The sequence below is a fragment of the Desmodus rotundus genome, chromosome 3 (assembly GCF_022682495.2).
Source record: "Desmodus rotundus isolate HL8 chromosome 3, HLdesRot8A.1, whole genome shotgun sequence".
In the NCBI taxonomy this organism is placed as follows: Eukaryota; Metazoa; Chordata; class Mammalia; order Chiroptera; family Phyllostomidae; genus Desmodus; species Desmodus rotundus.
In genome coordinates, this window is record NC_071389.1 from 27,975,645 (window position 1) to 28,046,757 (window position 71,113).

At 49.6% G+C, this 71,113-nt stretch overlaps 1 protein-coding gene across 1 annotated transcript; it reads right to left on the reverse strand.

Moving 5' to 3' along the window:
* Window positions 1-12,807: 12,807 nt before the first annotated feature.
* SLC2A1 (solute carrier family 2 member 1) lies at window positions 12,808-41,395 on the reverse strand. The gene is made up of 10 exons (XM_024554665.4): window positions 41,179-41,395; window positions 29,127-29,222; window positions 17,836-17,996; window positions 17,442-17,682; window positions 16,666-16,828; window positions 16,388-16,575; window positions 16,041-16,145; window positions 15,565-15,666; window positions 14,262-14,465; window positions 12,808-13,891 (listed from the first exon to the last, which is right to left on the reverse strand). Exons 1-10 carry the CDS (start codon window positions 41,194-41,196, stop codon window positions 13,691-13,693), a joined length of 1,479 nt encoding a protein of 492 aa, XP_024410433.2. The 5' UTR covers window positions 41,197-41,395; the 3' UTR covers window positions 12,808-13,690.
* Window positions 41,396-71,113: the final 29,718 nt, after the last annotated feature.

Here is a 71,113-nt window from a genome sequence, read left to right on the forward strand (position 1 = left end):
CAGTCAGGACACATGCCTGGGTTGTGGGCCAGGTCCCCAGTGTACTAATACTAGGGGGTTCTCAAGAGGCAACCACACACTGATGTTTCTCTCCCTCTCTTTCTCCCTCCCTTTCCCTCTCTCTAAAAATAAATAAATAAAATCTTAAAAAAAAAGAAATGGGGGAGTTGGGGGGGTGAAGGGGAAAGGCAAATAACTGTACTTGAACAGCAATAAAAAAAGAAAGAAATCTTCAATGGGTTGTTTGTTTTTGACAGTTTCACTGAGGTATACTTGGCATACAATAAGCCACCCATATTTAAAGTGTACAACTGCTAAGTTCTGACACAAGTGCGCACCTGTAAAGCCATCACCACAATCTACGTAATGAGCACATCCGTCAGCCCCCAAATTCCCCCACGCCTTTTGTGATCCCTCCCTCTCTTCACTCCCCACTTGGTTCCAGGTGACCACTGAATCTACTTTGGTAATTGTAAATGTGCTTGCATTGCTGGAATTTCCTATGAATGAAATTAGACAGTATGTACTTTTATTTCTTTTTTTCACTCAGCATAATTGTTTTGAGATTCATGCATGCTGTGGTATTCACAAACATTTCATCCATTTTTGTTGTTGAGTTGAATTCCATTGTATGGCCATACTTTTATATGTTTATCCATTCAGCTATTGGTGAACAATCTGATTGTTTCCAGTTTGTGGCCATTTCAAGTAAAGATGCTATGACTATTCCTGTAGAAGTCTTTGTATGGATACATGCTTTTATTTCTCTTGGGTAAATTCTTAGGAATGTCTGGATCGCACAGAAAGTATATGTTTACCTTTTATAGAAACTGCTGGTCTATTTTACAAAAGAGTATCATTGTGGTTTTAATTTTTATTTTCACAATGACTAATGAATGATATTGGAAATCTTTTTATGAGCTTATTTGTCATCCATGTATCATCTTTGGCAAAGTGTCTGTTCAAAAATTTGCCCATTTTTTAGTGAGTAGTTTTCTTTTTCAACTCAAAACTTCTGATCTTTGAACAACACTGTTAAGAGAATGAAGACACGAGTGGGTTGGGTGTGATCATAAAGAGTAGCACGAGGGCCCTGGCTGGTGTGGCTCAGTGGATAGAATGCTGGGGAATCAAAAGGTCACTGGTTCGATTCCCTGTCAGGGCACATGCCTGGTTGCAGGGTCCCTGGTTGGGTGTGTGCAAGAGGCAACCAACTGATGTATCTCTTGCACATCGATGTTTCTCTCCCTCTCTTTCTCTCTCCCTTAACCTCTCCTGCAAATAAATAAATAATAAAAAAAAAAGTAGTGACGGAACAGCTCTGTATCTTGACTGGGGTGACGATGGTTACACCAATATGCACATGTGATAAAACAACACAGAACTATATGCATACATTGTACCAATGTCATAGTCCTGGTCTTGATAGGACTATGACATTGACTTTATATCTTATATCTAAGACTTTATATCTTTATATCTAAGACTTTATATCTTACATAATTATGTAAGATATAACTGTGAGGTAATAGAAAAATAAATATTAGTCTCTGCCCCTGGTTTCTGACTCAGAGCTCCTAAAACCCTTATAATTTCCTAAATGGTAAGAGCACTAAGAGCATCTTTTGTTCTAATATTTTGACTTTGACCCTGGTTCCTGACATAGTGTACTAAATCCCTTGGAGTTTCCTGGGTGAGAGAAGTGTCTTTTGTTGTAATGAAGTGACTTTGGGTGGGCTCCTGGATGGGTCCTGCATGGGGGCTGGTCACCAGAAAGACCAAGCCATGATTAGAGGTTTGGAATTTTCAACAGCTGCCTCACTTTCTAGAGAGGAGAGAGTGGCTGGAAATGGAGTTAATAATGGATCGTGCCTACATGAGGAAGCCTGCGTCAAATCCCAATAGTCTGGGGCTCAGGAAGCTTCTAGATAGGCGAACACTTCCACATACCAGGAGGGTGACGCACTCCGACTCCACGTGACAGAAGCTCCTGTGCTCAGGACCCTCCCAGACCTGGTGCTGTGCATCTCTTCATCTGGTGGCTCAACTGTATCCTTGATCATATTCTTTCATAAACTGGGAACGTAAGTACCTGTTTCCCTGAGTTCTGTGAGCCACTGTAGCAAATGATTGATTGAGTCTGAGGATGAGGAAGTCATGGGAACAGCTGATCTGTAGCCAAGTTAGAAGTTATGGCTAACCTGGGGACCTACCACTTGTGATTGGCATCTGAAGGGACAGTGGGGCATAGTCATGTGGGGCTGAGCCCTTCGCTTGTGGGGTCTGGTGCTATCTCTAGGTAGATTATGTCAGAACTGAGTGAAATTGTAGAACGCCCAGCTGGTGTTGCAGTGCGTTGCTTGGAGCGGGGGGAAAGCCACTCACATCTGGTATCAGAAGTGTTGAGTGTGGCAGGGGTGTGAGAGTGAAGAAACACGGGGAAAACAGATTTTCTAACTCAGTAGCCACTGGGGAAAACCGGCTGAAAGGTGTAGAGGACCTACGTGCCATCTTTGCAACTGCCCGTGAATCTAAAATTATTTCAAAAGAAAAAACTAAGAAGAAAAAGTCACAGATTTCCTAAAATAAATGGTATTTGGACAAATGATTATGTACTAGGGAGAAAACAAAATTGGACCCTTATCTTACAATATAACAGTCTGTTGCTAGAGTATTAAAGACCTTACTATGAATAGAAAGTTATTAGAAAAGACAATATGGTAGATTACCTTTGTGACTGTGAGATAGGAAAATATTTCTTAATTTGGTCAAAAAAGAACTAAAAGGAAGAAAGTTAATATGTCTTTAGAGCCAGAGAAGAAGGCATCACAGTGGTTCTCAGCCTCGGCTGCACAGCAGAATCACGTGGGGAGCTTTGGAATATCCTGCTGCCCAGGCTGCACCCACACTGATCACATCAGACTCTGGGGGGAAGGCTGAAAAGCTCTCAGTAGTTTTGAAAGAACAATTGTATTGAAATATCTTAAGAGAGCTTAAGAACCCACTCAAATTGTGTGATAGAAATTTCCTTCCTTGCACCCTGGGTGAGCTTGCAAACTTCAATCAGGTGAGTTGCCGAAGGGTGTCATTTGAACCCAGGAGAAGGATGTGGACTAGCAGACTAGTGGTCTCCTGTTGCTATGGTGACTGTAACAAGGACTCACAGTATCCACACGTGGCTCAGGTGGAATCCTCCTGGAAGCCTGCAGTGTTCAGGTCCTGCTCCCCAGTGTCAAATTGCAGACTGATAATAACTTTATTGGTTAACAAACTGTCACCCCAGTAGCCTCCACTTTTTCAAAATGTCAACCTCAGGCTTCCTGAGCAGGTAACTGTATAGCACGGCCATGAATTGTTAAGCCAGTCACCTCGACGTGGCCACCCTAGACGGTAACTCTACCAGGGTTGTGAAGTGCTGACCCAGTAATCTGAACTCACTGGAGATGCTAGAACTTCTTTCTCATATTAATACTGCTGGGTTTAAAACAATTGTGTGTGTGTGGCACTTAAAGTGTAATTTTGAAATAACATGATTATTGAAGAATTTGGTAGATTAGCCTGGTTTGATAGGTTAGACCTGTGAGATGTAAGGAAATTTAAGTCTGTAAGTCTAATTTGACAACTAGATCTGTTAGATTTATGTTTTACATGTATGACAAATTTTTGTTAAGTACCTGGAAAGGATTTGTTCATTTGGGATGAGAATTTACTGATCAGGCATATGAAGGGTATAAAAGAAAAAGAGAATATATGAAATTTACAAATTCAGTTTAAAATATTTAATAGAATTACATTTTATAAGTTTAAAAATGGGATTGTTTAACAGAGTTTAGTTTGTCCTGCATGCATTACTACCTGAACAATAACAAAAGATCTTCTTACACCTAATTATTATATTCATGTAAATATAAGCAATTCAGAGATAGAATAGTATACTTGAAATCGAACTTCTAAGACTTGAATAAAACCAAGGTTTTGAGTGGGTAGATGAAAGATTTAATATTAATTGAAACCCCAAGATGCTGTAAATAGTCTTTTGTGCTCACAAACTCTGCTACCAGATAAGAAAAAAATCACAGGAACACTATTAATGTCTGCATTTAAGGGATGCGTAAGCTAAAGCTCAGAAAGGCGAAGAAACCAGCAATCAGCTCCAAGTGTCCAGCTCCGAAGCCTGCGTGTTCTTAGCCAGAGTGCATGTGGCTTCCCCGCAGGACCAGCCCCTCGAAAAGTCAAGCGACTTCAGAAGAGTCGAATACAATGCTTTGGAGTGACTTACTCCCTGGAAGCCAATATGTGTTCTAAGTTGATTTCATAGCTAAGCAGTCCATTTCAGCTCAAGGAGAGAGATTTCAGTGGCTCGTGTAATGAAAAAGCCTGGCTGCAGGCAGGGTCGCTGGGCTCCAACCCTGCTTCTCTTTGTCCCTCTGTCCATGATGGCTCCACTCACACAGGCTGTCTTTTCCCTTGTGGTACGAGATGACTGCAGCTCTCTCTCTTGGCTCAAGTGCGGCTAAAAAGTGTGGCTTCCTCTCCCCCAATTGTCCCCATAAAAATCATTGCATCTCATCGATCTGATTAACTCAGGGGTCTATTCTGGAACTGACCATTGGGACTAGAGTAATGTGATGTTTCATCTGGCCGTGCCTAGGGCCACAGGCTGACCCCTGGAGTACAAGGTGAAATCAACTCCACCACAAATGTGGGCTGACAGTGGAGAAGAAGCAGTCCTCCCTGAGAAGATTGATCGGATGACAGGCTGCAGATACAGAGCCCACTGCAGTGAGCAAACTTACCTCTCCTAGTTGAAGTCCACTGGGGACATGGCCCACAACCTAGGCATGTGCCCTAGACTGGGAATCAAACCAGTGACCCTTTGGTTTGCAGGCTGGCGCTCAATCCACTGAGCCCCACCAGCCGGGGCCCATTTATGTTTCTTATCCCCTGTACCTTTCCCCCTATTCTCCCCGCTTTCGCTCCCTGCTGATAACCCTCCATGTCATCTCCATTTCTGTGATTCTGTTCCTGTTCTAGTAGTTTGCTTAGTTCGTTTTTGGTTGGTTTTGTTTTAAGTTCAGTTGTTGATAGTTGTGAGTTTGTTGTTGTTTTACTGTTCATAGTTTTGATCATCTTCTTTTTCTTAGATAAGTTCCTTTAACATTTCATATAATAAGGGCTTGGTGATGATGAACTCCTTTAACTTGACCTTATCTGGGAAGCACTTTATCTGTCCTTCCATTCTAAATAGTAGCTTTGCTGGATAGAGCAATCTTGGATGTAGGTCCTTGCCTTTCATGACTTGGAATACTTCTTTCCGGCCCCTTTTTGCCTGTAAGGTCTCTTTTGAGATATCAGCTAATAGCCTTATGGGAACTCATTTGTAGGTAACTCTCTCCTTTCCTTTTGCTGCTTTTAAGATTATCTCCTTATCTCTAATCTTGGGTAACTTAATGATGATGTGCCTTGGTGTGCTCCTCCTTGGGTCCAACTTCTTTGGGACTCTCTGAGCTTCCTGGACTTCCTGGAAGTCTATTTCCTTTGCCAGGTGGGGAAGTTCTCTCTCATTATTTGTTCAAATAAGTTTTCAGTTTCTTACTCTTCTTCTTCTCTTTCTGGCACCCCTATGATTTGGATGTTGGCACATTTAAAGTTGTCCCAGAGGTTCCTAAGCTTCCCTCCTCATTTTAAAAAAATTCTTGTTTCTTCATTCTGTTCTGGTTAAATGTTTATTTCTTCCTTCTGCTCCAAATCATTGACTTGAGTCCCTGTTTAAGGTTTTTAGTCTCCATTTATTGAACACCCTCATCAAATTCCTGATAGCCAAGGCCTGGTGCATGGGGATAGGCAGATCAGAAGGCTCCTAGAATAGGCCCAGGTCCTGGCTCATGGTTAGGCCCATAGACTTTTAACAGTGTAAATAACCTAGCCATAAATAGACCCAGATACCTACCAAACCACAGACATAGGGGGCAGACCGGGACAAAGCAGACACCCATGCTGCCAGACACCCATAGATCTGGAGCACTGTCCCAGAGACACTGTGTCCACGGATGTGGCAGGGGTACTGCTCCGTTCCACAGGGAAGGTGTGTGGGGAGCCTGGGCTCGAGAATCTGTGAAGTAGGACTGCTCACACTTCTCACTTTGGCGGGGCAGAGGAAGGACGTCTTTAACAAACTGCACCCATTCTGAGAACCTGCCTGCGGCCATTCAGAAGCAAGGCTTCCTTTGGAAGTGTGGGAAAATAGGGGCAGAGCTGCAGAAAGAGCCATTCTGTGGCGATGAAGGAGACCCAGTTTAGGGAACTGCTACCTTGTCAGCAGATCATGCGCAGAGTTGGAAACCCAAACTTCAAGTCCAGAGGGATACTAATCTGGACTCTCTGGAAAAGTGGTTTTCATACTGGGTATGCATGCTCCTGGGGGGTCACAAAAACTTTCCAAGGGGTATGTGAGCATAGTTAGCTTACAGGGAATCAGTGTAAAGATTCTCAGCTTCCACGTGTACTATTTACAGACATCAGTCTGCCTGAGAAGTGTGATGTCAGCAGGACCGTGGAACTGGAAGCCCTAGATTCTCTTCCCCCATGGAGACACTGGCTGAACAACAACAGACAGTCCAAAAAGCCTTTATGAGAATTCCAGAAACTAGCTGAGAAGTCACAGAACTCAGGCAAGCTAAAAGCCCAGAACAGCTGCCCTGAAAGAGGTAAGAGGAGCCATTTCATCTCACCCACAGAAGACCTCCTCCCAAGCTCCACAGCCCGGGCACTCAGGAGTGCAACAGAAGTCACACAACGTGTGCCCACAGACCACGTGGAATCAAACTGGAAATCCATATCATAAAGATAGCTGGATAATTCTAAAACGTATGCGGATTAAAGTATTAAATGACCTTCAAATAACACAAAACTTCTAAACAACCCATGGGTCAAAGAAGAAATCTCAAGAGAAATTTCAAAATATTTTGCAGTAAATGAAAATGAAAACACAACTAATCAACATTTGTGAGATGTTTTGAGGGAAATTTATAGTATCGAATGCATATATTAGAAAAGAGGCAAGATGTAAAATGAATAACTCCTAGGCCACAAGGGTCCATGGTACTTTATGAGAAACTCTGAGTGATGGCTGTTGGCACAAGCGCTTTTGAAAATACAAAACACCAGGAAATCTCGTGCCCTCTGATTAGAAAGAAAGAAGCTGAGAGAACATCTACCTACCAGTTTTTATAAAGTGTAGGTTAAATCTATACTTATTCCTTACAGTCTACTTATTTCCAGCTTGGAGAGCAATTGAATTCCTAAGAGTTCTCTACGTTCAGGAAAAACAACAAAATTCCTCTAACAGTCGGAAGTTTATTTTCACCATTTTCTCCTGTGGGTTGCTGTAACTCTACAGTTGTATTTTTATTACAGAAAACTGTGTGTTGCGATGTGGGAATCGTGGCAGTGCCCTCAATGTTGTAAAAGATGCCCTTGGAGGTTGAATTTGCTCATTAACCCTATGAGAACTAACCTGCTGAGCATAACTACTTAGTATACTTGTAATGAACACAAATTAAGTCTCACAACTGCGAAGTTCCTTCTTACACTAAAACATAAAAGCCAAAATCCTCATCTGATCTTCAGGGCGCTACATGGTCTAGCGTCCTGCTGCCTCTCTGATCTCATCCACCTGTCACCCGGTCCAGCTGCCCTGGCCTCCTTGCTGGTCCTCCAATACACCAAACATGGTCCTTTCTTCGCACTTTTGAATTTGTTGGTTCCCGTGGCTTAGAAACACTGTCCCACCAGATATGTATATGATTTGCTCCCTTGCTTCCTTCAAGTCTGTGTTCAAATATCACTCTCTTAGGGAGGCCTTCAAATGATCTCATCTAACACTGACCCACCCACCTGCCTCTGCCCTTGCAAACCATCACCCTCTGTCCTTCAGTTAACCCTTCTTCCCCATAACACAAACCACTATCTGAGAGTTTATTATAGATTTGTTGATTGCTTACTGGGGTTTCCCCACCACAGCATGAACTCATGAACTCCGTAAGGCAAATTTTTGGTGACTGCTGTATCCCAAGCAAGGAAAAGATCAGAGTTCCATGGCAGGAAGCAGCTTGCACTAGGAAACCTGCACCAGGTGGTTTAGGGGATGCCAACTATCAGAGCCAGAGGTGACCTTGAAAATGGAAGGTCCCTCTTTGCCTTCTGTCTGGTAGATTACATTAGACAAGTAATTTTTATATTAGCCAGAATGAGGGAAAGAGAGGAGGAAAAGCAAAACATACAAAAACAAGACCTAAATTAGAGGGGAAAAAAGAGCCTAGGTAGGTAGTAATGCACATAGATTTCTTTTTGGAAGTCCACCTATTTCCATTTGTATTTTAGAAATCCAACTAAATTTTAAAAGAGCGATTCTTGGTATAGTTTTACTTTATTATTCTGGCAAAAAAAAAAAAGATAAACCTTATAAAGTACTTTGAAAATATGGCTCTAGGAGCCCTGGCCAGGTAGCTCAGTTGGTTAAAGTGTTGTCCCAATACGCCAAGGTTGCAGATTCAATCCCCGGTCAGGGCACATACAAGAATCAACCAAAGAATGCATAAATAACTGGAACGGCAAATCAATGTCTCTGTCTCTCCCTCCCTAAAAAAAAGTTAATAAATAAACCCGAGGAGATTAAAAAAACATATGACTCTAGGAAAGATAACAAGGGGTGAGCTGGGCCATCGCAAAACTTTCCAGCCCTGGGGCCTTCGGTATTTGACTTGCATCTGCCTCCTGTAGAATTAAAGCCTTTAGACGCCTCTCTCAGCACAAGACAGCTGGTGTGTAATTTTGCAACAAATGCACAATAACTTTTATGTACTTTTATTTACATGTAGTAGGGAAAACAGAAGACAAGATGCCATGACTCAAAGGCATGTTTGAATAGCCCCCTTTCATGGAATACAACCCGTACTTATTTTATACAAAATATAAATGCATAAACAAGGAATAGTAGATATTGAGACAGCTAATAGCTATTCTTGGACGGTATTATTTTTCTACATAATAAACCAGTTTGTTACATAAGCAGGCACAATAGATAAGATTTCCATTTTCTTGATGAGCAAGTTGGAGCTTTATACTCATTTAACCTAAACAAGTCCACCTGGAAAGATGTCAAAGCCATATTGTTGAAGTAGTAAACTTTTTTTTGTAGAAAAATAAAAAAAGAAAGAAAAAGAAGAAGAAAAGAAAACAACATGGAAGAGATCTCTGGGAATTCACAGAAGTCTTGGCAGTAATGACCAGACTTTCTGAAAGGGTGGGAGGGAGAATATGGAGTTACTTCAGCTGACACATGCATTACTAATACATTATCTTATTTCATCTCAATATCACAAGTAGCAGAGCAGGAATCTGAAATCAGCTCTACCTGACTCTAGAAATCATGTTTTTCCAAGACACCATGTAGCTTCTGAGAAAGCTTGACGAAGAATGTATGCTTGGGTATAATGTTGCAGCTGAAGGAATGAACAAACATTTCATAGAGAACACGACAGTTAATTTGGTTATTTTGAGAAACCAAAGGCAGGACAAAGAAGGAGCTTGAACAAAAGGTTTTAGGATCAGACGTTTAGGAGCTGCCCAGGGAACACTGAGTACATCAGCTTGACTGGATCTTAGGCTGTTGAAGGAGTGTATTAGGAGATAAGGTCTCCAAGGATCAGAATGTGAAACATCTTATCTGCTAGACTAAAGAATTTGGACTTCACCATGAGGCAGCAGGTAGCATTAAGCGGTAGAATAATATGGTCATACTTCAATTTAGGATAGTCATTCTGGGGTTCAGGGTCACCAAATGGCTTTATTGTAAAAGTCCCAGTGAAGGGTTATCTCCTAAGCAATCTTTCTCTCTGAATCCCTGAGAGGTTGAGGTTAAACCAGCCCTGACCTAAATGTTCACACAACAGCCACTAGCTGGCAGCAATGTCCCAAGAAATGGATGAGCCAGAGCTCCAAGTAGCAGCTTCCCCACCCAATTCCTGGGGCTTTGAGAGGATATGATCACCTGCTGGACAGTATGAGTAGGTGGGAGGGCAATCTGTGTGGAAGGAACCTCAAAGGCCCATAGGGGAAGGAGTATGTGGAGGTCAAAGGACCGAGTGATTCATGCCTGGAGGATGGGTGGGGTGTGTGTGGGGAGCAGTGGTGAGAGATGAGGCTGCACCTGAGAAATTGATCGTGAATGGCCTTGAATTGCCAGGTCAAGGGATCTGGATATTATCCTGAGGGAACTGGGGGACCCAGGGAAGGTTTTAAGGAGAAGAGCATGACTACACTTGCATTTTAGAGAGACCATCGAGACTGGAGTATCGTGGGAATAGACAGGAAGCAGTGAGAAGGCCGCACTAGGGCCAACAATTGCTATGGATAGAAGGGGTCAGATTTTGGGGAGATTTAAGAAACAAAAATCGTAGAATGAGAAAGGGGGCATTAAAAATGTTATGACAGAAGAGAATTAATATTCTTTCCCTGTTGTTAAGTACACATTCTCAACTGTTGAATTTTTCTGCCTAAAACCTCACTGGAAAAAACTCAGATTATGGAACTTCACTGAATCCAAATTCTAGTACATTCACTCAACAGTCCTGACCAGAATCTGTGGTGGGAACTGGGGACAAAGGAATGACTTAGCAGTTGCCTCCTCAGTCTGGTGGAAGGACAGTTAACTCCTGTACAGTGTGGAGAGCGTTTTGATGGAGAAAATGTAGGCCTCCATGGGGTCCAGCGGGGAAACCCGATCCAGAAGGTTTCCAGGGAGAGAAGACTTTGGAGCCCATAATATCAGATAAAGGGTCTCACAAAACTGTCAGTGAATGTAACTAAGCACTGGAAAAGAAAGGGGCCTGGGAGCAGCTCCATAACCTATTTACCCCTTTGTCCGAAACCGGAGACGTGAGCTACGTCCCCGAGGACGCCGACGCTAAACTAGCCACCAGCCCTGGCTCCTGGAGCAAAGGGAACTCCCACAAGAGCGACGTGCAGTATTCCCAAGAGGCTCCTGGACAGCCCGGGGCAGCCAGGCTGTGATTGGTGGGGTCCCGGGCTGCGGCTCTGATTGGTGGAGACACTACATGGCCCCACCCTTTTCGTCGCCGGGCTACGAAAGGAAGCTAACGGTGTGGGTTTGCGGCAGCCGAGTGGGGCCTGGAGCAAATCTGTTACGGTAGAGGTTGTGCTCCAAAGGTACACCTGCGGTAGGCTGCGGTCTCTAGGGAAAGGCGTCAAGGGACCGGGAGCTGTGCCTCCCGGAGCATTGTGGGCCCTGGCCCGGGCCCCCGGCGCCTGCGCGCACTTCGCATCTTGGGGAATGGCCGGCGTTCGGCATGTTGGTACAAATCCGTTGCAGGGAGGGAGCCTGGGAGTGGTTTCTCAGGCCTTTTCAGACCCGGATTTGGGGGCTTAGGGCAGGGGCGAGGATGCTGTGGGGCTCTGCCCAGCTTCTGAGGCTGGGAAGCGTGGGTGCCAAGGTGCCGCACGGGCTCTGAGTGCCATTTGCTTCGCATCCTCAAGCTCAGCCCTCTACGCCCCCCCCCCCCCCCCCCCGCCGCTTTCAGGTCAGTTTTCTTTCCATCCTTAACTATCAGCCGCCCGAATGCCGCCATAGGACTTTATGACTAGGGGGCCCTTCAGTGAAGCTGACAAGTAACTGCTTTCAACAGAAGCTTTTCGGGGATTCGGACAAGAGATAAGTCTTCCTCAGTCTTACTTAATCTCTCTTCTGGCTCCAGCCCCTTTATCTGTTAATTGCTCTGCCCCCAGGCTCAGGCAAGGCAAGACCTTTGTTTAAACCCCCTCTTTTGTGAGATGGGGGTGGGTAACTCCTCAGGTTCTCTTTACCTAATAATGCACAGCGTGTAGGTACTTCCAATTGCTTTGTACCTGTTTTCCCTTCTTCACCCCCTCCTTATAACCCCTCTTCATGTCAAGGAGATTGATTTTAGTTTTGCCTGTGTACAGCTGTGAAGGCTTCAGCGGGCAATTTCCCCAAGATTTTGTCAGGTGAGCCTTTAGGAACGAATTCCCTGGTGCTTTATTTCATCAACTATTTCCCAGTGCTTGTTGTGTGCCAAACCGTGAGTTTTGTGCTGTTGGACCCGGATGAACCACAAAGACTTCTTTCCTTTAAATTGAGATTAGTGGGAAAATTCAGGATTTGTGATAAAGGAAAGGAACAGGATGTTAAAATTTGGGGGTAGGCATGAGGAATCAAGTCTTCAGAAAAGGCACATAAGCTGGAAGCAGAGGGGTCATTTCCAAAGGAAATTGATGGGAGAAGGCAGCTGGACAGTGCATGGGCCCATGCGGTGAACACGGTTCCTTTAGTTGGTGTGTGTGAGGGTAGGGGAATAGGTATCAGGTAGGGGGTGGGCAGTATAATTGCTAAAAGCAGGGGTTTTAGCCTATTCGCCCTGAGATTCAGGCATATAACCTCTTAGAGCCTGTCAAATGCAGATATAATATGTCATATTTAAGATAATGCTTATCAAGGCCCGAATATCAAGATTCTCACATTGCTGTCATGTTTTTGAATACCAGCCATCATGGGTGAAGGAAAATGGGAATGCCTTGAATGCCAAGATATTTACATTTTCTCTGGATAATAGGGATCATACAGATTCTTGAACATAGTGGTGTTGATCACAGGAGGTGCTTGGAAGGAACTTGACAGCGTCAAAAAATCTAAAGGAACTGGCAGTTGTGACTGCTTCTCTCCCACTCCCGCCCAAATCTACCAACCATTAATCCACAAGTATTCAAAACCATGTTTCTAAAAACCAGCCATTTATATCTGTTTAGGTAAGTACAGAGAGAGTATGGTGGTGTATTTACAAGTTGGTTTGTCCAGATATACTATAACTTAGTGTCTGTATTTAATATTGACAACCAAAAAATATATAAATATCTTCCATCTATACACAGCAGGGCAGGAGCATCCTCGTGTTCTTGAGTAGTGAGTCCTCAGCCTCCCACGGCTCTCCTCTCATGGTGATCGTCTGGCCTTCAGTGCAAAGGAGGCTACTGGCAGCCCAGTCTGGCCCTTCCCCTCTCCTCCCTCCACTCCAGTGCTCTCAACTGGTCTCAGGCAAGGAAAGATTAATTTGAGTGGTTGGGTAGGAAGAGATGGGAAAGGTGAATCCTAATGGAGCCTGACCCCCCAGAGTGGGGAGATTCAGGACTGCAGAAGTGAGTGGCCACCTCTAGGGGTAGAAGCCTGGTAGTTCGTAGTTCAGTTAGTGTGTCCTTGGTCATAGGTCCAACCCTACAGATTAGCTTGGTGGAGAAGGCAAGTATGTCTAGGCAGGACTTGGTCCCCACCCTCAGGCACTGAGCCATTCAGGGTGAAGCCTGGAGTGTGGGTACAGGAGACTCTGGCTGATACAAAAATAATAATAAAATCAGTAATAAAAAAACTTATAAAATCTGTTGCCTGTCTGAATAGGTCTGAGCAACAGTCTTGCTTTTGTTAAAATCCTGGTGGCGTTAAAGTCCTGAATATTCTTCTGGACATCATTGCTGGCTGAAGAAGGGAGCCCCGGGCCCAGCTCTTCTGAGATCTGTCAATTTGCAAGTTAACGTCCAGCTGCCTGTGCTGAGAGATCCTTGGGGCTGCTGGGAACAGGCCGGGCTGGTGGTGTGGGGTGCCTCACACTTGGGAATCAGCCCCCAGGGGATGGAACAGCTCCTCAGGTGTCTTGTCACTTTGGCTGGCTCCCCCCTGCCGGAAACCAGAAGCAATCTCATCGAAGGTCCGGCCTTTGGTCTCAGGAACTTTGAAGTAGGTGAAGATGAAGAACAGAATCAGGAGCACGGTGAAGATGATGAAGACGTAGGGACCACACAGTTTCTGAAAGACACACACACATACTTAGTTGGAATCCTGACCCTACCTTCTGGCCGTAGGACCTTGGATAAGTTACTTTGCTCTTATGCCCCTAACCTGAGAAAGGGAACACCCACCTACAACATAGGGCTGGGATGATTCAATGAGAGTCTGCCTGCCTGCACCTGGCATATAATACGCTCCAGGGAACAGGTTCCCATTCATTACAGAGTAGATGGGAGACAATTCAAAACCCAGGAAAGAACCCTGGGGTTGAGGTCAGGCTTCTTAGCTGTGTGACCTGGGCTACTGAGCCTCCTTCCAATGGGAATAGCTGGAAAAGCACTTGGCAGGCGAGAAATGGCGTGTGTAGAGACAATGGGGGTTCTCTCACCTCCACGTACTGGAAGCACATGCCCACAATGAAATTGGAGGTCCAGTTGGAGAAACCAGCAACAGCAATGGCAGCCGGGCGAGGACCCTGGCTGAAGAGTTCGGCCACGATGAACCATGGGATGGGGCCAGGGCCAATTTCAAAGAAGGCCACAAAGCCAAAGATGGCCACGAGGCTCAGGTAGGATATCTGGGGCACCTGATCCTGTTGAGGACAAGAGAGAGAGAAGGAAAGTTAGATTGGAGCCTGAAAGAAAACAGATTACAGAGGCAGCCGGGCAGGGCTAAGAGTTTTGGGCTGAACAATAGGAGGCCTGGGGCTGACCCTGGATTTGCAGTGTACCTTGGGTACCCTGCCTTAGGTCTTAAGTTTTCTCATCTGAACACAATGATTTACACCCTGCACAGTAGTCGTGGGCCCTGGTCTACCATCTGGGAATGGCCATGTGGTGTGCATGCAGGAACTGCTAAGATGAGGTCCCTGAGGTCCTCTGGCTCTTCGCGTGAACCAGCCTGCCTGCAGCAGGAGGATATGGAAGAACATTGTTAGAAGCCTTGTAAGGCACTCAGCTCAGGGCTGGCCCAGCACAGGCCTCAGACATGTGGTTCTATATATAATCATTCCGCTTGAGGAGGCCACAGAAGAGATTAGGGGCTTTGGCTCAGGTCCCAGATCTGCCACTCATCACTTAACTGTGTGCCGGACCTCTCGGCAATCATAGGACTTTTTAAGCCTTGGTTCAACTGTAAAATTAATGTACTGGTGCTTTTCTCATGAATGTTCTCATGTGTGAGGTGCCTGGCAGGGTTATCAGAGGTTACAGTCACGGGTGTGGGGCAAGGAGACCTGAGGTCAATGCTGCCATAGTAGCCTCACGGGACTGACTAGGTTTCCTCACCTGTAAAAGGGAACTACTAACTGAACTACACTGAGTCATGAGACCTGAGCGAGATCAGGCATGTTTCTGTTTGTGTGGTGAGGAGGGCCATACTTTCTAGGGTGTTCTAAAGACGAACTGAGACTACAGATGAAGGCTGGAAAGGATTAGTACTGGGCAAAGCAGCTCCTTTGGAGAGGGAATTTGGGGCCTGAGGCTGGAGGTGCTGTGGTGAGAAAGCACCACGCCGGGAGGAGCCAGGTCGAGGGAGGGGGATGTGGTTGGGTCGAGTGCAGAACCAGGGAGAGCAGCACCCCTGGCCTCTGGGTGCTGACGGCCAGGCTGGGGCCGAGACAGGCACTGTGGGATCTGAAGCGCACTCTGGTGCCCACCCTGCCACCCCACCCCCGCAGTGAGGCAGCTCACCAGTAAGGCCAGCGCGATGGTCATGAGCACAGCACAGGCCGCCATGCCAGCCAGGCCAATGAGGTGCAGTGTCCGCCGGCCGGCTCGTTCCACCACAAACAGCTGTGGGCAGAGAGAATGTCAATGCCACCCCCACCTGGTGCCCCTTTGGACCCCCACTCCCCCCCACGCAGAGACCTGGCCCCTCAGGGCCTGGCTTGGGGGCCACACAGGGAGTGAGGGAGAGGGAGCTGGCCTGGACAGCAGACAGCTGAGTGTGACCTCAGGCAAACTGTCACTCTTCTCTGAGCGTCAGTGCCATCAACTTTGCTATCAGTAATGGACTTGACAAGTTGAGGATGAAATAACATAGCATTTCGGGAGCATATGACACATGCCTGGCTCACAGTAAATGCTGTCATTCATTCATGAGGCCCCGAAGTCCTAAGCTGGACCCTGGCTGCTGACTGGTGGCAGGCAAGGACGCAGAGACTCACCGACACGACTGTGAAGGCTGTGTTGACGATGCCGGCACCGATGGTGGCATACACAGGCTGCTGCACCCCCGCCTTCTCGAAGATGCTTGTGGAATAATAGAAAACCTGCAGGACAGAGAAGTCGCTGGGACTCAGCTGGGCACCGTTGCCTTTCCCCTGCCTCTGCCCTGGTGGGTATGGGACGCGGGGAGGAAAGCATGAAGGAGATGCTGCAGCACTTTGGTTCTGAAGTACAGCTCCTTGGGTAGGGGCTTGTTTGTTATTTTAAGTTTGGGTTCTATTCACAGCATGTACTTGACCCCAGGGTTTGGCTGGGGCCACAGAAAGGGTGGGTGAGGGGTACTCACAGCATTGATGCCCGACAACTGCTGGGACAGCTGCAGCACCACGGCGATGAGGATGGGCTGGCGGTAGGTGGGCGAGCGGAACAGCTCCAGGATGGTGACCTTCTTCTCCCGCATCATCTGCCGACTCTCCTCCTTCATCTCCTGCAGGTCACGGGTCACATCCGCCATCCCTCGAAGCTTCTTCAGCACTGGAGGGACCGGAGGAAAGGCGGGGGTGGCTCAGAGCAGGAAGAAGGCCAGGGCCGGGGGTGGGGAGGAGGGCAGGGCCCTGCCCGTACCACTCTTGGCCCGGTTTTCCTCGTTGCGGTTGATGAGCAGGAAGCGGGGGCTCTCGGGGCACAAGGGCAGCAGGATGCACTGCAGCACAGCGGGGATGAAGATGATGCTCAGCAGCAGGGGCCACAGCTCCTTGTTGCCCATGATGGAGTCCAGGCCGAACACCTGGGGGAAGCAGGGTGGGAGGAAGCAGCTGTGAGCGCCCAGCCCTGGCCCCACGGCACCCAGTGGCCCTGGCTGGCTTTATGTCCGCTGCTGCTTTAGGAACAGGGCTCCTGTTCTGAGGCTCTACCACTAACATGAGGCTTTAACTTCTCTGACCTCAGTTCCCCCATGTGGAAGATGGGGAAAGAAGGACCTGCTTCCTGGCACTGGTGGGAAGACAAATGGCATAGGATATGAGTCTGCCACAGGATGCTTTTAGGGGCAGGAAAAGGGAAGCCCTCTGGGGAGAGGGTCGTGTATGTGAAGATATAAAGGCCTGGAGGCATCAGAGCCCAGCACACTGAGGAACCAGCGGGCATGCCTGTGGCTGCACAGCAGATGAGAAGAAAGGCTGGGTGGGCTGGATGGACTTGCTTTCCTGCCTCGGAGTTCACAGGGGAACAGCTGCATGGTGGCGTGTTCTCAGGGACCTGTGCTAGGCTGTGTCCCATGAGGCAGGGCTGTGGAAGGCTGGGTGAGAGGTCCAGTCAGGTGCTGTCTGCTCACACCCCCAAGAGCCACTGAAGCTGTGGGGTGGGGGCTGTATTGGGGGAGCAGACACTGCCCCACTCACCTGGGCAATGAGGATTCCAACGACGATGCCCAGCTGGTGCAAGGTGCCCAGCGCCCCTCGCAGAGCCGTCGGGGACACCTCCCCCACATACATGGGCACGAAGCCTGTGGTCAGGCCGCAGTATACGCCAATGATGAAGCGGCCCAGGATCAGCATCTCAAAGGACTTGCCCAGTTTTGAGAAGCCCATGAGCACAGAGGACAGGAAGGCCAGCACATTTATCATCAGCATTGAGTTGCGTCTGGGGGTGGGGTCACAGGTCAGGTGGGTCCTTTGATTCCCCCCCAGGCTCCCCAGGGGCTTGGTCATAAGGAATACCCTGGAACTGGACATCTCCCCCAATGCCCACACCCGTCTGGGACTCCCTGGGTGGGGCCAGGACCCCTCTGCTTACCGGCCAAAGCGGTTTACAAAAAGGCCCACGGAGAAGGAGCCAATCATGCCCCCTATGGAGAAGATGGCCACAGACAGGGACCAGAGCGTGGTGAGTGTGGTAGGCAAGATGCTCTCCCCATAGCGGTCCGTCCACGTCTGGTTGTAGAACTCCTCAATCACCTGCAGGGGGAGAAGCAGCCTAGTGGCTGAGGCCAGGACCCAGGGGTTCTCCTCTGGCACTTGCCCCTGAAGGGGGGCCATTTACCACGGGATGCTGGAGCGGCCCGGTACCTGGCCAGGCCCCACATTCACTGCATGTTCTTGAGTCAGGTCCCCCCATTTTGCAGGGCTCAGTTTCCCCAGTGGTTTCCAGTACCCTGCGTGGTTTTACATGCTCAACAGGACTTCCTGGGGACGACAGCAAGTGACCCGTGGTAGAAGCTCCAGCATGGGGCAGAGGTTGAGAGAAATTGCTCGTTCTCACTTGCCCCTTTTCCCAGTTCTTCAAGGTACCTAAGGCCCCAGGTCCTCTTCCAACCCCTGCTGGGGAGGAAGTACAGCTAGACAGAGAGGCTCTGCCATCCCAAGGCCCGGGGAGGAAGGGAAGAGCAGGTCCGCTGTCCCTGCACTCAGGGCCCACCGCGTGACCGACCAGCCCGCATACAAGCCACGCTCCCGACACTCACACTGCTGCTGTCTCCCAGGCTCAGCTCCCATGGCTGGCCCTGTAGTCCCACCTTGAAGGACCTATGTACAGCCTCCTCCCTCTCCCAGGTGCCCAGCTGGGAAAATACAGGAAGGGCCAGGACAAGGAAGCAGTTCTGCGAATTGGAGCCATCTGTCCCAGCACAAGCCTGCCTGCCAGTCCTGCCTCTCCCCAGGGGGGTCCTGGCCCGATCCCAGGAATGTGACAGGCAGGAGGTACGGGTTCTCCTGGCAGATACACACCCAGTGCATGGGACTGGCCAGACCCACCCAGCCACATGTGCAGCTGGGCTCAGGCCCAGAAACAGCTTCCTGTGCACACACACATTCATGCTCACACCATCTGAACACTCCTGGCTTCAGCCAGTCACAACCTGCATACCCCTCCACCCCTCACCGCCTGCAGCTCAAACTCAACTCCCGTCCCAGCACCCCTCCCCATACTCATACCGCAAGCTCAAGGACACACAGCAGCATGCATCTTTTATACACCCTCCACTGGCTCTGCTCTTGGCCCTCCCCAGCCCTCCCAGAAGAGGGGTGGGTAGGCACAACTGCCAAAGGGGAAACTGAGGCCTATAATCCCAGGAACGCCCACCGAGCATGCTGGGCCTGGTCCCACGGTTACAGTGGATCCTTGACCACTAAGCAACTTTTTCCTGCCCTGCTGCCATTATCTGTCCCAGGTCTGAGGACACCTGACGGAGGCTGGGCTCTAGGGAGTTAGGATAAGGAGGGCATGGGGGAGTGGGGAAAGGGGAGCAGGAGAGGCAGCCTGAGTGATCTACTTATTTGTCACAGGGAAGCCAGGCACTGCAAGGGTTAGGTACTGCACACAACCAAGTTCAGATCCCAGCTCTACCACCTACTGCAGTGTGCTCAAGGGCTAACGATCTCATTTCAAATGATATTAAAATTATCTACTTCAGAGTGCTTTAGGGAACTGATGGCACATCCTTATGGCACTGACATTGGCACTGTCGCTGAGTCAAGGGACCCCCGCCACGTTCCAGTACTGACCCGAGGGAAGTGCAGACCACTGACAAAGTCTAAACAAGCCTGCATTCCATCACTCAAAGTCAAGGTTCCTGCCAGACATCAGTCCAGCCTCCCACCTACCAATGCCTCTCCCTTCACCTGCACACCTTTTCTCCACTCTCCAAGGTAACTCTGCGCGGAGGGCTCACCCTGCCTTCCCACACTAAAGCCTTTTGAGATCCAGTTCAAAGGGTCCCAGGAGTCTGTCCTCCCAGAGGACAGGGACCTCAGTGGATTCACACCTGGGCCTGTCCCAGAGCGGGTGTCAGAGATGCCTTGGGAGTGAAGGAAGGAGTCAGTGAAGAAAGGGCACTGGGCTCTCCTTCTGGAAGGCAGATGTCAACAAACAAACAAACAAACAAAACACTAAGTGCTTGTGTTCTTCAAGAGACAAAACCAGCTCCAAAGGAGGACTGGTTGGGAAGAATGATGCTCCATTTATCAGCCTGAAGGGAACAAGCTTTCCTGGATAAGGAAACTGTCCAGATAAATGATGCTCACCCCTCGGAGGCCCCAAACTTTCCTGACCCCTCCCCTGGGTGGAAATCTTCCTCCCTCCTGTCACTCTCACTTCGCTGCCTGGAGCAGTTAGACCTGTAAGCAGGGCTGCAGGGCACCGATGTCCTCAGGGCTCTTTACAGGGGCAAGAAGAGGTGTTGGCCCCAGAGGGCTTTTAACTAAGTTCTGCATCCTGCTGTTCTCAGAATCTTCCTGTGGCCCAGATGCTTGTCCACAGAACTCTCCACATTACTGTTTAATATTTTGCCAAGAAGTCAGCGAATGGAACTTGTCTGAATTGTGTGCAAAGAATGAGTCAATAGGTGAGGGCTGAGTAAGGGCTTATCATCTAAGATGAAGGATGTAGGCTGAGGTTTCTGTGTTGGCAGTTCAGGTCTTTAAACCTCTTCTTGGGGCTGGCCGGAGATGTTGAGGACCACATGTGCAAATGATGTGTGACTGGAGCCCCGCTAGGTAAGTCTCCTGCTTGTGCTGACAAGGCAGAGGGACCAAGCGCAGGGCTGGCTCCTCTGTGGCTCATGAGCTCCTGGGCTACTCAGACCACCCCATGGGGTTGGGAGGGGTGAGCAGCCAGGCACCTCCACCTTGGCCCCAGGCTCCTCCTCTCTACCCCCCAGCAGCACTTCCTGGCCACAGGGAGGCTGTGCAGTGGATTCCTGCCTCTTGATCTGACATTAGGGATTTCTGGGAGGAGGCTATGCACAGCTTTCCATTCCTGCTGCTGGTGTGGGAGCTCTGTGTCCTCTTGCCCTTGGGGGGTCCATGCCCCATGGGGGGCTCAAAGCTGGCCCCCGGCCCAGGAAAGGCAGATGGACCCCTGGAGAATCAGAAGAACCCTACATGGGGTCACTGCTTCTACCCACTGACTGGCCTCCACATCCACACTAGCAGTGGCTGGGTGCCCCTAAGGGAAGAACCTACTAACTGCTCCCCTAAAAGGATCCCACATACCCACAACAAGGTTCCTGGCAATCTCCTTGGCCTGGCTGCCCTTCGAGAAGGGGCCTGGCACAGCCTCCTGCCGAATGCTCCCAGCCTCACATGCTCCCTTCCCACGTGCTCGTCACAAGCCTGGCACACACCCTTGCTGCTGCCATGCCCTCCATCCCAACAGTCCTGGCAATTCTGCCTCCTAATCTGTCCTGCTCTGTTCACGCAGCGCCCATCCCCTGAAGCCAGACTCCTCTCCTCGCAGCTACTTTCTCCCCGACAGGGCACCGGCTCACCTGTCTCTCCTCGTCCCCAACCTCCCCACCCTGCCAAGGGTCTGTGTGAGTGTGTGTTCTGGGGAGAAAGGAAGGGTCCTGTCAGTTTGAGGGGGGATTGTCAGGAGTTGGGGGCCATTAAGGGTCTCTGTCCAGTTGTCCTCTCATTCAGCTAGACAGCAGTGGCCCCCTCGGTGACACCGTAGGGGCCAGCATGGAGAAGCAGGTCAGCTCTGGGCAGCTAAGATCCCTTGGTTTCCAGTAAAAAGCTATTTCTCACCCCAGCAGTTTTCTTGGGGGGTGAGCATGGGGTCGGGGAGGAAGGCTTGCGTCATGTCTGACTCCTTGGGAATCACCTCCTCCCCTCTGCTCCCGCTGCCCAGGCAACTGTGGGTGAAGGACCACATGTCTGCCTGTCTACAGAGGAAGTCCTCACTTCCTCCGCGTCCAGGCGTTATCTGCAGCGGGGTCCTGGCATGAGGCAGAGCATGCTGCCTGGTATACAGCATGAGCTGTTACTCCCGTCACCGTTCTTCTGAGAACCCACCACTTTCAGAGGAGCATTAAGGACAGGGCTTTTCCATTTGCAAACTGTAGGAAGACAAAGCATTACCCTAAGGAATTTATACTGTAGAAAAGAATCTGAAGGAAAGCTCTGTCACATTCTACTTGGTGTACAGAGCCCCAGGGCATATACTTCAGCTGGGGAAAAGAACAGATTCGTAGGGTTGAAAGGACAACATTACTCATCTTACAGGTAGTGAGTTCCCCAGCAGCAGGAACATACAAGTCACACTTACAGCAGGGATTGGTAAACATTTTATGTAAAAGACTAGATAAAAAATATTAGGGTCTGCAGACCACAAATGGCCTCTTTTGCTTACTTTTCTCCTTTTTACTTCCCCCAACTCCTTAAAAAGGTAAATTAAAAACACTCTTAGCTCATGGGCCATGTGAAAAACAGGCCACTAGCTAGAGATCTGGCTGCTTGCCAACCTTTGATCTAGAATTCTAGACTACGACCAATAGAAGGGGTATGTGTTTTGGAACCTCTGGCTGGTCCCACTGTCCTTCCCTCCAGATATGCCTCTAGCCCAGGAGACCTGGGTCTTCTAGATCATCTTGAGACAGAATCAGAAATCCGTTTCAACCCTCTCTTCTCTCTCACAGAGATTACTGTGGGGACAAAGGCGTTAAACAGCCAGCCAAGCTCCAGTTAGGAGAAGGAAAGGGCCAACTTGTCCAGTTTAGTCCCTCAGCCTGAACTTGACCCCTATTTCCTGTTCCCTGCCTTCTCCCCCCCACCACTCCCCAGCTGGGGCTGCCCCCCACCCTCAGCCCAGAGCTTCTATCTCCACAGCAACTCTTAGCCACACCCCAGGGTCAGCTGGTAGTCCGATATACCACAGGTGGGGCTGCACAGAAAACCCTGCCCCCTGTGTCTCCTGGGCCCCACACCACAGAGAGAGCTAGGAGTGGGCCCCACCCCCACAGCAGAGGATAGGACCACCCAGGCTGCTTCTCAGGAACATCCCAGACTTGGCTTCTCTCCAAACCCAGGCCAGGCCTTGGTTGTGGCCTCCTCACAGGTGCCAGGCCTCCAGGGTCTCTTCTGCAGACAGAAGGATCTTTATTTCCTCTCCTTTCTCAGCTCCCCACCACCCTCAAGATGAAGTGTCTGCCCTGCCCAGACCACTCCCCACACTACCTGGATACCCCACCCCTCCGCATTTTCCTTTGTGTTGCCTCCTCCCTGGTGAGCTGCTAATAATCTTTCAGACAAATGCACAAACACTCCTCTGGAAAGCCTTCCTCACAACCACCCCTCCTTCTCTATTGCAGTGGTTTTCAAACAGGGGCAATGTGGCCCCCGGAGTGCATCTGGCTACGCCCGGAGCCATTTTTGGTTGTCACACTGGCGGGGTGTTCCTGGCATCTAGCGAGCACAGGCCAGGGATGCTGCCAGACATCCTATAATGCAGGATGCGGGGCAGATCCAGACCCCGCAACCCCAGAGCATTATCTGACCCCAAAAGCCTAGTGCTGAGAAAACCCTGCTCTATGGGCCAGGCACCTCCTCTCCCTTCCCCTTCTCTGCTCCCACTGGCCTGCCCACATTTCCATTGCTGCCCTGAGAAAGTTGCTGCAAGGTACTACGTGCTCCCTCTAGACTACATTTCAACATGGGGACAGTCTGACTCATCTGTCTGTCCCTGGGGCCCAGCACAGGCGGGTGGAAGAAAGCGTCGTCACTAATAACCAAGCCATGAACCTGAGGGGCTTAAGGGATGATGTGGCTGTGATGGGTGTAATGGTGCGAACAGATTGTGTAACTGTGGTGAACTGTTGAGATGTCTGCACATGACCCAGCTTGACTCGGCTTGGAAGTCAGAGCAGGAGGGACCCGCCTGGGTGCCACTTGTGGGTATGCGAAAGGGTGTTTCGGTGCTCACCTACCTATAGTGTAACTGCCAGTGCTTCTACGGTGGTCTCAGACGCAGCCTGGGGCCAGGCTCCCTGGATTCAAATCCTAGGTCTGCCACTTACTAGCTGTGTGTCCTTGGTTTAATTGCTTAACATCTCTGAGCCCCAGTTCCTCATAAAACAGGGATTATAGTGCTACCTAATGGGATTATTATAAGGAACAATTGAATTAGGATTTCTAAAGCACTGAGAACCATGACTGACACACAGCAAGCTGCAGGGTCTGTCTCAGTGGTGATGGGAGAAGGGGGCCGGAACTCGTTGGCTCTAGGCACAGATATGGGGAAGCGGCTCAGTGTGAGGAGCTGGAGGGCCTGGGCTCCGGCCTGCAGGACTTTCGCTCATCAGCGGGTCATCCTGGGCGCGGCAGAGGCAGACCTCACCGCCTTTCCAGCTCAAGTTCCTCCTTTGTCAAACAAAGAGGGCCAGCCCCAGCTGTGTGCTTCCTGAGGATGCCTCACTCTCAAATATGCCTGACGCTGTCCCTTGGCCAGGAACTCGATTTCTAAATGGTCTTTAGTTATTTCTGTTGGCAACTCAGCCTTACGCAAAGGGGAGAGGCAGTTCTCTCCACCCAGGATGATGCCCTTGTTCATTTACTCGCTCTCTGTGGCTGGGCTCACCACCTCCTCCTCCCCTCTCCTCCAGGGAGACTGGAGGCCTGGCTCGGAAGGGTCATGTGCATGTTGCTGTCACTCACACAATGTGGGGCAGCGGGTGGGTGGTCAAGGCGGCGTGAGGCCTGGAGTCCATCTCAGGCTCAGCCTCTCTCCCCGTCCAGGTGAACTCACCTAGCCTCGGTTTCCTCCTTTATAATCTCAGCCCCACCCACCTTGTGAAGCTTCTGTGAGGAGATAATTTATGGGGAGTGTACACATTTAAGATGATATTATGATTAATTAACCACTTCCAGGAGGAAGCCCTGTGGGGCCTGTTTTATGGAGGAGGCCAAGCTGCTGGTAATTAAGACCAGAACTGGTATCCCTACCACTGGTGGAGCAAAGTCTGTTCTGGAAAGCAGGCCAGTGCGGTTCCCCCGGAGAAGTTCCAAACAGACCGGGGCAGGCGGCAGGATCCGCGAGGGCGGTTGGCAATTCCGCGTTAGTGGCCACTTCATGCAACCGCATCTCTGCACAAGCTGTTCCCGTTGCCCAGGACACCTGCTCTCCTTCCTCATGGGGCTGACTCACCCTTTAAGGTCTAGAGCGGCTGCCAAGTCCGGTCAGAAACCCTTCCTGTCTCTCCCATCCCCCCACCCCAGCGCCAGTCAGTCCTTCCTCTCTGCTCCCACAGCACCTTGAAATGCTCCATCAATTACACTCTGGCTTTTCCCGCAGGGTCTTCCCACCCCTCTGGGTGGCTGAGTCCCTGGAGTGCAGGGACAGGGCCCAGCAGGGACCCTGCGTTAGGCGGCTGCCCGAGGGCCAGGATGTCCCTCCCAGTGTTCAGGACACTGCCTGGCACAGCCCTCGTTGAATGAACTGGTTGAGTGAATTTGTTGAATGAAGTTGGAAGAACCGAATCCCTGCGCCCAGGCAGCTCTGAGCTGTGCTTCCATTTCTCAGTCTCACAGGTTAAACGCGTCCCTTCTAATCTGCTCCTGGTCGGAAGAACTGCGGCCAGGCTTGTGAGAAATGTGTGTAAGTGCAAGAGTAAACAGATGGAGTGCCTGAGTGCATGCCCCAGGAAACGCCACGAGACTTCACTGTGTGTGTTGTCAACTCCAGCCACTCGGGCCTCTGGCTTCGGTCCCCAGAGGCTGGTTTCCAAAGTGACGTTTGGACAGGTGCCCACAAATGCACCGTTTACAGGCTCAGCTGGGCCCTTGGTGCTGCCCACCTGGCCTTCTAGATGACCTGGCCAGCTGCCCTGCCTGTCTTCCACAGAAGCTATCACCATCCACCTATTTCTGATTAGATGGGAGGGCCCAAGAACGGGAGAATGTCATCCTGGGTTTGTCCACATCCTCAGCCTGCGAGTAGCTGAGTCCTTCCTGCCAGTTGTAACCCCTTTGCCTCCCCTCCACCATCTTCCTCCTTGGGGGAGCCCCTCCCCACCCCTCCTCACCCTCTCCTCCTCTGCCTATTCCTTACATGTTTAAAAATGAAATCTTAGCCTGGCAGCCCCTCCAGCAGCCAGCCCTCTTTTCTCCCTCCCCCACCAACTCTCCTGGCAGGGCCGTCTGGACTCTTTTCCGCTTCCCCTCTCTCTTCAACCCGCTGTGGGGAGGTTTCTACTCGCTCGGCTCCCCCCAGCCAGCCTTCGCCACCACAGGGTCTCCACCGGGTCTTTCACATTCAGAAATATGGCGCTAATTTGTCCAGGTCACCCTCCGGGCCCCCCGACGACGTTCCTTCACTCCATTCCTCCACCCAGTCTTCCCAAATGCCTCTTATGAGGGACGGGCACCGTGCGAACAAACCCAACACCCATGCCCTCTGGTGCTTCTCTCCTTCTTCCTCTGTCCTAGGAGGTTCTTATCTTCTGGCTGGGAGGTGCCAGCTCTCCTCCGGCCAAGGACTCTCCTCTTCTATCAGTGAGGCCTGACCCTTACTTCTCTTTATTCCAGTCTCTCTAGAGCATCTTCCTGTCCTGCTAGTAGGATAGCAGTGACAAGCTCGCCACTTTTCTGCAGCTGACTACACACCTAAGAAACAGTCCAAGTGCTTCCTGTACATCTCCAGCGGGATCACACCAAACCTCAAGTCCTGCCCGTGCCGCGGGCCCTGTCCGCGCCTCCTGCACCTGCTCCTCCTCCACGCCAGGACCTGGATGCAATTCTTAAACCTACTCTCTTGTCCTCACAGTGGTCTGCTGACCAAATCCTGCTCATCCTTCCTGCTCCCTGTTTGCTTTTCTACCCCCTATTGCAGGAGCAGCTTTGTCACCCGTTTCCCTGTCTCTAGTCTCACAGGTCCGGGACCCATCCCACTACCCGCGACGCCTGGATCATTTTCCTAAAGTGCAAATCTGATCATTACCTGTTCTTTTTAATGGGTCCCCGTTGTCCTCATTCAGAAGCCCACACTCCCTAGCTCACCCTTAGACGGCGGTGCCCACATGTCCATTCCGACTGGCCCACGCCATGCCAGTACTGGATATTCTACAGATGAAACTGACCCGCAAGGCCCTTGCTGGCCGGCTCTGGCGTACCTGGGGCCTCCCAGCCTTCTCTCTCCTCCCATTCACCCAAGTGGCACACCAGACTCTCTCTGCTCTGGGCACTTTATCTGCCCCCCAGCCCAGGCCCCCTGCTCACCCCATCCTGTTGTTTCTGGAAACACCTCTTGTATCCTGATCTTAAGAGTCATACGTCATACATAGTTCTGTCAGTAACTCGCTAGGTGATCACAGTCAGGACACTGCTTAATCCAGCAGTTCTCAACTTGGGGTGCACGTTAGAATCAGTTGGAGAGCTTTAAAAATTCAATGCCCGCCTGGCTGGTGTGGCTCAGTGGACTGAGTGCTGGCCTATAAACCGAAAGGTCGCAGGTTCGATTCCCAGTCAGGGCACATGCCTGGGTTTCGGGCCAGGTCCCCAGTTGAGGGTGTGCAAGAGGCAACCAATCTATGTATCTCTCACACATTGATGTTTATATCCCTCTCTCCCTCCCTTCCCCCTCTCTAAAAATAAATAAAATCTAAAAAAAATTTAAAAATCGATGCCCAAACGGAAGCCCAGACCACTTAGATAAGAATCTGGGAGTGTCCGGGGGACCCTAAAGCGCCCACAGCCTCCCTCCACAATGGTACCGACTTTCTGTCTGCAGGACTCCCAAGCGCAGCCAGCTGCGGGGCGCACACCTTGGCAAAAGCCATTCAGAGCACTTAGCAAAGCAGGGCTTGGGGCTGTTCCAAGCCTGGGACCACAGTCGCCATTTCAGACGAGCTTGGAAAAGTCCCGTCACGTCTCCGACAGCTGAGCATGACTCAGCAGGCCAGGCCTTCCTGGTGACCTGCCCCTGAGCACTGGGCGAAGCTCCGACAGTCACCCTCCGCCTGTTTGGAGCAGGCCCAGCTCTAACTACCAGCACTGCCCAGTCCCCCCAACCGGCCTGGGAGCCTCAGGAGCTTCTACTCTGGACAAGGAGCGTGGTCTCGGTGGGAGGGCTGTGCTCTCATTTCATCATCCCCGAGAAGGCACAGCATTTTAAACCCATACGAGGTTGGTCAGGAAGAGGTTGTGTCAACAAGGGCTTGGCTTCTGAATCCACTGTTCACTACCTATGTGACCTTGAGCCCACTGGTCATTTCATCTCCCTCATCTGCTCAGGGCCTCCGTTTCCAGGTCTATAAAATGGAAATCACCACCCAACCTCAGAAACATACGCAAAAGGCCTGGTGTAGATAGAGGAGGGACTCAGTACCTTTTCCTTCCCCGCCTCCTTTCCTTTCCTCTCCTCTCTTCCCTAAAGCAAGTGGGCTGGGCTGGAGGGTATCAGCAGGGCCCCTCCTAGTCTTGACATTCAAGTGAACAAGTGAGGACAGATCTGGGATGCAATGTGGGGAGAAGCAAGCAAGCAAGCACAGACCTTTACCCCCGTGTTTCCCTAGGGTGAGAGGCCATTTTTATTGTGATTGGCACAGAGCCTGCAGGGAGAGGAGACAGTTTCAACCTAGAACAAGATGCCTTGTAAGGAACATGCTGTGAGTGGGTGGGTGTGAGTGCAAGCTCGGGGAACCCCTGGCAGGGAGTGCTCCAAGGCAGAGTGGTGCTGGATACCAGCTCCATCCCTGACTAACTGCGTGATGCCAGGCAGGTTTCTTCTCTCTGTCTACTCCCTCCACCTGCAGGGTGAGCGCGGTGGACGCTGCCTGCCCTCCTCAGGGGCTGCAGGGGAGCAGCAAGGGAGAGAAACACCACGAGAGCCCTCCGTGGGCCCCGGGGTGCCTCATAAATGCAGCATCATTAATTACACCAGCGATTGTTTTGACCATTACAGATGTCTGTGTTGTGTGGGAGGTTGTTCAAGGTGACCTTGGACTTGTACAATTCTGTAGCTCAAAGATTTAAAAAAAAAAAATCTCTCACCTGAGGATATGTAGAAAGAGAGAGAGAGAGAAAGAGGTAGCAAGAGACAGAAACATCGATGTGAGAAACATCAGTTGGCTGCCTCCCATACTCGCCCTGACCAGGGATCGAACCTACAACCTTTTGGTGTATGGAACGATGCTCCAACCAACTGAGCTGCCCTGCCAGGGCTGCAGCCCCCACATTTTAAGGCCAATGCCAAGAATCTCTAACCTGTTCAGGGCCAGAAAATGGCGACTGAAGCAGATGGTGTGTTGATATAAGTAAATGACTGACACCTAAGAGGAGGGGCGAGGGTTGATGGGCCAAGGGAAGCACAGCACTCACCTTCTGCGGGGCATTGATAACTCCAGTGTTGTAGCCAAACTGCAGGGAGCCGAGCACCGCCCCTCCCACGGCCAGCATGAGGCGGCCCGTCACCTTCTGCAGAGAGAAAAAACACACTGTTACAGGCAGATCTGGGCCGAGGTTACTACAGAGCAGGGCCTGGGCTGGCAGGTTCCCTGTTCAGGTTACCTTGCCCGACTCCTGGCGCTATACCAGCCTTTCTCCCAGGAAACTTGACTACTTTTCGACTTCGGGGGCCCCAACCAGCCCTGCTAACTTCTAGACACTTGGCTGGCTAGACTCATTCCTGGGGTCTTTTCTCTTTCTCTCTCTGCAGCTAGGTCTTACCTAGAGACAAACAGGCCTTGGCATTTTCTGGGGTCTCGTTACCCCGGCGGGGCCAGGCCTGGGGCCAGGTGGCTTCACACTCTGATGGGGAGGCCCAGGAATTAGTGCCCTTAAGGTGGGGGGCGGGGCAGGGAGGGACGCAAATTACCCCAGGGAAGTGGCATAGATGATAGATGGAAGAAGTGCCCTGAATTTGGACCCAAAGTCTCTGACTTCTGATTCCTGCCCACCTGCCTACTTGCGCTGTGAATCACAGCAGGCCGAGTGAGCCTTCCCACTTGTCCCAGGCGCTCTGTTCGCTGATCTGCACAATGTAACGGTTTCATGCTGATCAGCCTTGGACATGTGGTCCCACCCTCCCCTCTGCTCCTCTCCATTCACAGGGCCGGAAACTGAGCCCCACAAGGTAGAGATGAGGAGAAAAAGAGTTCCAGCTTGCTCAGGGGTCTGCAGAGGGCCTAGCTGGAGCTTGGGGTCCCTGGATTCCCCACCCAGTGTCCCTCATGGCAGCCATCCCCAGACCTTGAGCCTCGCAGGGTTATTTGGACAGAGATGACATACCAGCGAGGAACGCGCTTTGGAAAAGTGACACGCGGCAAGTAAGAGTGTGGGGCCAAGGTGTTTTCAATGGGCAAAGGGCTAGGAGGGAAAAAGGATGGCGGATTTCTGTCCCCTGGAAGCTGAGGGCCTGAGAGCAGCAGGCAGGTGGGGCCCTAGGTGATAAGGTGCCTCGCTTCATTCTTAAAATAAAGAAGCCAAGAACTGTGACATTAGGCAAGCCCTTGACTGGTCGGGAGAGAATGGAGACAGCAAAGGACAAATGAGGGCACCGCACCGGGCTGGGAAGCTCACACACTGAGCCACACCTGTGCAGGGGAAACTCCGCTCAGCCACGAGGTACTAAGGGCCTCGCTTTTCCCCCGGACCCCAAAAGCAGCCCTGACTTCCAGAGCCTCACAGAGAGCCCTGGGCTTTGTTGTTTACCAGACACGTTCCTAGTATGGTCGTTTTCATTCTCTAGAAGCTGTCAGGCCGATTGAGAAAGCCAAGGTTTTCACAACAGAGGCTGAGGAAGAGGAAGGAGGCTTCGGCCAGCCCGAGTGCACAAGCTCAGAGGCTGTTTGTTCTTCCTCAGGTGAGCACCTGGCCCTTTCCTGGCCACACGTGTTCATCCCAGATGCTGGGGCCCTCTTCACAGTGGGCTGCACTCCCTTCAAATCCTGTCCTTCAAAGCCTGGCTCAACCCCCTCCCCACCACCCACCTGCACAGAAGGCCCCAGAGCCCCCTTCTCTCAGCTCCCTAGGGAGCCTTCAGATCCAGGGCTGTCAGTTCGGGGTGGGTGGTGAGCACCTGACAGACCCCCGACCAGGCCCAATTTCTAGGCTCCCCTCTGAGATTAGTAAGAGGATGTGGAGGGTTGCTGAGCACCCACAGGGGCGGGGCTACCCGCTGGGTGGGGGTGGGGGGTGACAGCGTTCTCCGGGGTGAGTCAAAGGCGCCCTCCCGGGGCTGTCTGATGGCTGTCCAGAGGGAGATAAAAACGGCAGGGAAGAGATGTTTTTCTAGTACACACCAGAACAGATGTAAAACGAGCAACGCAAACTTACGATTTAATAAAATATGGCACAACTATTCAATGCAATATAAGAAGAAAGTTCTTTATGTATTGATTGGGGACACGCACCAAGATATATTAAGTAAAAGAAGCGCGCCTCAGAGCAGTGTGTGTTGTACGCTGCCTGTCATGTAAAAAATAAGTACACAAGGCTAGGGGGCGTGGGGGTGCGGTGGGAATACAACGGCACCTCGGTGCTCGGCTGCCGAGCTCCGGGAACACACTCACTGCATTTTGATGAGAAAAGGTGCTGCAGCACTTGCTAGGACTTGCAGGAGTCACGATGCCGCCCGGCAGGAGAAAACGCCCCATCAACTGTCACTTGCTGGCCGCTCTTGGGAACGAATTAATGACACGCACCGAGGTGCCACTGTACAAATATCTACGTATTTGAAAGAGCACACCAGAAAGGTACTTTGCGGGATCAGGGTGGCAGAGGCGGGGCGAAGGGAGGCTTCCTTTTATGCCCTTTTGCATGTTTTTGAATTTTGAATCGTGCAAATATATTATCTTTTCAAAAGAGAGTTGTTTACGAGCCCTGTGGTTTCATATTACTTAGAACAAAGCCATTTAAATGAAAATGGAAGTGACGAATAATTTGTGCTCTGGTAAAATTGTGCCCCTGCAGCAGAGGCTCCTTGAGAAGTAGTACTACTTACTATTACAGGTCCCCTTGTCACTCTGGCTATGATGTTCTAGGGGTCCCTCTGGGCCTCTGATGTCACCCTTGGGACCCCTCGGAGCAGTGTAGCCTCTGGCAGTGGGGGCTGCTAGGACCAAGAACAGCCCTTTCTGCTGGACGGTCAAACTCTGCTTTAGAAAACCTACCTACCACTTCCTGAGTTATAGCCACAACCACTCAGGCAGGCTGCTGCATCAGGACCTAAAATGCTCAGGGACTCAAGCTCAGCCCCCAGGTGAAACAGGCCCTAGTGATGGCGAGGAAGAGGCGTCTGGCCCAGTGCAGAGGCTAGTGTGGTCTATGCTTCGACCAGTCCGTGGGAAAAGGCACTGTGGGAGTCCTGGAGAGAGACTTGTAATTTCACCGGGAGACAATCAAAGATGGGTTCTCAGGAGGTGACACTGGAGTTGGACCGTGAAGGACAAGCAGGGAGTCTGCCTAGTAGGGAATCGGTGGCAAGACCGCATTCCAGGTAGACAGAACCATTCATGCAGGGGGAAAAACGGGCCCCATAGGGCCAAGTTAAACAGGGGGTGCTCAGTGTGGCTAGACGCTAGGGGCAGGGGCAGACCACGGCCTCTGCTCCTTGGTAGGCACACGGCATTGTGACCAGTCACATACCCTCAGTCCCACCGCCCACCCCCAAGGCACCCACCAAACCCTGCTTGGTTGCTGCTGGACTGGGAGTCAGGAGACCCAAGCTGAAGGTCAGTGAGCTGCTTCCCTCCACCTTGGAGTTGGGACATGTGGTGGCCCTGGCTCTGGGCCTCAGTTTCCTCACATAGGAAATGAGGATAAAAGTTCCTTCCCTTTGGGGTTGCTGTCAAGGTCTTCATCAGTGGCCATCATGAAGCGTGCAGGGCTATCTCCCATCAGGGAAGGATGGAAGCTGCCCTGGACTGAGCCCCCACAGCACCATCTGCACCCACCAGCCCTGTGCCTGGAACTAAACCACAGTAATGAAGGCCATTCATTAGACATTATTTTATTAGGTATTTATTTTGGTGCCAGGCTGACGGGCGAGCTGGTGATGCCTTAGAACAAGTGTACAAACCCCACAACCTGTGGCTTTTTATAAAGCCTTTTTTAGGAGTGGAGGAGTAATGTGGAGCCCAGAACCTGAGCCCCCCCTGGGGATGGGGACACCTTCTAGAACATCCACACTCTTTGCCCTTGCTGTGTCCTCTACAGTCCCCAGCTTTTGCTCCAAGTAGTTGGGATACGGATCTGCTGCTCACCCACCAGACGGGGGACTCCTTGAGCACGGGGCCTAGAGTGCGCAGGGCAGGACACAGCACTCAACCTTTGTAGAAGACCCACCACTTCCGATTTTCGCTTCTGGGCAAAACTGGCTCTGCACGTACCTGTTCTGCCAGAATGGCGTTCATCCTAACAGTCTTTACCTCGGCCATTTATCAGTCCTCTGATGAGTACTGGAACCTCAGCTCTGAGAGGCAGAAGTAGGGAAACAGTAACCCCCGCCCCTTCCCACAGGGCTGGAGAGGAGAGAGCCCCAAACAGTCCAAACCCTGACTCTCCTAGAGGGCCACAGGCCCCTCGGTTCCACAAATGCCCAGGCTCAGGGTCCAGCACAGAAAATGACCTCCTGCCCCTCACCCCTCGTCACCACCTAATGCCGGGGGTGCAGAGCCTCACTGAGAGCTCTCCCTCCCCCAGGAAGCCAGCGATGAGGCGCCCGCTTCCGGGACCTCTCCTCCCGCACACACCGGGATGATGACAGCCCTGGCCACGTAGCACGGCCAGCATCGTAGCCTTTTGACTTGCCACGTGCCCTTCCTCAGCACAGCCCTTCGGCCCTGGGCTCGGCCTTTAGCAGGCCCTTGGTCAAAATTGGCAGAGGGAGGGCATGTGGCTACTGCCATTCGGAGGCATGACATTCCCTGTGGGAGGAAGGTCCAGAAGTTGCTCCCCTCCCTGTTCCCCACGTGGCTTCCCCAGGTGCACTGGAGCATGGGACAGGGCCTTTGTAACTGCTTGGCCCCCAGTTCTAACGAGGGCAGGGAGGGGGCAAGGCAGTGGCATATCAGATCCATGATAGCTCCCTTTTTATTTATTTTGTGTACATTTCTTTTCTAAGATTTCATGCGGAACAGAATTCTGGGCATTGAAAAAGAAGCCCAAGAAATTGCAGAATTGCTTTAATACTCTCCTGTGATAGATGGGAGCTGGAAGGTTAGAGGTAGGGGCCCCAGGACCCTCAGCAAACAAAAGCCGGTGCTGGGACTGAAGTCCTTCAGATTCCTATCCTGGCGTGTTTCACCCTCTCTGTTACGCTCTCTGACCTTATCATCTTTCAAAAAGAAAGGAATGGGTTTTCCCTCTGACGCCTGACCCTCAGAGGACCTCGGGCATTTTGCTCCCCTTGAAGCCATTTCCTTCAAGCCTTCCAGTGATGTCAGGGCTTTTGCCTGCCCTGGAGGCAGAAGGGATTCTTCAGAGAGAGAGAGAGAGAGAGAGAGAGAGAGAGAGAGAGAGAGAGAGAGAGAGAGAGAGAGAGAGAGAGAGTGTGTGTGTGTGTGTGTGTGTGTGTGTGGAGAGGCCTCATCAATCTTTAAAGCAGAGAGGAGAGGAGGGAGCTGCCGAATTTAGCAGCACCAGCATCACCTGCAGCACCTGCAAGGGGCTGGGCACTATGCCAGGGGCTTCTTACGTATCCCAACTTAAGTATTACGAACACACTCCCGGAAGAGACTGCTCCCATTTTCACAGATGAAAAAATGGGAGGCTCAGAGAGAAAAAGTAGCTACTGGCCGGCAAGTCCCTCGGCTTCTGTAAAATTTCAAGTTTGGGGTCTCGGATGCTAAACCCTGTGCCCTTTTTGCTCATGTCCTCCCTCCTCGGCTTCTGGGTACTGAGCCCTGAAAGAAACAAGGTTTCTACCTGGTGCTTTCTGCGTACATCAAGTTCCCTTCCAGTAACTCAGGACCTTGCCCAGTCTGAGCCAGGACAGCCAAGGCCCAAGCTTCGGGCTACTTGGGTGGATTTTGCTCTAAGCCAGGGTAGGCAAACTATGGCCCGTGGACCAAATCCAGCTTGCCAGCTAAGAATGGGTTTTACAATTTTTTTAAACTAGCTGGAAAGCAAAAGCTAATATTTTGTAATAAATAAAAATATTAATTCAGCCCTAGCTGGTGTGGCTCAGTGGATTGATTGAGTGCTGGCAAGCTAACCAAAGGGTCACCAGTTTGATTCCCAGTCAGGGCACATGCCTGGATTGCAGGCTGGGTCCCCGGTGGGGCGTGCATGAGAAGCAACCACACATTGATGTTTCTCTTTCTTTCTCCCTCTCTTCCCCTTTCTCTAAAAATAAATAAATAAAATCTTTAAAAGAAATTATATTAAATTCAGCTCTGGCTGGTGTCACTCAGCAGATTGAGGGCCAGCCTATGGGCCTGTGAACGGAAAGGTCACTGGTTCAATTCCCTGTCAGGGCACAGGCCTGGGTTGCGGGCCGGGTCTCCGGTTCGGGGCATGGGAGAGGCAGCTAACTTGCTGTCTCTCTTCCTCTCCTTCCCTTCCCCTCTCTCTGAAAATAAATAAAATCTTTTAAAAAGTTACATTACCTTCAAATTTCAGCGAGTACTAATATAGTTTGGCCGGAACACAGCCACACTCGTTGGTTTATATATTGTTTATGGCTGCTTTGTGCTACAGTGACAGAGCTGAGTGCTTGTGGCCGATGGGAAACTGTACGGCCCACAAAGCTGACAATATTTACTATTCGGTTCTTTACAGGAAGAGTTTACCAGTCTCTGCTGTAAGCGCCCGGTCCCCTGACCTACTTCGTGCAAACCCCATACACAAACAGCACAGGAGTTTCAAAGCCTTCCAGGCAAAACCAAATGATTCTGAGTAAATAAAAAGGTGTTCCTTCTAAAACGGGATGTTCAGTGCAGACGGATGGCTCCCGTGCGGTGTGTGTGTGGGCCTGGGTCAGGACCCGGACAGCTGGAGAAGAGGATGCCCCTGAGGAGGTGCCCTCTCAGTGGTGAGATGGGCACCAATTCGACTCTGGAAAAACGGGTTTGATAAAACCATGGGAAGGCACGCAAAGGTCCCCAACACGCTTGGCAAACAAGTATACTGGTAAGTCCCAGCTTCCCCGCTTGTGTGACCTTGGAAAAGCCCCTTCCTCTAACACCTCCGGTTCTCCGTAAGAGAGGTTTCCTAAGAAAATAAATTATATTACTAAAGAAAGATAATGCACGAATGCACTAATTCTGGGCAATGGGGACTCAGCAACAGAAACCAAATTCCTGCCTTCCTTGAACTTGATATTTTAGTTGAGGGCGGGGATAGAAAAGAAATACCTAAAATACATCAGGTGGCGAGTGGTGTGAAGAAAGTGATGGGGGCGCTGTTTTGTAACCGTGCCTGTAATGGAATACTAGGCAGCTGTTGGAAAGAATGCAACACATCTGTATGCACTTGATCTGAAAAGAGCCTCAGGGTAGACTGTTCAGAGAAAAAGGCAAAAAGTGCACATTTTGAGTGCAGGTGGGGGGGCGATAATGAACTTGTATGGTAGGTGCTTGTACTCGCAGAGAGAAACACTGCAAGTACCTCTGAGGGGAGGTGGGTGAACAGGAGGGACCACGCAGGGGCTGCAAAGAACGCGGGGGAGAGTGTGATCTGATTACATAAAAATCACATTTATAGGCACATATATACACATGCCCAAAACGAGGTCTGGTAGGGTAAACACCAAGCCACCGCGACTGGGAGAAGACATTTACTCTTTTACTTTGTATACTTCTCCACAGACTTGGCTGCATCACTTCTATAATTTAAAACAACAACAACAACCAAAACCCCACGACCCGATCCTGAGAGTTTTGTACTATTATTCCCACCACAGCTGAAGAAACACGTTCCAATAGGAGGGGTGGCTGGCCTGAGGCAGAATGGAGAGTCGTTTCTGATGGAGCCCTTTCTCCCCACTCCCAAATGCCAAGGTCGGGGGAAGACAGCTCTGGGCCAGACGGTGTGGGGGCATGTCCTGTCCAGCAGAGACCTCAGTTGCCGAAGGCTCCTTAAGCTGGGATCTGGCAAGAGCTCTCTCTCCCCCCACTTCCAGGGTGCCAAGACCCTCGGTAGGCAAAAGCCAGAAAGGTGGTGGTCCTGGAGAAGATGGATACTGTTCCCATTCTGCCCAAGTTCAACACCTGGGAGCCCTGCTCAGTTACTGTAAAACCCCCCAGCATTCTTGTATTAACTACAGCTTCCCTGGCCCTGGTGGCTGGATGGCAGAGCCTCAGGCTCCACTCCACCCCTCCCACGGAGGGAGGTAACAATGGAGGTTTGTTTTGGTGGCCAGGCCTGGGCCTGCAGGCCTGGACACAGCCTCTCAGAGCCCGGAAGTCCAACCAAGGAGCCTTCTCAGGCTCTACTATCCTGGGGATGCCGGTTACCAAACCGAGTGCCTTTATCACCTCTTTGCCCAGGAGTGACACGGGGGAGGGAGGAGCTGCAGGTCCCAAGCCAATGCTGCACACACTTTCCCCTTTGTTCCAGGCGTCCCCAGCTCTGCCAGGCTGGGGGAGGGGAGACTGGATGCCTGTACCCTTGGAGCCAGAGCAGAGCTCTGGGCCCCAATACCCTGTGACCAGGAGGCACTGGGTAGAGCTGAGCTCCCTGAAGTTACAAGCTGATTATGGGGGATTTGGGGCTGACCCAGCTCTGGGGCCAGTAGGGTCGATTCCCTGAATGGCTCAGCACATGGGTCATCATGGAGATGTTTACACTGCTAGCACACCCAAACTGGCCGTACAAAGGGTCTCTGCACTTAAAATAGCCACCACCCTGGAGGCTATTTAGGGCCCCTGGCCCATGTCACCACAGCACCACAGGGTAGCAAACCTCCATTTTACAGGGAAGAAACCAAGACTCTGAGAAGAGCCACTTTCTCAAGGTCAGAGTTTTGTGAGGACACATTTTGTTTCTATGCAGAGAAGGGTTTCAGTTGTCAGGTGATGCCTAATCCAACTCTGAGATGCCTGCTGCACCCAGAAAGAGCTTGGAAAAGTCCTAGAAGTCTGGGAATTCCTGCTGATTCTGGGACAGGGGACACCGAGGACAGGGGTCTGGAGAAGAAAGCACCTTTTTTTCCACTGGAGAACATCTCAACTGTGTTGTGACTGCCTTATCTTGAACACGTCTCTTTGCTCAGTTTTCTCATCGAGGGCTGGGCTGTGTATGGGAAGGTCCCTTCCTGCTCTGGCTCTCCTTTGTCCTCCTATGTCATCCTAGGAAGGCTGGCCGCATGTGTTGAGGTAGACAGTTCAGTGTGTGACCTTGGGAAAGTCGTTTTTCCTTGGACTGTGACTTCTATCTCCCTCACAGGGGAGGCAGGGCAGCCACATCAGTTGGTCCATCTCTGTCCCACCCATGAGCTACCTCTGTAAAGCAACAACCTGACAAGCCCCTAATGAAGAAGGACTGGAGCTGTAATGATTTCCTCCATCAAGTGTTCCTTGCGGCCCACGCACGCTGGGGCTCCCCGAAAGCTCACACTGCCAGAATGCCAGACTTCTGGACAGAGCCCAAGTACCGGGTCACCTGAGGCTCAGGTAACAGCAATGCATCATGGGAGCCCAAAGAGGCAAGGAAGATTTATGGAATGTCTATGGGGACACACGATTTTTCCTGAGTTCTTACAGACACTCTAAGGATGGAAATGACATCCTGGGCAGCTAAGGTAACGGAGCTAAGTGGAAATCAAACACATCCGCGGGACTTCAGAAGCCTACGCTCTCTGCACCGCTGAGGGGCCAAGGGACTTCTTTGTCGGGAGGGCAGAAGCAGCGGAGGCCCTGGGGCTCCAGCAGCTGGGGGCTCTTCTCCAAGGGCCCGATGAGACGTCCTGGCGCAGGGCTCACTCTTACCCACTGCCCGGGAGGGAGCGTGAGCAAACCCCTGTCCCTCTCCTCCTTCCTGCTCAGTGACACTCATCACAGCGAGCTACCGAGGAGCACACAGAACACACACGGAAGGCACGTGAGTCAATTCCCAGTTCCTCGGAGATGAAGAGGAACAGAGCGGGAGGAACTCCGGGGCCTGACACACCTGGCCTTAAGACCTTGGGCAGGTAATGCAAACCCTCCAGGTCTAGCGTAGGTGCTACACAGAGGGCTGGGCTGGCTGGTCGGCACAGCCATCTCCAGCGGGGAGGGGCTTATTCCAGACGGCGTGCACGATGATCTACAGCAGGATTAGCAAAAGAGAAAAATAATTTCTTTTACTGTAACTACTGTTCGTTTTTTGAAATTTCTTTTATGTAGGCATAAAATCTACTAGTGTAACATGCAGGTACACGAATTTATAAATAGAGACAAGCCACCTGAAAGGGGGTGCTCCCAAATTACTGAGTGATGGGGCATACAGTAAAAAATTTGGAGGTTATCGCATGAAAAACACCCACCGGCAACAGCATTTAGAACCGGCTGGTAAAAGGGCAGACCTTGAATTTGGGCAAACTCCTCCAGCAGCCCCAGCTTCAGAAAGGCCTTGACTGGTGTGGTTCCGTGGGTTGGGCGTTGTCCTGCAAACCAGGGGGTCACTGGTTGAGGCACATGCCTGGGGTGCTGGCCGGATCCCCTGGTTGGGAGCATGTGAGGAGCAACTGTGGATGTTTCTCTCCCTCTCTTTCTCCTTCCCTTTCCCTCTCTCTATAAACAAACAAATAAAATCTTAAAAAAAATATATACAAGACAGGATCTGATGCAAAGGAACAGTGGACATCCTTCCTGACTGGCCTGGGTTCAAATCTATCTCAGCCACTTACGAGATTTACTAGCTGTGAGACTTGAGGAAAGTTTCTTCCTTTATATGAGCTCCAGGCCCGTGAACTAGCAGTGATAATTGAAAAGCATTTTAGCCAAGAGCCTAATACACTAAGAATATTTTATCTCTGCGCAGAATGTTCACTTACCCACGCGACAAATAAATACCCGGGTCCTGCATCACACGATGACCCAGTAGTTCTTACCCTTGAGGAAGTAAAACTTATCTCTGTCTTACACATGGAGAAACTGAGGCCCAGAGAGGGTACGTGGCCTGCCAGAGCACGGAGATAACACAGCAAGTATTTGGACGTCAGAGTCTCAAGCCCTTACCCCCGCACTTCTCATTTGATTTTTTATTTCGTTATATCCCAGCATAATGGCTAGCCCATGACTGTTAGGAAATGTGTTCCCCGGGGCGGCATGAGGCAAGCACGTAGTCAGGTTTCAGCAAGTATGAAGGAGTCTTTTCCCCTGAGGGTACAGCTCCGTGTCAATGTTAGGCACCCCTCTGCTCAGACTAGACCCTGGTTAGTCCCTCACCCGCCACCCCCGCACAACTCCACAGCCCACAGGAAGGGGCAGTGCAGACCTCGGTCCTACCCCAGCGTTCCAGGTAAAAAGAAAAAGGGCATCCTCGCGCCTTCCCAGCCAAGGGGACGGGAACATTTACGAGGACAAGAGGGAGCGTTTCAAAGAAAAAAAAAAGTGACTTGAAAATATTCTATACAAGGGGGAAGATGGGAGGAAGGAAACAATGTTTTGCACACAGGAGGGGCTCAATACATATTCTGAGAAAGACAAGATTCACGGCAGGACAAACCCTGCACAGATGGGAAAAAAAAAATCCTACTTGGGCAGTTGTTTGCCCCCCGAGAAGAGTCGTCATCTATTCAGAGTACGAAGTCTCTGGTCCCCAGTTCCCCTCCTCCGGTTCCACTCCAGGCTGAGGTCCCTTCCCGATCCCCACTCCCCTAAGGGCTCGCGGCGGCGGCCCCTGGGGTGCTCGGTCACAAGCCCCGGCCCAGAGGGAAACGTGCCACCTCCGAGCACATCTCCCCTGAACTTGGCAAAAGCTTTGAGGCCTGCGCCACCGGAAAAGTAGGGCCACAGAGGCCGTCTTCTTTTCGTCTACGCCTGGAAGGGACCAGGCAGGCGCCCTGGAACTGGGTTCCCGGCTTTCACAAGGCACCCTCCGCATTAAAGGCAGACACGAGGCCGCGCGTGGCTCGGCGCCCCGGAAAGCGGAGCGGCGAGCGCGGCCGGCTGAGGGTCCCGCCTCCTCCGCACGCCGCTGGGGCCGGGCCAGGCCGGGCCGGGGGCTCGGCCGCCTCAGCCAATGGACGGACCCAGGAGGAGTCCGCGCGCTGGGGACCGTGAAAGACCGGCCCCGGGTGCCGGGGCCCCGGAAGCCAGACGCCCGGAGCTCGCGCCAACTCCGCTCGCGGCGCGTTCGCACCCGCCAAATCGCGAGCCTGTGCCACCCCTGGGTCCCCCCACCCCTGCGCTCTAGGCCGGCGCCCACAGACACTCAGAGACGCGCGTCGCCCGCGCGACTGAACAGCGCGGCCGGGCTGCCGGAGTTCCCCAGCTCTGCTATTTACCTTGCTGCTGGGATCCATGACCGTGCTCTCTGCGCCGGAGGCTCTGGCTTCAACCGGTGCGCGGGCGGGCGGCTCAGGTCCCCAAAGTCCGACTGCGAGTAAGACTCTTCCGTCTGTCTCCCAGGATCCGCAGTCTCCACGCTCCACAAGGCTACCTCTACGGTTTATAGGACCCCAGCCACTGGCTGGCGCTAGTAGTGTGTGTGTGTGTGTTGGAGGAGGGGTGAGGGGGCTCAGATCCAGGGCGTGGCTTGACACGTCAGAGGCGGGACTGCGCGGGAAGGGGGCCGGTGTGAGGGCCAGCTCTGTAGCTGAGATACGTGGGTTAAGGAGTGAAGGAAGGCAGGAATGAATGAACAAATGAGCAGTTAGTCTGTTTCCTGCCAGATTTTAAAAAATACTTTATTTGTTTTTAAAATTGATTTTAGAGGAAGGGAGAGAGAAAAACATTGATTTGTTGTTCTACTTATTTATGCATTCATTGGTTGCTTGGAGTATGGGGAGGACGCTCTAACCAACTAGGCCAGGGCTCCAGCCAACTCTTCCAGCCTTTCCTTGAATGCCTTTTGGGTTTTGCTACCTTCCTGCTCACAGTGTCTAGTCTCCCGTGTATGCCTCTTCCCACCTGTGGGGCTACCCCACTCAGCTCATGGGTCTCACTCACCATCAGGCATCCTTTCCTTCTCCAGACTGGCCCTGTGCTGGCCTCTTCCGTAGAGACCAAGGATGTGAGCCTGACACTAGCCTCATGGAGCCCCCACACTGGAGACGATGCAAGAGGGGGGATGCACAGCAACACTGATTTGAGGGTACAGGAATAATGTGCACAGGAGCAGAATTCGTCTCACAAGGGAGTAAAGAGCTTCAGGAAAGGGGGAGGATATATTCAGCAGGGTTTAGAAGGCTGAATATGAGTTCACCAGGTGGATCAGAGTGAAGGCCATTCTTGGTAGAGAGAATAACATGGGCAAAGACAAGACAAGCAGAAGGTAATTGCTGAAGGGAAGAAAGACTATCTAGACCCCACTCAGAGACTGATGGTGGAGCCCTGGATTCAGACTACTGAATCCCAGCTCTGCTATTTACTTGCCAAACATCCCTGAGCAAATCCCTTCTCTCTCTGAGTCTCGAGCCCCACATTTGTGCTGTGACTGGTGTGGCTCCAGAGGTTGGGTGTGGTCCAGCAAACTGCAAGTTTGCCAGGTCCATCCCCCGTCAGGGCACATGTTTGGGTTGCAGGCCAAGTCCCCAGCTGGGGGCGCGTGAGAGGCAACCGAATGATGTTTCTCTCACACATGATGTTTCTCTCCCTCTTTCTCCCTCCCTTTCCCTCTCTCTAAAAATAAATAAATTAAATCTTAAAAAAAAAAAACCGACCCACATTTGTAACATTCATGTAATAATCCCCTCCTGGGTCAGTCTGAGGAAAACTGGGTATGTATGATTAAAGTTTATTAGTACCATTTCTAACTAAAGAAATGGTGCTAATTCGTGGTGTCAGAAATCCAATCTAATCCCCTTCCTGTCGTCTTGGTGGCCTGTAAAGACAAAGCAGAGTGGCCAAACAGCCTTACCTTTGCTCCCGCCTCACCATACTTGCCCGAGCAGATCCCCATTACCTGGTTGAAATTCCATTTCTAGGAGTTTTTGCTGTAAAAGTTTTATGACCCCTAGAGGCTACTGTTTGGAGGTATATTCATCAGAAGCTATTGATCCTGGATCAGAGATTAGATTACCCGGTGGGCCAGTCTATTTTGGGGGTGGCTGAGACCTGTGAAGGAGGATTTAACTCCAACCAGAGAGGATACCTAAGGGAGTAGCATGGAAGGTTGAGGTGGGGTGAGGGAGGGGAGAGCATGAGCGAATAAATTACTGGAAGTGGGCCATGAAGGTACAGCTTCAGCCAGAGAGAGCCAGGCTAAGTAGCCCCTATAGCTGGAGGGTTGGGGGTTGGAAGAGAGAGATGAAGATAGGGGGAATTTGAGTGAGAGAAGAAGCTAAAGAGGTGGGGTCACAAAGGCCCTCAAATGCCCATGGGGAGCCAGTGGGGTACTTTTGAGCAGAGGAAGGACCTGAGGACATCTCAGCCTCCCCTCAAGTCTACCCTACCCAGCGGCTTTAAAGAGGTGTGAAGAGGGCTGGGGAGCCCTAGCGCTGAGCTTGGAGGGACCAAGTGGCCTCCACCCCAAGCTGCTCTCACACTGGCAGCTTTGTTTCCAGAGACTGCCTTTAGCCCAGGAAGTAATTTGGGACTCTTCTGGGTCTAATTTCAAGCAATTCCAGCTCAAGCCACTTGGGAGGAAAAGAGCTTTCTGAGACTGGCAGAGTGGTTCCAGGTGGCCGGGCAGATGCTGGCTAGTGCGTGCCTAAGAGCACACACCAGGGCTCCGCCGGCGGCGGCAGCGCTGAGCAGGGTCCTAGCGGCTCCCCAGTCATCAGTGAGTAAGCCGCCAGGGAAAAGGCTTTTTTATTTTATTTTAGCCTTTAAAGGCAAGCGTCCCTGGCAGTCAGGAGACAAGGCTGCTGAGTCAACTGCAGCTGATGCAAGGGAGGGCTGGCAGGGGTTGGGACTCGGGAGTCCCAAATCTAAAAGATGTTTTGCAACTCAAATCCTCCCAGGCTACAGGTAAAAACGGTGCTGGACTTCAGGAAGGCCTGATGGGCCAAGCGGAATAGTTTGTGTGTGTGCGTGTGTGTTTAATATTTTCATTCTCATTTGTACACCCATTCAAATCATCTGCTCCCAGAGAATTTCCTGGCGTTCCTTCTTTATCATTTTGTGCTCCCTCTGCACAAAAATGTGCTCATCAGGGCCACCACTCACCTGCTGAGGCTGGGGCCAGTGAAGGAACATACCCCTCCTCTCTCCTCTCCTGAGTGCCCCGCTCGCCTGTCCTCCACCTGTCCCAGAGGTACCTGGCACTCCCCATGTCCAAATCTAAACACATCATCTTCCCCCATCCCTTCCAGATAGAGGAACCCCAGACATGGTTCCTCTATCGACCAAATTACTGATTTTTTCCCTTCCCCCGCCCCAGCTGTAATATGACTCAACAGGGCACTTAGTAATCCTGTCATTATTTAAAATTTTGGTATTTTGTCATCATGGGTTTTTCTTTTTGCATTAACTTTAAACCTTAGAAAATATTGCATAAAAATAGTATTTATCTCGGTGACTGAGCTTGTGGCACCCCCCCTTAAGTCTTACTAGGAGGTGAGTGCCTCACTTCCCATGCCCTGATCCTAACCCTACCAGTCATGGTTTGTAATGGGGATGCTGGCTGCACGGGTGTGTTTGATCTGTCAAAATCCATTGAGCTGTATGTACACTTCCAATTTTTGTATTTTTCTGTATGCACCTTATGCTTCAATTAAAATTTTTTTTTATTGAAAAATAAATCTCGCTGTAGTTCTAAGGGAATGTCTGCTGTCTGCTTCTACTAGCTAGCATCCCCAGCACCCAAACAAACAAACAAACAAAAAACCCAGCCCAGTGTCTGGCACACTTTGGAACTTAGTACTTGTTTGTTGAATGAATGAATACAATATTATTTAATTTAATCCCCACAAAAACTATGAGTATTATTCTCTCTTTTTCTAAAAGGGAGGGCTGAGATTCAGAGAAGCGAAGTAATTTGCCCAAGATCACACAGGTACTAGGTTTGAGTTCTAGCATCTCCATTAAAAAAATAAACAAAACCCTGGCTACTGTGGCTTAGTGAGTGGGAGGTCATCGCGCAAATGGAAAGGTCACAGGTTTGATTCCCATTCAGGGCACATGCCTGGGTTGCGGGCCAGGTCCCTGGTTAGGGGCACATGAGAAGCAACCACACGTTGATGTTTCTCTCCCTCTCTTTCTCCTTCCCTTCCCTTCTCTCTAAAAAATAAATAAAAATCTTTAAAAAATGATTTATAATAATTTGCGCTATACCTTTCCCTAAATAATGACTTCCTTGGGGCCTGGACTCAGGCATTTCTGATGTCCCGCTTCTAGCTAGTTATGGGTTGGCCAAAAGTTCGTATGGTTTTTCAGTAAAGTAAAATACAGCCCTTGCTGGTGTAGCTCAGTGGATTGAGCACGGGCCTATGAAGCAAAGGGTCACTGGTTTGATTCCCACTCAGGGCACGTTCCTGAGTTACAGGCCAGGTCCCTTCTGGGGGGCACACAAGAGGCAACCACACATTGATATTTCTTTCCCTCTCTTTCTCTTTCCCTTACCCTCTCTCTAAAATAAATAAATTAATTAAAAATTTAAAAAACACACATTTTTCATTTTCATGAGTAACTTTATTGATTTAGATATTTTGAGTATGTCGGCTGTCTCCTGTGTGGTGTAACATTGAGTGTTCTCAATCGATGTCTCGATTTGATTGCTATCAATTTCAACTGGTCTGCCCGACTGTGGAGCATCGTCCAACAAGAAATCTCCAGCACGGAACTCCACAAACCACTTCTGACACATTCGGTCAGTCACAGCACCTTCTCCAGACACTGCACACATCTTTTTTTGTGCTTCACTTGTGTTTCTACCTTTCCTGAAATAATAAAGCATAATATGCCACAAAAAAGTTGCTTATTTTCTTCCATCTTCAATACTAGAATGGGTACACAAATATTCACCAATTTTGATGGGTTTTTTTAAAAAAGATTTTATTTATTTTTAGAGAGAGGTGAAGAGAGGGAGAAAAAGAGGGAGAGAAACATCAGTGCGTGAGAAATATACATCAATGGCTTGCCTCCCTCATGCCCCCAGCTGGGGATCTGGCCTCACCCCGGGCCCGTGCCTGACCAGAAATGGAACCAGCAACCTTTTGGATCATAAGCCAGAGCTCAGTCCACACTAAGCCACACCAGCCAGGGCTGATAAGTTTTTTTTTAAATGTGTGCTGATATGACTGCTGTCCCAATACAATCTATAACAAAATTGTTTCAAATGAAGTTAAAGACGACTGAGCGCTAGCAGAGCCATCTTACGGAAAAAACTGAACAAACTTTTTGGCCAACCCAATACTTAGCACAAGGAAGAGGCTATGAATATTTTTTTAAAGATCGTATTTATTTTTAGAGAGAGAAAGGGAAAGAGAAAGAGAGGGAGAGAAACATCAATGTGTAGTTGACTCTCGTGTGCCCCGTACTGGGGACCTGGCCCGCAACCCAGGCATGTGCCCTGACTGGGGAATTGAGCCCATAACCCTTTGGTTCGCAGTCCGGTGCTCAATCCACTGAGCCACACCAGCCGGAGCTATAAATATTTAATAAATGAATAAAGCAAAGAATGGATGAATGAGGTCAATGGCGATATGTGGTAGGGAGAGCGTAGGTTTTGGGGGACAGATCTGCTAGCTGTGTGTTTTTGGACATATTACTTAGCTTATCCGAGTCTCAGTTTCCCCAACTGTAAAATGGAAATAATATCAGTACTTCCCTCAATTTATTGGGAATATGAAGGAGAAACTGACTGGCACATAATAGATACTTGAAAAATTGTAACTATTATTATTATTTCTAATGTTTTACATTTCCAAAGACTATTTATGTCACGGGGGCAGGAATCTACCTCTTTTAATTCCCATGTACTGTTTTCTGGGGGTCTCTGGGGCAGGAAGGAGGGGACCTGATGCAGCCCACGGGAGCTTTCTTCCTCAAGCTCCCAGAGAGGGCAAGGGCTGCAATAGCCTGAAAGCCTGGCTTTATGGCCCAGCTCCTCACTGCCGGGGGGGGGGCACACCTCTGATGAGTTACTTCCTCTCTGTGAGCCTCTTAGATAAGGGTCAGAATAAGCTCCATCTTGTGGGGCTCTGGGGAGGGTTCAATAGCATGTCCTCGGGCCTAGCACACAGTAGATTTGAGGAACTGACCTGCACTCTGTGGTGTGGGAGAAGAGCCTGCAGACAGAGGGTCTCAGAGACCCGAGAAGTCCCAGGCCTGATGGGAAAGCCACACACACAGCCTGTCTGGGCTCTGTCTTGTTCTTAGAGCCCTATTCTCCTGAGGAAGTGAAATAACAATGCCCCCACCCAGTCGCAACTTTGTGACTGTGCAAAGCCTTCCCACGCCCTGTTCCTGGGTTCCTCCTCACACCTTGTGCTGAGACAAGACGGAATTTATTTACACATCTGCTGAGCAGTTGAGGAGACTGGGGCACACAGAGGTTACAGCCACTTGCTTTACCAAAGCAGGAAACTGGTAGCAAATTAAAGGTATGAAACTTGGACCTCTTAATTTCTAGATACCACCATGCAGCTGTTTGTATCTAAAAGAAAGCAACAGTCCACTCCTCCTCTCCCCTCCCCCACACCCAACCCCCTCCTCAAACAAGCAGTTACAACCCAGCTGGCACCGGGCCATTCCCGTCCCACCTGGCAGCCAGTCACGCTCATCACGGAGCTGCCGGCTGATTCACCCCATCACACTGGCGCTGACGCACTGTAGAAAACACGGAGAGAGAGCCAGTCGTGAGCCAGTGGAGTCCTCCCTTCCTCACTGAGGCTTGAAATTAGTGCCTCAAATGCAGGGCAGTGTAGAAAGGGAAAGCTCTGTGGGCTGGCGGGAGGCAGAGATCTCTGGAGTCAGAGAGGGGTGGTTCAGTTCCACCCTGGCTCTGTTACAGGTTTCCTGGGTGACTTCAGGCAAGTCACTGTCCCTTTCTAAGCCTCAGTCTCTTCATTTTTGTAATGAAAGTGTTGCAACAGGTGACTTCCAAAGTCACCTTCACGCTCTGGGTTGAGAAGCCTCGTCATAATGTCACGTGCATTGGCAGTTTACTAAGTGCCAGGTGTGGGGCTAAGCGAGTGGTATGTAATTATCTCCTTTAATTCTTGTGACAAATCCTAGACATGCTGTGTTATCCCATTTCACAGAGAAGGAAACCCAGGCACAGTGCCGGAGTAGTTTGCCCCAGGTCGAGGAAGGGAGAAAGTGGTAGATGTGAGTGAGGATTGAGCCCAGTCTGTTCCCACCTATAAGCCCACCTATACTTACTCCCTTTATCCTGCTAGATCTTTTTCCTCAAAAACAATTGTGGTGAGATACACGTAACATAACATGTACCATCTCAACCATTGTTAGGCGAACGGTTCAGGGGCATTAAGCACATTCACACTGCCGTGCAGCCGGCACCACTGTCCAGCTCCAGAACTGTTCCACCTTCCCGAACAGAAATCCCACACCCGTTACAGACTAACCTGCCTCCCTGCTCCCGCCAGCCCTTGGCATCCACCATTCTACTTTCTGTCCTAGGGAGTCGACTACTGCAGTTACTTCATATAATCTTTCCTCACTTTAAAAACGATGATAGTAAGAGTCAAGAGTTATTTGATCCTTCTAGTGAGGCAGTCGACTTGGATTTGAGCCCCAGGTCTTCCATTCGACAGCGGTGTGCCCCGCGTAGCTCGGGAGAGTCACAGGACACGATGGCAGAGCAAGGTGCTGGGAAGGTCTGGTGCCAGTTCCAGAGCTTATTATATACACCTCCTTCCTGGAGGGCTGGGACCCTGGCTCCAATTTGTAGGTGTGAGAGCTGGAAAAAATTTAGAATTGTGCGTTTCAACCCATCTCCAGATGAGAAGACTGAGACCTAGAAAGGTGGTGATGACCTCTCCAGAGTCAGGGAACGTGACGCATCCGTGCTCATCTATGCCCTGAGCACGATGCCTTGAATGTGGCAGGTGCCTGACAGATGCTTGCTGCTGAGGTTGGAAGGTGAAGGCCACGGCATAGAAGAAAGACACTGACCGCTTGTGTTCCAGCCTGTGTACCTGGAATTGGAAAGTGGCTGGTACAGCTTCTGCTTATAGAAGGTGCTGGGGCAATATTCTGTGTTGGTTGTTCTTCTTTTTACTGGTTCCCAGAGGCCTGCCCTTGTGGCTGAGAGGCCCGCCTTCCTTCTTTCCTTAGAATAATGTTGTTAGGATTTTTCGGTTGCAAGTATCAGTATATTTAAGCCAACTTCAGCCAAAAAAGGAGAATTTATTAAAGGATACAGAGGCATCTCTGAAACCAGTGGTAGGTGTTAGGTAGCCAAGGTGGCTAAGAAAGGACCAGGAGCCAGAAAAGTCCAATTAAAGGCTTTTATTAGAGGCGAGATGCTATGATCAGGTGGGCTGAGTCCGAGCAGACTGCAGTGGCAAGGAAAAGGGTAGGAGGGTTTCTAAGGATGTATAGCAGATGCAGGGGAGGGTGGGTCACCCTGCTGAGCTGCCCCAGGTGTCCTGGGTATAGGTGTTTGCAAAACACTATCCTCTGATCAGGGATGGCTGATTCAACGACAAAGTCCATGAGATTTATGGGCTTTGCCTCTGGGAACAGCTCCATGGAGAGGGGAGGGGCAGTGAGGAGTCAACCGGTTTCCAGCAGGATGCCAGAGGCTATGCCTCAGTTGCGGCTGATAATAGGGAATCTTGTGGTCAGGTAGTTAGCTGGTGACACATACATTCTTTGTTCTAGTGTAGGTGGGGGCTTAGGTCCTCCAGGTCCCAGTACATTCTAACAGCAGGGATGCAGTCAGGGGCTGCCAAAGGTCTGGACTCCACACGGAGGCCACCCCCAGGACGGCTGCCTCCCTCACCCCGGCTCTATTCCTCTCTGCACAGACAGGTGTGTTCTGCTCCATGGGGCAGAATACGCCCACCGCACAACGCCACACTCTTATGGGACTATCTCAACAGCCCTCAAGGCTAACTGCAACTGTCTCCTGGTTCTGATTCTGCTTCGGTATGAGAGAAGCAGATCAGCTCCCTTAGGGTGAGATGTTTGCTCTGGGTCTGATTGGCTGTGGTTGCGTCAACCTAAGAAAAGTTGAAACCTGGAGAAATTTTCACGAGTTTACTTGAGCCAGACAGATGACAATTGCCAGGAAGCAAAACCTCCACGAGCTGAGAAAATGCTCTGGAAAATGGCAGTTTTGCACCTTGTTTTATACATTATAATCAAAAGAGGAGGCGTAAGTAGGTTACAAGAAATCCATTGGTGATAGATTAGGGAACAGGGAGAAAGCAGGGCAGGGTGGGGCTTAGGGGGTGGGCAACCTCTGAGACTGAATAAAAAGTAAAATGATAGACACACTTCTTTTGCACAGGTGGGTACAGGATAGTTAACAGCCAACAATTAACAATAACAATGTGGGGATTTGAGGTCTCTGCTCTGGTGTGGTAGTTGTGACCTGAGGGGGTCTGGAAAAAGGGAAGTGACGTTGGCATTCCAAAGGCATGTTTTCAGAGATGCAAAAAGACAATAGACAGGCTCAGTTAAGGTAAAGATTAACTTTTGTCAGGGAAGGTTCTAGCCTAGGACAGGACTACCTGCCGTAAACTGCTTTTAGTTAGAAGTTCTAATTTCAGACCATCCTATGTGGTTACTTTAGGTCTCTCAGTTTAGGTCTCTCTGTGTGAGGCTGCCACACAGGCCTCCCCTGAGCTGGTCAGGTTTAGTATGTGGCCCCTTTTTGTCCACAGTCAGAGCAATTGTGGGGTCATAGAGCACGGACAAGGCAGACAGGGCTCACCTCTGTGGGGTGGGGGGGGTGTGGAGGAAGGGCTGTGAGTCACACAGGCAAACATGCATATCCATTAAAAATGCTGAATAGAGTCCTGGCTGGTGTGGCTCGGTGGATTGAGCACCAGCCTACCAACCAGAGGGTCACTGGTTTGGTTCCTAGTTGGGGCCTATGCTTGTGTTGTGGGCTGGGTAAGCAATAACTCATACCTCACAGGGCTGCTGTGTGTGTTAACTAAGACATTTATTCACTTATTCGGTGACTATTTATTAAGCACTTAGTATGTGACAGTTTGTAAAAGCTGCACAATCACTGGCCAGTGACAAAGACTCGATAATTCGGGTCACCCCAGGCCCTGCCTTCCAAAAGTGCAAAACAAGGCTGTCTGCTCAGACAGGTACTTCTTGTTCCACTGTTCTCTGAACATTCTGAAAATCTGGCAAATGAAAACAATGGGGTGTTTCAGCCTTCTATTGCTGTAGAGTAACTATTCCAAAACGTAGTGGCTTTAGGCAGCAATGGTGTATTATTTCTTACGATTTGGGGCAGTTTTGCTCCCAATGGCACTGCTGAGGGTATTTACTGATGCAGTTGCATTCAGGGACCATTCTCCCTGGTCCCTGAATGGTCCAGCCAGGGACCGTTCTCTCCATATGGTGTCACATCCTCCTCTCTCTCTAGCAGGATGGCCTGGACTTCTATACACTGTGGCGGCTGCACCCAAGGGGGAACGTTCCAAGAGGACAAACCCTGACATGGCAAAACTGAACAAGCCTGCTTGTGTCCATGCACGTCATTCTGGATGTGACTTGTTTTGTCTCTTAATCTATAATGAGCATTTTCTCTGAGAGTAAATATTCCTCCCAGCCTGAATTGTAATGGGGGCCAATTGTCCATCATTGATGTAAGCAATTTGTTATTGATGAATATTTAGGTAGCTTTCATCTGAGGGCAGTTACAAACAACTCCTTGAAGGCTGACTTTGTACCAAGAACTCGGTACAAATCCTTGGAGGAGAAGGACAACAGGACCAAAGGACAGGGGCATTTTTAAGACTTTGCCAAATCATTCTTTAAAACCATAGTACATACTGCAATTCTACCAGTTGTAAAGAACCCCACCCTTTTCACGATCTTCTGGCCAATACTGGGTAGGTTTATCTTTTTAGTCTTTGTCAATTGGATAAGTGAAAACTGGTCTCTCATCATTGTCTTCAAAAGGGAGACTATTACAAGTAAGTTGCCCAGCGGCAAATGCTTAAGAAGAGTTCTTGTCTTTTCCTCAGAAGCAGCCCTAAGAAATCAGCATGGACGAGGGCAGGGTGGCAATGTCCCTCAGCCCACCGACTTCAGACTGTAAAGAGGGAGAACAGCCTTCATGTTACCGAGCAGACTGGTAACGTTTTGCCTGTTCGTTTGCATAAACGCACCTAGAGCAGCCCTTGATCACATATCATATTTAAGTCTGCTGTGCTGGAACTCACACAAGAAACCTTTAAATCGACTTTTTAGTCTGCCCTTCAGGGCACAGGAGTTGAGCCAGACGCTGCCATCTGGCCTGCCTGAGTCGTCTGCTTCACTCAAGTCCTTGAGGTTTCCGCTGTGCCTTGGTTCTTTTAGCCATCGTTCAGGAAAGCAACCTTCGTTCCTTCCCCGGAAAGATCACCACAAACCACACAACCAACCAAGGTACCGAGCTTTTTCCAAGGGCTTTTACTGGCTTCGAAAGTCAATCCCAGTTCCTCAGGGCTTTCTGGTGACATCCATAGCCCTGACACACCTCCTTCAGGCATGCCATTCCAGTTAAAATCTTGGTTGACAGAACTTCTATTAACCACTGGTCTTATTGGTTTTATGCAAAGAAACCTTATGCCATCACGTATTCCTTCAGAATGCTGAATTCTGGAGGGATCAGGTAGGGAGAAAAATCCAAAGTGTGAAGGAAAATCCTTGTCCTTCGAAATTGCCTTTCTGCACATTATACCTTCCATTACTAAAACCGCACAACTTCTTTCCAAAGCTTTCACAAACTTCTACTACCTTCTTCATTTCCACATCCTGTACTTTCCCTTGTTCACTTTCCTACATAGTGTGAAGGTTTAACTGTCCTTGGGAAAACTCAATTTCCTTTTCAGAGCAGAGACAGAGCAAAATTTAAATCAAAGACAGAGTCCCAAAAGAAGAAGGGGGACTAGAACCAACTTTGGAATCTTGTCTCATTTCCCACAGGTCCCACTAACCAGTTACACAGGTGAGCTTTCCTAGTCCTATACGGTGAAATACTCGCCGATAGAGGCACTCTCTCGCCCACCAGTGCGTCCACTGGTCTCCTGGCAGAGACATGCCTTCTCACCACATGGTCTCTTGGCAGAGGACATGCTCTCTTGTCCCAGGCTGGCATACTCAGCCCTGAATAACCCTTCCTGGGTCCCACATGGAAAGGGCACGCCCCTGCAACTGGTTACAGGTGACCTCTCCTAGGTCTTACTGGCCAAAAAGCAGAGACAGAGGATTCCTGATTATCCAAGACAGCAAAATTCAAACCACATCCCCCGTAAGATCAGAAAACAAGCAAAGAAAACCACATCCAAGAGCTGAGGTTTCCTTTCCTTCAGGTTTAAAACTGTCATAACCTTTCCATTTATCTTTACAACTTCCCATAGACCTTCTGTAATATTCACAAACCTTCTGTATCTCTTTACCCATTCAGATTTAATCATCCACTTTCAGTCCTTGTTCTTTTCCACACTGCGAAGGACTATACTCAAACTCAGTATCTGGCAGCTAAAAGTCCCTAGTTTTATAGGCACATGTATCTTCCACTAAAAGTCCCTCGATTTGCAGAGACATCCTGCAGCTTTCTGAAGCTTAGACCTTGCAAACACCCTATAACTCAGAGGGTCACCCTTGGACCCGAGTTCACGGCCTTCAGAACCAGAGCCCTCCCTATCAGAACCAGCTGCATAAAGAACCCCACTGGTGCAGTGCCCACACAGCACATAATATGAAAAGTGCACCTAGCCCACCTCCAAGATGGCGGCACTCTCACGTGACCAAGATGACGAAACAGCCACGTGCCACTTCCAAGATGGCAGAACAGTCACATACCACCCACAAGAAGGCGGCACCCATGCACAGCCCATCCTGCATGGTGGAGCAGTCACATGACTCATCCTTCATTTTACCCAAAACGGTGGTACACCCATGTGGCATACCGTCTGGGCTCCAACGTGTATGCAGACTTGGCTCACAGAGCCTTGAGGTTCCCTTCCTCCCCAAATCAGTTCCTTTATACCTGGCGTTTCTGGTGACTGGCACTTTGAGCTGGGGTGCAGGGAAGTTCCCTGAGATTGGAAAGTCCCCACAGACATGCTCCAGGAGTCAATCTGCCCCATGTGGCTGGAACCTGAGTACAGGTTCCTTTAGTCCCATCTGGGTCACCAAAACTGTTTTCAAGCAGACTGGCCCGTCCATGTGTTGCCTTGGTGAATGACCCAACAATTAATGCTGGAAGGAGCAGATCTTTATTTACAACGTTCCAACCTTGGGGCGGGGGGTGGTGCTTAGAGCGCCTCATGCTCTGAGCCCTATTTTCCAAAAGACCCAGCACTTCCCACGCTCCTCACCAGGCTACTAGCCAAAAACATCCCCCAAACTTTCCTATGTCCTTATCTGTGCAGAATCTGGAATACGTTGCCATCAGCCTCCCTATAATAGTCCAGAAAAGCATGTGCTGTGTTACTCTGGATCACGGTGAAAATCAGGAAAGGCATAGGTCTTAACAGTCCAGGTAAAATCCAAGTGTAGCAGGACAAGGTCTTGCAAGGAAGTCCTTTGCAGTCCCAAAGTCAGCTAGAGCAGGCATGATCCAGCAGCAGAATCTCCTTTCTTATTAGTCCAGGCCACGTGGCCTCCTTCCTCACTATAAACTACATAGCTGCTTGCTTATTTCTCCCTTCTTACTGCTCTTTTACAAACCGCATGGCAAAAATCCTTTACTGTTGACAGCATGTCTCTTCCCCCACTACTACTCCCTGCATGGCCAAGCACAGAGCAAGAATGGCTGCTGTGCCTAGTTTAAATCATGGCACCTTCTCTGTAACCCCCTTTCTGCCTCCTCCCACAATTGGCTACATCTGCCAGGCCTCCGGTATCTTCTGCCTTTCTCAGGCTGCCACTGTTAGTCCAGGCAGCCTCCAAGCCTCTCAGCAGGCACAGCAAGCCCCTCCAGCAACATCATGAGTCAGTCTCATGCCCATCTCCCTGGCAGCACAGGTATTTAACATAACACTGACCAACTGTTACTGATACGCAAAGTAATCTCAGTGGCCCTGCTCTGCTTCTTCCTTCACGAGCCATGGCTGTGGAGGTTTGGGGATTTTTTTTCTATTTTCTATTATCTTGGGGGCTTCTCAGCCTACACCTCATTCTGAACCTCATTCCATATCCATTATGCTGTTGGCTGGACTTCTGGCTGTGGAGATGAGGTCATTATGTCCTCTCAGTGCACTTTATTGGGACAAGCCCTCTGTTGTCCTGTCCTGTGTCTGAGGGTTTTCCAGTGGGCACAGGGCCTCACCTCCCATGCTCACTATATTTATCTTGACTCTGGTCCTGTCCCCTCTGATCCCCTGGTGCTGAGGTCTGGACCTGGCTGGCTATGACTGATGAGAATTGTAAGGAGAGGTGTATAAAGTGGGACCCTGAAATCAGCCCTTGTTTTTGAGCAGCCAGAGCCATTGCTTATGGCCTCAAAAACTCATGAATGGGAGATACCTTCCTGTGTAGAAGTGGGAGTCCTGGACTCAGAGTCAGCTCTGCTTCTTACTAGCTGTGAGAGAAGCAATGAAGCCTTCCTGAGCCTCAGTTTTGTCATCTAGAATATGGGGGTGGTAGAGCTTTTAAAATTATTATGTACTTCTTCTATGCCTGACACTTGTGATCCTCACAGGACCCCTCCAAGTTGGTATCCCTCCCACTTTACAGATGAGGCAAACTGAGGACAAGAGAAGGAAAATAACTTGCCCAAGATCACACAGCAAAAAGTAGTAGACTTGGAAACGAACTCAGGCCAGTCTGGAACTGAAGCCCATACAAACTCCTTCACAGGCTTTGTAAAGGGTTGGATGACAAAAGGACATGTTAAAAAGCTCTGCGACTTCTTTTTTATAAAAGATTTTATTTATTTATTTTAGACAGAGGGGAAGGGAGGGAGAAAGAGAGGGAGAGAAACATCAATGTGTGGTTGCCTCTCATGTGCCCCCTACTGGGGACCTGGCCCACAACCCAGGCATGTGCCCTGACTGTGAACCAAATCAGCAATCCTTTGGTTTTCAGTCCGGCACTCAATCCACTGAGCCACACAAGCCAGGACAGCTCTGCTACTTATGAGTTAAAGAATGTCTGCGATGACAACACAATGTGTAAAATCTGCTATCACCCAGCTAGATGGCTAATTAGAGCCATTCTCAGCGCTGGGGATAGGTGCCTGATTCCACAGCCACGATTCTGCTTTCGTCTGCTCTCTCCACAGAGGCCCTTCACTAATGCTCCCATTTGTTTATGGAGATAGAGGGTGCGAGGTACCCCTTATGTGCATGTGCGCCTTGTTGCAGTCAGTCTCACGATGATTCTATGTGTGAAAGTTACTGTTGAGGTCCTGCTCTTTAGATGAGCTGTTGGGGCACAGGCAGGTTAGGCGAGGTGCCAGATGGCAGAGCTCGGTTCCAGGATGACTTGGATTCCCAGTGTCTTAATCAGAGTCCAGAAGTGAGGTGCGCAGGGCTGGACCACCAGCATTTATAGAGCTTCTTACCCTATGATCATCAGAGCCTTCCTCAGCCCTAGAAGGCAGCCAGGGCAGAGCCATTCTCTGCCTCACAGATGGGAAAACTGGGGCTTAGGGAGAGGAGGAGGCTTGCTCCCTCCACCACAGCAGTTTGTTCAGTCAGGAATGCTGGATGGGGATGTGAAGAAGAACAGCCTGCCATTGGTGCTGGACTTCTGCCTGTCAGCTGAGTTTTGGCCGTGTAAGGGCTGGGTGTTTCTTCCAGGGAACTCAAGGTGGGGCAGAATGGGTGGGAGTGAGATCAGAGGGCAGGCCAGGTCAGGAAGAAGGGAGGGCAGGTCTCTGGGAGACTGTGGGAAAAGGAAAGGAGACTAAAACAGGCCAGGAATGGACATTGGCCTACGGATTATTTAGATAGAGGTTTAAACAGAGGCCGTGTGGAGTGTGGAGCTGGGGGATCAGAGGCTCCTAGGTACAAATTAGACTATGAGAATGGTGAGTGTGGGCAGAGTTCCCTGCACTTCAGTGTCTTCATCTGGGAAAGGCCCGAAGTGCAGAGGGTAAGACCACAGTATCTGGAGCCCTGCCTGCCTGGTTAATCCCAGCTCTGCCACTTTCAGTGTGACTGGGGTAAGTGAATTTGCCTCTCTGGGCCTCAGTTTCCTCATCTGTCAGGCAGACCTGGTAAGGACAGCACCCACTGCACCAGCTCTTGGGAGGATTTAAGGGCCCAGCAGCATACACAGAGGCTTCTTGCAGGCCTGTCACCTAGTCCATCTTTGCTACCATCATCATCTTCATCCACCTCAGAGGATTCTTGGGAGGCTTCCACAGGCTGCTGGTCAAACTGTCTGGCACAGGCATTACTGGGTAACAACGGGGCAGAGTGACAGGTGCTTTGCTATAGGCAGTGGGAGGAGCAGTAGACTCACAGGAAAGAGGCAAGAGTTCTGCCTGGCTGAGTGGAGGGAAGGTGTGGAGGGCTTCCTGAGGGAGGTGTCTTTTTCTGGGCCTGGAAGGACGTGTAGAAGTTCCCTTGGTAGGGGAAGGGAAGGTAGAGAGATGAACTTGAGTGAGAGAGCTGGAGAGTGTCTGGGGACCATGGAGCAGTTTCATGAGCCTGAATGGGGTGAGGGGCGAGGCGTGAGGCTGCACTGGGGCACTGTTTCCAGATGGCGGAGGGGTCAGAGTGCTTTGCCTGGGGGTTAAACTGGCTCCAGTAGGTGGGTAGTTTCTATGCCTGTCTACATGGCAGAATCACCTGGGGAACTTTAAAAAACACAGATTCTGTGGCCCCACCCAGCAATTTTCTCGGGTGGGACCCAGGAGATCTATATTGTTTAAAGCTTCCTAAGAATTGTGATGCCCACGTACGTATGGGAACCCAGCCATGGGGAGCAGGCGTCTCTAAGCAGGGATAGGCCCCATTGAAATACAAATCCCAGAACTCCAAGATCTGAGCAGGAGCTTGAGAAAGCGGGCGGACATGAGAGTCCTCTGCTTCTGGCCACCAGCCCCGACACCTTTCCAAGATCCGACAGTCTGTTGGTCACATTTGCCACCAGGACTGGCCCCTGGAGATGCTACCTCTCTATAGCTCTCTGTCCCCAGGAAGGGCAGATTTCCACCATTCCATCCATCCATCCTTCCATCCATCCATCCATCCATCCATCCAGCCAGCCAGCCAGCCATCTGTCCATCCATATATCCATTCATTCATCCATCTTTTTATTCATCTGACCAACAGTTTCTGAGCTCCCCCACCAGGTACTGGGCATTGGGTCCCGGAGGTACAGTGATGAATAAAGCAGACATTCTACACCCCTTACAAAACCCTCTGCCAGTCCTGACTCTCAGCTGGCTGAGCATGGAGTGCTTTGTCATCAAGAATATGGCTAAGTACAAGAAAGCTAGGACAGGAAGCCCACCCTGAGGCCTTAGACAGTGGCAGCAGCAGGGCCCATTGGTCCAACCTCCAGGGCCTGTGGCTGCCAGGCACTCCTTGGGGTGCCCTCTCCCAGGAGGGTCCTGGTGCCCAGGGCAGGCATGAACTGTGCAGGTAGGCATGAACTGTCCTTCCACCCCTGCCCCCAAAGAAGACAACAACCTTGGCTAAGGCCTGAGCAACTTTTCCCAAGGGCAGGAGCATTTCCTCACAGGGGTAGCAGAAATAACAAACATGAGGAAATGACAGGGATTACAGGAATTCCAGGGATTTCAGAGTACACAGCTCCGGTACAGGACGGAGCCACGTGAAGAGATGGGGTTGGAACCCATTGCGCCAACTTCCTGGCCTTGCTCTTGGAGCCGTCTCCTTCTGTCTTCATGCTCCTGGTCTCTTGTTTTATTGTGATCTGTTGCCCGCTCCAACACCACCCATGCCAGTGTGGGTGCTATGGATTTCATTGTTGCACTCACTCATTGCTAATCATTCACTTCATTCATTCATTCATTCATTCATTCAGCATATAGGTACGATGTGCTAGACACTGAGGATGAAGCTATAGGCAGAATGGCTTCATGTGGAACTCCCAGCTGGGTGGGACACAAACCCAAAGAGACAACACTAATATAATGTGATTATTGTCATCATAGTGTTGTGCACAGAGTGTTATAAACCCAGAGTGGAACCAGGGGAAAGCGGATCTTGATGAGGGAGTAGGAACTTGAGGAGAGCATGTCAAGCAGTGAGTTCAGCAAGTGTAAAGGAATAGTGAGAAGATAGTTTGCAATGGCTGGACCACAAGGAATGTCCAAAGGAGAGTAGGAATGCAGATCAGAACGGCAGTTCCCATGAAGGGCCTTGAATGCGGGCTAAGGAGCTAGAATTTGCTGCTGTAGGCAATGGGGAGTGATTGGAGTGTTGTGAATAGGGAAGGGTCACAGTCAGATCTGCATCTTAGAATGACGTATAAGGGCCGCTTTGGGGGAGTGGACTGGAGAAGGAGAGGTCAGGCAAAGCAGCCAGTAAGAGGACCAGGCATAGTCCAGGTAGGGAAGCCAAGCCTAATCCAGGGCAGGGGCAGGTCACTAAGCAGGTATGAGTACCTCTGGGCATAAGAGCAAAGGTGGGTATGGGACAGATGGGCTATAGAGCTGACCCCCCTTGGGGCAGCTGGGCATTTCCATGCCAAAGAAGGCTGAGGCAGGCAGGAACTCCAAGAACTTCAGGAACTCCTGGGCTTTGGGCTTGATCAGGCTCAAGGTCAGCATATGCAGCTGGGGCTGTGTCTAGAGACAGGAGGTGCACCAAAGGACCACAGCCCAACATAGGAATCAGGGCAAGGTCCAACCCTGGGAAAGAGATCCCATGAGCCAAGCAGGGTGTCAGATGGAGCCCTGGTCCTGAAGGGAGAAGAAGCTACAAGGTAAGGAGCAGAGGATACCTGGCTCCAACACCATTATGTCCCAGACCACCCCCCTCCTACGGCTGGATATGAAGATGAGCTACGGGGGCACCTAGGCTATTTTCTTGCCCTCTCAGATGACGCTCCCCTCAGTCTCCTTATCTCAACTCCAGTCACCATTTGCTCCTGACCCGGGCACCCAAAGTCTGTATCGGTTTATCCTGTGAGGATGAACTGGGCTCCACCTTTCCAGGTGCCTTTGGGAGTGCGCCCACCTCACCAGGCCCCATCAGAATACAATCACGAGATGATGAGCTAGAGCACGTGGACCCTAGTGCTCACTGGCCAGAGCCCATTTGGCCAATCTGTCACCCATACAGTAAACATTTATTTCAGTACCCACAGTTTGCCAGTCTCTGGACTGAGAGCTGGATTTACAAGGTTGAATCAGATCCAGTCCTTGTCCTAGAGGGTTCACAGAACAGTGGAGACAGACAGACACTTTCAACACAACACAGTCTATTAGAACACAGCACACCATAGTTCGACACGACTCAGCACAGCCCATTCAGATCTCAGGTCTGTTTTGTAGACCCCTGACCTGGAAAGAAGGCCAGCTCATAGGCCACAGGGTTGTGAGGGTGTAGTAAGTAGGGAGGTGAGTGCCTATAGGAATGCCACAGTAGAGGGTAGAGAGAAAGAGGTTCACGATCTGGATTCCTGGTTTCAGTCCTGCCATTGAAACCTTGGACTGATCTGTGCCGCAGTTTCCACATCTGCAAAATGGAGACAATAATGTGTATCTCATAGGGTTTAAGAATTAAAGGAGATAGCCCTGGATGGTGTGGCTCAGTGGATTGAGTGCCAGTTTGATTCCTAGTCAGGACACATGCCTGGGTGGTGGACCAGGTCCCCAGTTGGGGGTATGCAAAAGGCAACCAATTGCTTCTCTCACTCATCAATGCTCCTCTCCCTCTCATTCTCCCTCCCTTCCCCTCTCTCTGAAAATAAATAAAATCTTTAGAAAAAAAAAGAATTAGTGGAGACAATACATGTACAGTCCCTGGCATGTGGTAACAGAATAACGTTGTCTCTGGTGGTGGTGGTGGTTGCTTTAGAATTTTAAAACCTTATTATACTCTTAGATTCTTGGAGTCAGGTAAGTGTACAGTCATAGGACCCTAGGATCTTAAACCTTATACATAGAACCGAAATAAAACATAGAGATTGAATATTAGTTGGGGGCCTCCCTGGCCCTGCAGGTGGTGGTGAAATTTCTTCTAGTGCCTCAGGGCAGGGCTGTCACATTCAGTTGCTCAGGCTGTGTCCTGTGTGCCTCTAAAGAGAGCCATTCACATAAACTCTGCTATGAATGGAGCCCCCTAGATGCTGCAGGACCCCTCAATGCCTGTACCACCACAAAGGGGTGTCCGTCTTTGCAGCTGAGATGCCTGCTAAATGCCAGGGGATTCAGGTCACCCCCTTCACCTCTGCCTCCAGGCAAGCATGCTGGTTTTGTCCTGAACCACACTGACTTGAATGTAATGAAACTCATCCCTGATCTGGATTTCTTACAAAAAATAAAAATAAAACCACTCTTCCCAAGAATTCCTGAGAATAAATTGTGCAAGGGTTTTGTAATGTTCCAGAGAAAGATCACATCTTGTGGAGCGCAGCCTATTGGCATCTAGATGGATAACGGGGCATGTGCTCCCACTCCCCGACCGACATGTCTCTCCCCACCCCTGTCTCCTCCCGCTCCCAGTGGGCTCTCCAGGAGCCCAGGCTCTCCATCATAACTTACTCAAAGCCCTCATCTAAGCATTTCCCCCGCAAAGAAAGTTCTTTCTCTTCCCAAGAGGAATTTTAGGCTATATGTTTATGTATTAATTTTTGTATACATCAGCATAATTAGTATCACTTATAAAACCTGAGACCTCCCTGGCTAGTGCGGCTCACTGGATTGAGTGCGGCCTGTGAACCAAAGGGTCACCGGTTCGATTCCCAGTCAGGGCATATGCTTGGGTTGCATGCCAGGTCTCCAGTAGGAGGCATGTAAGAGGCAACCACACATTGGTGTTTCTCTCCCTCTCTTTCTTCCTCTATTCCCCTCTCTCTAAAAATAAATAAATAAAATCTTTAAAAATATATATATACCCTGAGACTTACAGGACATTAAAATCAAAAATCTTAAAAACAAGAATCTTGGAATAATTTAGCTTAAGGATCACAGGTTTTAAAAATCATGGTGATTTTTAGAATCCTCCAAATCTTACAATTGGAAGGAGCTGTAAAGGGCCCTGGAGTCCACCCCTTATCCAATGCAGACATCTCTTCTACAACACGCTGGCTGCTGCTGCTCATACTGCTAGTACGTGCGGCCTCTCCTTGAACACTCACCAGGTGATGCATTTGTTCCATTGGGGGATTCCATCAGTTGCCCATACAAATGCTTCAGATAAGGAGGCTCTAAACTTTCTTTCGCACCTGTCATAATGCAGGTGGAGTGGGGTTTTAGAGCAATGACAGTTGAGACCCAAGAGCTGGGGCCTGAGTGGTCCAATGTGTGATAATCATGGGAGCTCAGATACGACTGAGGCCGAGCTGCAGTCAGAGGGTGAGGATAATAGTGGTAGCTACCTTGAGTTAATCAATAAGTTGTATTTCATTTTCATTTAGCTCAAAATATTTTAAAACTTCTCAAGATTTCTTCTTTGACCCCTGTGTTATTCAGAAGTGTGTTGTCTAATCTCCCAGTATTACAGAGGGGGGGAAAGAGAGGGAGAGCAACACTGATGTGCAAGAGACACATCGATCAGTTGCCTCTTGCACCTCCCCAACCAGGGACCGGGCCTGCAGCCCAGCCGTGTGCCCTGACGGGGAATTGAACTGGCGGCGACCTTTCGATGTGCGGGACAGCGTCCAACCCACTGAGCCACACTGGTCAGGGCAACAATCTGTCTTTTAATTGGTACATTTGGACCATTGATATTAAAGTGATTATTGATATAGTTGGATAAATATCTGCCATATTTATTACTTCTGTAATTCATTGCCCCTTTCTCTGTTTCTATTGTCTCCCACTCTTTTTCTGCTTTTTGTGGTTCCACCTGAGCATTTGATATGATTCCATTTTCTCTCATTTCTGAGTTTATCAATTATACTCTTTTCACAACGGTTTTTAGTGCTTGCCCTGGAGTTTGCAACATGCATTTACAACTCATCCAAGTCCACTCTCAACTAACACTATTCTGCCTCAGAGTAGGGCAACACCTTATCCTAACTGATACTTCTGATTCTTCCTTCTCATCGCTTTTATCATTGCTGTCATTCATTTCACTTGTCCGTAAGTTGCAATCATCAAATCCATTGTTACTATTATCTTGAACAAAACCTATCTGTTAAGATCCATTAAAAAGAACTTAAAATTTTTATTTTCCCTTCACTTATTCCTTCTCTAATCTCTCCCCTTTTAAATGCAGATCCGAGTTTCTGACCTATATCATCTTCTTTCTCTCTGAAGTTCTTTCGACATTTCTTGCAAGACAGGTCTACCGGCAACGCATTCTTCCAATTTTTGTTTACCTGAGAAAGTCTCCAGTTCTCCTTCGCTTTGAAGGAGATTTTGCAGGATACAGAATTCTAGTCTGTGGTGTTTCCCTCTCAGCACTTTAAATATTTCACTTCATTCTCTTCTTGCGTGCATGGTTTCTGAAAAAGGGTCAGATGTAATTCTTATCTTTGCTCCCTTGTACATACGGTATTTGTTTTCTCTGGCTTCTTTCAAGCTTTTTCTTTATCTTGGATTATTTGTAATTAATACAGTATGCTTAGGTGTAGCTTTTCTTTTTTTCCTGCTTGATATTCTCTGAGCTTCCTGGGTCTAAGGTATGGTGTTTGACTTCAATGTGGCTGAAATTCTCAGTGGCTACTCCTTCAAATATTGCTTCTATCCCTTTTGCTTCTTCTCTCAGGCACACAGGGTAGGTAGGTTACACCTTTTGTAGTTGCTTCACAGTTCTAGGCCGTTTCATCCCTGTTTTTGGTCTCTTTTCTCTTTGCTTTTCAGTTTTGGAAGTTTCTACCGAGATATCCTCAAGCTCAGAGATTCTTTCCTCGGCCACGTCCAGTCTACGCAGGAGCCCATCAAAGGCATTCTCATTTCCGTAGACATTCTTATCTCTAGCATTTCTTTTTGATCTTAGAAATGTCATTTCTGTTCACACTGCGCATCTGTTCTTACATGTTGTCCACTTTTTCCATTAGAGCCTTTCACATGTTAATCACAGTTGTTTTAAATTCCCAGCCTGATAATCCCAACGTCCCTGCCTGATTTTGTGCTTGCTCAAATTGCGTTTGCTCTTTGATATGCCCTGCAATTTGTTGTTGTTGTTGAAAGCTGGGCATGATGCGCTGGGTGCAAGACACTTCTTCAGTGGACCTTCGTCCTGTGGTGGTGAAGGTGTGGGGGATGGGAAGTGTTCCTTAGCCCTATGATTCTGTCTCAGCGTTTCAGTGAACCTGCGTCCCTGGATTGTGAAAATCACAGTTGTTTCTCAGTCCCTGCCCCCACCCCACTTAGGTAGGACAGGATGACTGGACGGAGCTAGAGTTGGATATTTCCCTAAGGGGCTAGGAGGAACAGGTATGCAGAAGTACTGGTGAGGTAAGTTTTAATTGGAGGACCTTGGAATTTGGCCATTTATGGTAAAGGAGTATCAACACCAGGTCTTCCTGGACAACAAGCGAGCCCTGGGCTTCTGAAAGGATGCTGGGGTTTAAGTTCTGGCTTTGTCCTGGTCCTTTGGTTCTGTGGGGGGAGGGGCTGAGACTTTTGTCCTGGTGCAGCTAGAGATCCGAGTGCTCTCCTCTGCGCACGCATTGGGGGCATGACGTGCAGTTTTGGTTTGCTGTCTCTGAAAAGCGGCCCAGCATCTTGTTAAACAGGATAAGACCCTTTTGAGCTGGTTCTGCATTTACATTGCTATCATGTATGAGCACCCATGTGAATGAAGTAAGCACTTTTTAGATATTCTCTCATTTAGTCCTCATGTCAGTCCTGTGAAGTTAACATCATCACTCCATTTCGTAGAAGGGGTGCTGTGGCTCAGCAAGAGTAAGTGACTCCCTCAAGGCAACACAGTTAGAAAGCAGGACTTGAACTTAGGTCTGTGTAATTACAAAGCCTGTGCGTGTCTCACCCACCATCACCCACAACTAGGCAAATTCTGGACAGGGCTTTAGGCCCAGAGGCAGACACAAGTTAGAACTGGAAACAGGAGCCCAGGCCAAAATGAAAGATGGGACCCAGAGCATAAGAAAGTTCTCAGGGCTCATTCCTGGCAGGCAAGACACCGAGTCTCCGAGGTAAGTGCTAAATCCTGATTCTGCCCCTTCTAGCTGTGCGACCTTAGGAGAGTCACTTTACCTCCCATCCTTGCCCCACCCCCCTTCACATCTCACTAAGTAGCCCAGGGCCTGGAAAATGGCAACTACTCAAAAATGGAAGTTTTTGCTCTTGTTGTTAGGTAATAGGTAATGTTGCCAGCCAGAAGGGCGCAGGTGCTAATCCCTGTTTAGCCCTGGCCAGGTGTGGTCAGTCACTGGAGAAGAGGTCAGAGCTGTCAGAGGCTCCAGCTAGGATGCCTGGGGGAGGCGAAGGCATTGGCATCGCAGAGAGGAATCATTTTGTTGACAAAGTTATAACGAGATACCCCAGCTCTGTCTTCCCATGGGATACACTTGTTACCTCCTCTTCCTGGCCACTGCCCTGGTTGGCTGGCACCCAGTGCTTGAGAGGCTGAGAGCACAGTAGGATTAGTCCTCCCCTGGGGCCAGGTGTGCCGCCGGGTGTAAGGGAGGCAAGGCTCCTAGATCCAGCTCAGAGCCAACCCTGACACTTCCTGATCAATTCCAGTGCCAACTCTGATGACAGGAACTTCGGCTTCTGGTGAAGATGGAGTAACAGAGACTAGATTTACTTCCCATCTGAAACAAAAGCAAAAGACAAAAAAGTGGCACGCAAGACATCGCACAGTACAAACAGTGATCGCCGAGAGAAGGGAAGAAAAACAGGTGAGTCCCGATGATTGACTGAACTCACTGCCTGGAGGAAGTTCTCGGCTCCGGCACAGGAAGAAGGAAATTCAGTAGAGCCTGGCAGTCTCCCTGAGTTAAGGGAACAGCTGAAAGTCCCGGGGAGGCCCGAGAGGCTAGCGTTTGCGGGAGAGAGAGCTCTGAAGATCTGCAGAGGGTCCCTCTCCACGATTCAGTTGAGTATTAATCAACTTGAGTGTGGGGGAAGAACCACCCAAAAAGATAAGAGGGATTAGTGTTCAGTACTCACTCAAGGCTGGGAAACAGAGCCTATTCCTGAAATCCTGACAGCCAGGGTGAAGAGTCTCAGAACTCCAGGGGCATCAGGTAGCGCACTGAGAAGGGTCTTGACTGAGTGCTGAGGAAAAGTAACCCTGTGCTAAATGCAGCTCTGGCCCCACCCAACAAAAAGATCAAACTATTTCCAAGTAATTTATGTCCCAGCACAAAACTCCAGATTATTTATAGAAACAGAAAACGATACAGAACTCAAAAAGGTAGTATTCACAGTGTCTGACCTAATCAACTATTACTAGACACGCAGAGAGGCAGGAAAACACTACTTATAATGAAGAGGCAGTCGTCAATCGAACGGATGGTGGAATCAATAGACGGGAACACGAAAATGGATGCAGTTCATCTGTCCAGTGAGAAGAGAGATTACTGTGCAGAGACGTGAAACAGCTAAGACCGAAAAGGCAAAAAAGTGGTACTTTTAATTGTAAACCTTAACAAGATCCAAATTGGAACTTCTGGAGATGGAAACTAGAAAGCCTAGTTATAAAATACAGTGGGCGGAAATAATGGTGGATTAGATACTGCAGAAAAGATTAGTGAACTGGAAAACATTGTTATAGAAACTATGCAAAAAGAAACAAGAGAAAAAAACTGTAAAAAACCCCAGTTGTATAGTAAACTGTGGTACAACTTCAATAGCCCAAGAGCTGTTTGCGCAATAAAGCAAAAAAAAAAAAAAGACAATAAAAGGCAAATAGGATTGGAAAGAAAGAAGTGAAACCATACTTATAGACATGATTGCCTGTCTAGAAAATCCTATGGTATCCACAAAAAGAGATAGCAGAACTCATAAGCGAGTTTAGCAAGGTCAATATACAAAACTCAATTATATTTCTATACACCAGCAGTAAACAATCTGACATTGAAATTTTTAAAAAATGTCAGTGTCTCACAAATATGAAATATTTAGAGATAAATCGAACAAAATATATGCTAAGATCTATACCCTGAAAATGATAAAATATTGCTAAGGTCAATTAACATAGTCCATAAAAAATTGATAATTTTCACTATCAGAATTAAAATTTACTACTCTTAGAAAAACATTGTGAAAAAAATGAAAAGACAGCTACAGACTGGGAGAAAAAAAGATGACCTATTTAACAAGGGACTTGTTTGCAAAATTTACCAAAAATCTTATAAGTCAGCACGAAGCAAACAAACAGCCCAATTAGAATATGGATAAAGATTTGAGCAGACACTTCACCAAAGAAAATAAACGGATGCGAATAGACATGAAGAAAGCCTCCATATCATGGTTACTAGGGAAATGCCAATTGAAACTGTGATATGTTACTGCCACAGATCCATTAGGGTGCCTAAAACGATGGTGACTTGACCACACCATGCATTTGCTGAAGATGGTGAGCAGCTGGAACTCTCAGAGGTTGCTGGTGGGAGGTTCCAATGGCATCACTACTTCGGAAAAACAGTTTGGCAGTTTCGTAAAAAGTTAAATGTGACCCGAGTTGTGACCCAGCCATTCCTTTCCGAATTATTTACCCAAGAGAAATGAAAGCATTACAAAAATTTGTACATGAATATTCATAGCAAGTCTATTTGTAATAGCCAAAAATTGGAAACAGTCCAGGTCCTAGGGCCAAGGAAAAAGTACAAGGGCTTGGTCTGAGGATTACTTAGATGGAGGTTGAAACCAGAGCCTCGTGGAGTGTGGAGCTGGGGGATCAGAGGCTCCTAGGTACAAATTAGACTATGGGAATGGTGAGTGTGGGCAGAGTTCCCTGCACTTCAGTGTCTTCATCTGGGAAAGGCCCGAAGTGCAGAGGGTAAGACCACAGTATCTGGAGCCCTGCCTGCCTGGTTAATCCCAGCTCTGCCACTTTCAGTGTGACTGGGGTAAGTGAATTTGCCTCTCTAGGCCTCAGTTTCCTCATCTGTCAGGCAGACCTGGTAAGGACAGCATCCACTGCACCAGCTCTTGGGAGGATTTAAGGGCCCAGCAGCATACACAGAGGCTTCTTGCAGGCCTGTCACCTAGTCCATCTTTGCTACCATCATCATCTTTATCCACCTCAGAGGATTCTTGGGAGGCTTCCACAGGCTGCTGGTCAAACTGTCTGGCACAGGCATTACTGGGTAACGATGGGGCAGAGTGACAGGTGCTCTGATATAGGCAGTGGGAGGAGCAGTAGACTCACAGGAAAGAGGCAAGAGTTCTGCCTGGCTGAGTGGAGGGAAGGTGTGGAGGGCTTCCTGAGGGAGGTGTCTTTTTCTGGGCCTGGAAGGACGTGTAGAAGTTCCCTTGGTAGGGGAAGGGAAGGTAGAGAGATGAACTTGAGTGAGAGAGCTGGAGAGTGTCTGGGGACCATGGAGCAGTTTCATGAGCCTGAATGTTTGGGGTGAGGGGTGATGCATGAGGCTGCACTGGGTCACTGTTTCCAGATGTCAGAGTGCTTTGCCTGGGGGTTAAACTGGCTCCAGTAGGTGGGTAGTTTCTATGCCTGTCTACATGGCAGAATCACCTGGGGGACTTTAAAAAACACAGATTCTATGGCCCTACCCAGCAATATTCTGAGTAGTAGGTCTTAGGTGGGACCCAGGAAATTGTGATGCCCACCTAGGTATGGGAACCCCTGCCATAGGGAGAAGGTGTCTCTAAGAAGGGATAGGCCCCATTGAAATACCACCCCAGATCTCCAAGATTGAGATCCAAGATTGAGAGGGTGGGCGAACACGTAAGAGTCCTCTGATTCTGACCCCCAGTACCCCACGCCTTTCCAGGGGAGTCCCACACTCGAAATGCTACATTTACTGCCCAGAAGTTCCTTATAAAGATATATATTTACATTCCCACGGGTCAATCGAAGATGTAAGTGAAAGCTCATAGCAACTCTATTTGTTCCAACCCAAGACTGGAAACAACCCTCATGTTCGTGGGTGAGTGGACACATTCATCCAACGGGGCAGGACTCAGCAATGAAAAGGAACGAGCTATTGATACATGTCAAAACAAGCTGAACGAAAGAAGTAGACCCCCTCCCCAAGGAGTACATGACGTGTATGACTCCATTTCTATGAAATTCTAGGAAATGCTAACTAATCTACAGTGCCAGAAAGCCGAGTAATGGTTACCTGGGACAGGTGGTGGTGGAGAGATAGGAGGGAGGGGTTACCAGAGGGAACAAGCAACTTTTGGGAGTGAGCGATATGTTTCTTATCTTGCAGTGGTGCTGGTTTCTGGCGTGTGTACACACGTCAAAACCTCTCAAATTGTGTAATTTAAACATGTGCCCTTTACTGTATGCCAGTCATACCTCAGTCAAGCTGTTGGAAAAATCTGACGCCAGCTCTGCCTAGTCACAGCCGGCCCGGTCTTTTCACAGCCCTCCTCCCCCGAGTCCTCTTCCTGGTGGCCAGGGCACGGCGGGTGGTCACCACGCACCAGGTGCTGGCTGCTAAATACTGCGGGGAACGTTTCCTTTCACCCTCACAATAGCTGAGAGGCGGTGCTATTATTATGAACTCTGTTTTACGTAGGAGGAAACTGGAGTTCAGAGAGGTTAAGTCACTTCAGCAAGGAAATGTCACCTGAGTCCCAGCCCCGGTGTTTACCCCCAACCTACGGCAGACTGGTCTGATTTGTTCTTATGATAATACAAACATTGTGATATTTGTGGAAAACAAATTTCAAATTGCTTTTAATTAATCCCTGTATATCCTGAATAACACAGCTAATGATTCTTTATTTTCCATATTTTTAATCCGTATGAAGACGGTATGTTTACCACCATAATTCAATAATGTACCTAAAAATTAGTTTTTCTCCCCCACAACCTTGCATCTTTATATGTAATCCTTTATCTGATTCATAAAGAAAATATGAAGAAAAGCATTTAGATAGATGATTTTTTTTAATGTTCAAAGTCCTCAAAAGTGGAGCGCAGGGCACAAAGTGTTATGTTTTTTCCTTTTTATCCTGATCTAAGGAAAAAACAAAACCAAACCACAAGTCAACCTCTTTACTGTTTAGTGGGAGCCCGCACCTTCCTGGAACTCTCCGCTGGACCCTGAAATTCCCGTGGCAGTTCTCACTTCTTACTGCCAAGCACCCATTCTCCCTACATCTCTAGGAAGTAGCTCCCTCTCTAACGCTAACAATAGGTTCTGAAGGAGGGAAATGAGAGAGAGAGAGAGAGAGAGAGAGAGAAAGGAGGGAAGGAAGGAAGGAAGGAAGAAAAGGTTCTGATAGGGTTTCAAAGATAATCTCTATATATCCATGGCCATTGTCCAGGCTTGTCTCTGAACCAAATTAGAGTCAGTGAAAAGCAAGGAGACTTTTTCTGGAATTCCTGAGAAAGAGAAGTGGCTGTCTTTTCTGTGGCTACTACCAGGGAAGCTCCTTTTTATGTAACAGTACAGGGAGGGACAAGGAGGCTTTTAGCAGAATGGCAGTGGGTGGTGGGAAGCCTTCCACTGATACTGCTGAGATGTGAGCAGAGAGAGGGCAAGACCCCACCCCCATTCTCGATGATCATTTGAGCCACCTGAAGTCAATTAGCAGATTCCTTTTGTTTAAACCAGTTTTCATTTAGCCCTGTCTGGTGTGGCTGAGTTGGTTGGGCTTGGTCCTGAAAAGTGAAAGGTGGCAGGTTCAATCCTTGGTCAGGGCACATGCCTGGGTTTTGGGTTTGGTCCCTGGTCAGAGTTGTGTGGGTTTGGTTTGGTCCTCAGGTCGGGGCTCCTGCCAGAAGCAACCAATCCATGTTTTTCTTTCACACTGATGTTTCTCTCCCTCTCTTTCTCCCTCCCTCCCCCTCTCTCTAAAAATAAATAAATCTCAAAAATCTTAAAAAAAATAAACCCGTTGTCATCTATGTATTTATTTCACCAGTATATACTGACCACCTGCTATGTGTTAGACACAGTTCTAGGAACTGTATGAGTTGGGTTTTC

Bases quoted from the DNA above. Each gene is read 5' to 3' on its own strand.
- SLC2A1 (XM_024554665.4), bottom strand. The intron at 17,997-29,126 runs GTGAGTGCTGTG...CTCCCCCTGCAG, and splicing joins TTATCAATGCCCCGCAGAAG to GTGATTGAGGAGTTCTACAA. The intron at 16,576-16,665 runs GTACGGGCAGGG...CGGTCCCTCCAG, and splicing joins GGAAAACCGGGCCAAGAGTG to TGCTGAAGAAGCTTCGAGGG.